The sequence below is a fragment of the Paroedura picta genome, chromosome 4, assembly GCF_049243985.1.
Source record: "Paroedura picta isolate Pp20150507F chromosome 4, Ppicta_v3.0, whole genome shotgun sequence".
Lineage (NCBI taxonomy): Eukaryota > Metazoa > Chordata > Lepidosauria > Squamata > Gekkonidae > Paroedura > Paroedura picta.
Window position 1 is genome coordinate 142,737,863 of NC_135372.1, and position 69,014 is coordinate 142,806,876.

The 69,014-nt window shown below is 54.7% G+C and overlaps 3 protein-coding genes across 3 annotated transcripts; all 3 read right to left on the reverse strand.

Moving 5' to 3' along the window:
• Positions 1-4,954: 4,954 nt before the first annotated feature.
• TCF15 (transcription factor 15) lies at positions 4,955-17,309 on the reverse strand. The gene is made up of 2 exons (XM_077335978.1): positions 16,630-17,309; positions 4,955-5,493 (listed from the first exon to the last, which is right to left on the reverse strand). The coding sequence occupies exons 1-2, from the start codon at positions 17,098-17,100 to the stop codon at positions 5,419-5,421; spliced, it is 546 nt and encodes a 181-aa protein (XP_077192093.1). The 5' UTR covers positions 17,101-17,309; the 3' UTR covers positions 4,955-5,418.
• Positions 17,310-35,881: 18,572 nt separating this feature from the next.
• On the reverse strand, positions 35,882-38,371 carry SRXN1 (sulfiredoxin 1). Its single transcript, XM_077335979.1, has 2 exons — positions 38,041-38,371; positions 35,882-37,047 (listed from the first exon to the last, which is right to left on the reverse strand). Exons 1-2 carry the CDS (start codon positions 38,170-38,172, stop codon positions 36,844-36,846), a joined length of 336 nt encoding a protein of 111 aa, XP_077192094.1. The 5' UTR covers positions 38,173-38,371; the 3' UTR covers positions 35,882-36,843.
• Positions 38,372-48,535: 10,164 nt separating this feature from the next.
• On the reverse strand, positions 48,536-60,129 carry SCRT2 (scratch family transcriptional repressor 2). Its single transcript, XM_077335980.1, has 2 exons — positions 59,887-60,129; positions 48,536-49,467 (listed from the first exon to the last, which is right to left on the reverse strand). The coding sequence occupies exons 1-2, from the start codon at positions 60,026-60,028 to the stop codon at positions 48,758-48,760; spliced, it is 852 nt and encodes a 283-aa protein (XP_077192095.1). The 5' UTR covers positions 60,029-60,129; the 3' UTR covers positions 48,536-48,757.
• Positions 60,130-69,014: the final 8,885 nt, after the last annotated feature.

Consider the following 69,014-nt stretch of genomic DNA (forward strand, 5'->3'; position numbering starts at 1 on the left):
GAATCATAGAATCCTAGAGTTGGAAGGGACCTCCTGGGTCATCTAGTCCAACCCGCTGCACTATGCAGGACACTCACAACCCTCTCGCTCCTCCACTGTCACCTGCCACCCCCTTGAGACTTCACAGAATCAGCCTCTCCGTCAGATGGCTCTCCAGCCTCTGTTTTAAAAATCTCCAAAGATGGAGAACCCACCACCTCCCGAGGAAGCCTGTTCCACTGAGAGACCGCTCTGACTGTCAGGAACTTCTTCCGGATGTTTAGATGGAATTTCCTTTGAATTAATTTCATCTCATTGGTTCTGATCCGTCCCCCTTGGGCAAGAGGGAACAATTCCGCTCCATCCTCCATATGGCACCCTTTTAAATTTACTCCTTTAATTCAATTTATTGCTCACACTACTCACATTCTGCTAAACCTTCCTGGCCCCACCATTGGCCACTTTGAGAGGGGGGCGTGTGTGTCAACATGATCATATATGGCCATATGATCTGATAAATGTTTAACCCGCTTTAAAAATATAGTAAAAATAATTAAATCCCTCTCATTTGGGAAACTCTTCTAGGATAATCAAGAAATTCCGGGGTTTTACGAAACCCTGGTTGAGGAAGCCTGCAGTAGGGTATGGACCAGGATTTTAAAAATTATTGTCATTTATTTATCATATGGCAGGTGTGTCATGTAGCCAGCAGATACTAAGATTGTCTGGCAGCTGGGCAAGAGATGTTGGAAGGTGGTTTGCCGTTGCTTGCTGTACATCATGACCTTGGCGTTCCTTGGAGGTCGTGCTTCCGGGAGCTAGCCACGGGTAACACTGCTTAAGCCGCTGAAATCAGAAGGACCGGGCTACCCAGGCCAACCCTGTCTCATCAAGAGAGGGTCTGGTGGACAGCCATGCTGAAGAAATGATAGCATCTGAAAAACAGCTGAGCCCAATACGACATAGAATCATAGAATCATAGATCTGGGTCCTCCTGGGTCATCTAGTCCAACCCCCTGCACTATGCAGGACACTCACAACCCAACCCTCATCTACTGTGACCTGCCACCCCCTTGAGCCTTCACAGAATCAGCCTCTCCGTCAGATGGCTCTCCAGCCTCTGCTTAAAAATCTCTAAAGATGGAGAATATTCCACTGAGAAACCACAGTGCCAGGAGCTTCTTCCGGATCTTGACATGGGATTTCCTTTGAGACCAACGAATTTTATTTCTGTGTACAAGCTTCCATGTATGTGCACACTTCTTCAGATACTTAGCACACACACGCATATACCCAGAATTAAACTTTTTTGGCCTGAAAGGTGTTGTGGGACGCAAATTCTGTTCTAGTCTCATCAGAACCAAGCATGGTACTCAGCCCTGGCTAATATTTGGATGGGAGGCCTTCAAGGGATGCTGTTTGCAAGCTGCTTTGAGACTCTTTCGGGTAGTGAAAAGCGGGGTATGAAACCAACTTCTTTGAGAGCCAGTGTGGTGAAGCGGTTAAGAGTGGCAGCTTCTAATCTGGAGAAGTGGGTTCATTTTCCCACTACTCCATATGCAGTCAGCTGGGTGACCTTGGGCTGGTCCCAGTTCTCACAGTGCAGTTTTCTCATAACTCTCTCAGCTTCCCCTCCCTCACAGGGTGTCTATTGTTGGGAGAGGAAAGGGAAGGCAAATGGAAGCCGCTTTGAGATTCCTTCAGGTACAGAAAAGCAGCATATAAGAACCAACTCTTTTTCTTCTTCAGTAATCTCAGGGCTCTCTCAGCCTCCCCTCCCTCACAGGGTGTCTGTTGTGGGGAGAGGAAAGGGAAGGTGATTGTAAGCCGCTTGGAGACTCCTTCGGGTAGAGAAAAGGGGCATATAAGTACCAACTCTTCTTCTTCTTCCCTAATATCAGGGCTCTCTCAGCCTCATCCCCCTCACAGGATGTCTGTTGTGGGGAGAGGAAAGGGAAGGTGACTGTAAGCCGCTTTGAGACTCCTTCGGGTAGTGAAAAGGGGGGTTATAAAAACCCAGCTCTATCTTCTCTTTTTGCCCTGGAACAGAAAACGCGGTGTATCAAACTGACGCATGAGCCGCACATGGGCGTGAAGAAACCAGTGGCATGCCTCCCTCCCATCACCAAAGCTCAGCACCCTTGGTCTTGAAGACTCCCCACCCCCATTTTGATTTACGATGCTGCCGGCCCACTGCAGCTGTGAGTGAGAATCCCAGGTGGGGGCCGGGGTGGGTGGGTGGGGAGGATTTTGTTCTCAGCGTGTCTAATCTGTCCCAGAGCCCAACCAAAAGCCGTGAGAGTCTTTAAAAACATTCCGGCCCCTGGGCCTTACTGGGGAGGCTGAGAAGGGTGCTCCCCCCCCAACCAGGCCCTGCGTTCTGTAAATATCCCAGGCTCTTTTAAGAAGGGGGGGTTGTTTTCTTTGAAAAAGTGGACGCTTTTCAATGGGAATGCAAAGAGACTTTTTTCCCTCGAGAGGATTACTGGCTACTGGTGATGGTCCCTGCGTCCAATGAAATCCCAAAATCTGAGACCAAGAGTCTTAACGGGCCGCCAAGGATAAAGCATAGGAACTCTGAATGACCTGTCCCAATCAGTCACGCACCTGGATGTTTCTTTGGGCTCATGCTCCAATTCACACCTCTTTCAGGTGGACAAACTCGCTTTGGCAGCTGGGACTTAGAGCTGTGACAGAATCACAGGGTTGGGGGAACCAAGAGGACATCTAGTCCAACCCCCGGCTCAGTGCAGGATCACCTGAAGCGTGTTCGTCCAGCCACCGCTTCTAGACTGTCAGGAAGGAGAGCTCATGACCACCCTGGGCAGCCACTGCTGAACTACTCAGACTGTAAAAAGAAAATTCCCAATAGCTGGCTGTTATTTTCTGCCTGTAATTGAAATCATTTCTGCTGCCAACAGGAACCTTTCCTTGCCCTCCTCCAAGTGACAACCTCTCAAATATTTCAAGAGAGCAACCCTGTCCCCTCCTCGCCTCCTCTTCTCCAGGCTGGACATTCCCAAGTCCCTCAGCCTTTCCTCCTAGGGCTTGGACCCCAGCCCCCAAATCTTCCTCATTTCTCTCTTCTGCACCCTGCTCCATTCTGTCCGCTTCCTTCTTCAAGCGAAGCCTCCAGAACTGCACACAGGACTCCAGATGTGGCTGACCAATGCCATGTACAGCGGGGTAATGCCACATTGTGATTCTCATGCTGCTCCTCGGAAGAAGAAGAAGAAGAAGAAGAAGAAGAAGAAGAAGAAGAAGAAGAAGATTCAACGTCTTCCCTTTCCTCTCCCCACAACAGACACCCTGTGGGGTGGGTGAGGCTGAGAGAGCCCTGATATTCCTGCTCGGTCAGAACAGTTTTATCAGTGCCGTGGCAAGCCCAAGGTCACCCAGCTGGCTGCATGTGGGGGAGCGCAGAATCGAACCCGGCATGCCAGATTAGAAGTCTGCACTACTAACCACTACACTACACCAAACTGGCTCTCCCAAGATTGCATTAGCCCCTTTTGCCGCTGCATCATAAGGATGGATGGCATTTCGCCAACAGGCGACCCATGCCCCGAATCTTATGCACATCCCCCCGCTCCCCGAAAGCACATCCCCCATTCCGTAAGGATGCTCTTCATGTTTGTTACCTGATTTCTTTCACCTCTTTGCTCACTTTTCCCTCCAAAGGAGCAGTTCCCATCTGCCTCATTTGGCACAGCTCTATTTAGGATGCTGGGAAGGGAAGATTCTGAGCGGGGCTCTGTGGAAGCCACCAGCCTATAAAAGGGAATTTGTGCATGCTTCTTAGGAAATGAATCCCGGGCTTCCTGGCTCCGCAGCTGGGTAGGACGGCCTCTGAGTCATTCAGGGCCACCGGGCTGCCTCACCTCGTGCACCTTTCCCCTGTGGGCAATCAGGCCAGCTCCTTCCCATGTTGCAAAAACAAGTCCCTGCAATCCTCCCAAAGGAAGACGCAGCATGCGAACAGAGCCTGGCTGTGCATGGGTAGGTACGAGGCGTGATAGCTGTAAGGCTCAGGGGGAAGGGGGGGGGGTGTTTGTTCTTTGTCTTGCTTCCAGTTTCTTCTTTATATAAAAAAATGGTTTATAAGAAGCAGTATCCACGGGTATTGACCTGCATTTTGCTTCCTCCTCTAAGGACTACAGGGCTGATTCTCCACTGGTTTTTCCGTTGTGGATCCTACTGAATTCAGATCGACTTGAATTTGGGTCTTCCTCTATCCCCCCCCCCCCACCCAATTGAAACAGAAACTGGATTGGGGAAGCTCAGAACAGGGTGGGTGAGGGGAGTCAAGCACAGCAGGAGTCTCTTTTCTTGAAGGGGGGGGGAGAGAATTGGAGACAGCATAGGGTGGGGGGAATAAATCCAAGAGGCAAATCTCTGCCGAGACAAGTTAGGATGTCTGGAGCGCAGTCACTTTAAGACAAGGCTTGCAACCGGGAACCAGGAAGTCTTTGAACTGACGCTCTGGCCAACTGCTGGACAGACAGGCATGCCGGTTGGAGGAGGAGGCAGTCGGGGGCGGGACAGCTGCCCTGAGTGGCACTTAAGCCATGAGACATGCTCCTCCTCTAAGGCCTTGCTAGAAATATATTATGTGGAACAGATATGACCATGCATGGTCATCTTGACCCCCTTCCCCAAATGGTCAGTGATGGGCCTGGAGGGGGTGGGAAGGGGAGGGGCCCGGAGGTGGGTGTGTCTACAACTCAGCTTCCCAACTGTATTCTACACAGTCATGCCTCTTCTGGGGTTTCTCAAAGCCTGAAGAACGTTTCCGGGGTTTCTCAACGGTAAAAAAAGTTGAGAACGGCTGCTCTGTTGCCTTCATCTGAATCAGAACTGCCTGCAGAAGGGGTGTTTGGTTATCCGTGGGTGCAAAAGCAAGGATTTGGGGGGGAGGGAGGGGAGAGAAGAGTCCATACCTAAGGAAAAAGGTCAAGAGACGGGCTCCAGCAGATGTGAAAAATATCTTTATTTTCAAGCCTGCCCAACAGGGAATCGTAATAATTACAACCGTGATCCTCGAGACCAGCCACAGTCCGGGCAAAGCTCCGTTTCCACGTTGCCCTTTGGAACGCAGGCTCCCCCACCACTGGGGGGCATCCCGGCCACCCCCAGACTCACAGAGTCCTCGTGCCCTGACCCCTACGGGTGTACGCCCACAGAGTGGTCATCGTCCCTCTCGTTCCGCAGCTCTCGTTTCTGCCCCGCAGACCGAAGCAGCCGCCGCCCCGTTCTGTCTCCTCCGAGTCCACAAAGTGGGGAGTCGCTTCGTAACTGGGGTTTGCTACTCATAAGCGCTGGGCTCCCCCGGCCTCCGTCACTCCCACCCCCCTGCCCCGGTCCAGCCAAGTGCAGTTTCCGAGGGGCTGGTCCCACCTTGGTGCGGCTCTGGGAACGGACGGTCCTCTGAACCTCAGTTCATCTCCGCAGCACCTTCAGCTGGTTCACGGCTCTCGCCTTCAAGCAGTTTCCACCAGCTTCCCGCCGGCTGCCCTGAAAGAAGAAGCAGGGGACATGTTGAGGAGGGGCAGGTCAGCGTGTTGCCTAAGAAAAGAGACCTATTCGTTATTTCGGGTGTCCCCAAACTTCTGGAGACTGCAAACAGCTTTGGGATTCTGATACAGAGAGGTGGGTGCAGCCACAAAATGGCTTCAACAGGAGGCGGAGCCAGTTACAAAATGGCTGCCACGGGAGGCGGAGCCAGTCACTAAGTGGAGGCTGCAGCTTACTTTCAGTAGCGCAGAGAAGGTCCTTGTGCTGGGGGGGGGCAGCTGCTGCCAATGCATTGTTTTTTCAAAAAATCTGTAGTCAATCAAATTGTGAATGTCTAATCAGAAACTTTGGCCAAAGCCCTCCTGGCCCTACCCATGTGGTGGGTGGCTGGAGACCCCTTGGATTACAAGGGATCTCCAGGTGATAGGGATCAGTTCACCCAAAGAAAATTGCTACGGAAGTAGGTTTTGAGAAGAAACTGCCTTCTGTATTTTTGTTATACCTGTTTGCCAAAAGTTACAGCGAGTACACAGAAATTGTGAAAATAGGGATTACTGAGTAAGCTGCAAAAATAAAATTACTCTTCATAAAGACATGAGAAGAGTCCCACTGGATCAGACAAGTGGTCCATGTGGTCCAGCATGGTGTCTCACACAATGGCCAAAGTGTTCCTCTGCAGGGCAGAGAGGCTGAGGCTATCATAAGAATATCAGAAGAGCCCTGCTGGATCAGACCAGTCATACAGTGGCCAACCAGTTCCTCAGGAGGGCCAAACACAGGCATAGAGGCCGAGGCCTTTACATGAACATCGGAGGAACCCTGCTGGATCAGACTAGCCTCCTGCCTCACACAGGGGCCAGCCAGTTCCTCTGGAGGGCCAACAACAGGGCAGAGAGGCCGAGGCCTTCCTAAGGACATCAGGAGAGCCCTGCTGGGTCAGACCAGGGTCCATCCAGTCCATCCTCCTGTCTCACACAGGGGCCAAGCAGTTCCTCTGGAGGGCCAGCCACAGGGCAGAGAGGCCGAGGCCTTCCTAAGAACCTCAGAAGAGCCCTGCTGGATCAGACCAGGGTTCCATGCAGTCCAGCATCCGGTCTCACACAGGGGCCAGCCAGTTCCTCTGGAGGGCCAACAACAGGGCAGAGAGGCCGAGACCTTCCTAAGGACATCAGGAGAGCCCTGTTGGATCAGACCAGGGGTCCATCTAGTCCAGCCTCCTGTCTCACACAGGGGCCAGCCAGTTCCTCTGGAGGGCCAGCAACAGGGCAGAGAGGCCGAGGCCTTCCTAAGGACATCAGGAGAGCCCTGCTGGATCAGACCAGGGGTCCATCTAGTCCAGCCTCCTGTCTCACAGAGAGGCCAGCCAGTTCCTCTGAAGGGCCAGCAACAGGGCAGAGAGGACGAGGCCTTCCTAAGGACATCAGGAGAGCCCTGCTGGGTCAGACCAGGGTCCATCCAGTCCATCCTCCTGTCTCACACAGGGGCCAAGCAGTTCCTCTGGAGGGCCAGCCACAGGGCAGAGAGGCCGAGGCCTTCCTAAGAACCTCAGAAGAGCCCTGCTGGATCAGACCAGGGTTCCATGCAGTCCAGCATCCGGTCTCACACAGGGGCCAGCCAGTTCCTCTGGAGGGCCAACAACAGGGCAGAGAGGCCGAGACCTTCCTAAGGACATCAGGAGAGCCCTGTTGGATCAGACCAGGGGTCCATCTAGTCCAGCCTCCTGTCTCACACAGGGGCCAGCCAGTTCCTCTGGAGGGCCAGCAACAGGGCAGAGAGGCCGAGGCCTTCCTAAGGACATCAGGAGAGCCCTGTTGGATCAGACCAGGGTCCATCCAGTCCAGCCTCCTGTCTCACACAGGGGCCAGCCAGTTCCTCTGGAGGGCCAGCAACAGGGCAGAGAGGCCTCGGCCTTCCTAAGGACATCAGGAGAGCCCTGTTGGATCAGACCAGGGTCCATCCAGTCCAGCCTCCTGTCTTACACAGGGGCCAGCCAGTTCCTCTGGAGGGCCAGCAACAGGGCAGAGAGGCCGAGGCCTTCCTAAGGACATCAGGAGAGCCCTGTTGGATCAGACCAGGGTCCATCCAGTCCATCCTCCTGTCTCACACAGGGGCCAAGCAGTTCCTCTGGAGGGCCAGCCACAGGGCAGAGAGGCCGAGGCCTTCCTAAGAACCTCAGAAGAGCCCCGCTGGATCAGACCAGGGAGGGTCCATCCAGTCCAGCATCCGGTCTCACACAGGGGCCAGCCAGTTCCTCTGGACAGCCAACAACAGGGCACCAAGGCCAAGGGCGTCTCCTGATGTTGCTCTCTGACACTGGGATAAAGAGGCTGATTAACAACAAATTTGGGGGTTCCCTTTAGTCATCATGACTAGTAGCCACTCGTAGACCTCTCCTGTATGAATGTTTCTAATCCCCTTTTTAAAGCTGTCTCTAACTTTAATCAGTACAGTGCCAAGTACGCATCAGGAGCAACACAGAGAAGAGATTTTGGTCAGACCGTTCAGGCTGTTAAGCGACAGAAAAATTATAGAAGGGTAAACTGGCTCGGAAGACCTCCGGGCTGCCAGAAGTAGAAGAGAGCGACAGAACGGAACAGTCTTCTACCACCTGTAGGAACACAAGCCAACCAAATCCCACTCTTGGAAATTTCGTGTTCTTCAGAGAGGCCAGCACATCTGAGATGCACCTACTCTAGCAAGCAAAGTGGACAGCTGGAATTGCAACTTCGTATTTCAATGTCTCCCTCCAACTCTTCCCTGTTGAAATAGGCCAGCTCTGCAGTGTGCATAACTGAGCAGAATATAAAGGGTGTCCTGCAGGGGGCATCGGAGGACATGTCTATTTAGCTTAGACAGCATGGGAACTTCCTGATTCTCAAATCATTCCCTCATTGGTGTGCTGATTGCTTGAACAGGGGGACTTCCTGTTTGTTTGAGCACACTTCCTCCCTGCTTGCCTCCAGAACAGGTGTTGAACGAAAGAATGATTGCAGACAACAGCTGGTTAGGTTGATTACCCTACCGGTTAGTTGACTACCGGGGACAGTAGAGACCTCAGTGGGTTATAATGCGGCAGAGGTCCTCCGTGGGAACAGATTTCCGCAGTGCAATCAGAATGTCTGGAGGTTGGCGACCCTAAAGGAATAAGCTAAAGTATCCTAGTTCAAAGACAGACTTGCTGCTTCTTGTACCTGCTGCAAAATGCCCAGGTGGAAGGAATCCATTTATCATTAACCCCTTTCTCTCCCACAACTGTGTAGGCCAAGTTCTGGGTTGGGAAAGAACTGGAGGTTTTTGGGATGGGTACTGAGGAGGGCAGAGTTCAGGGAAGGGAGGGACTTCAGTGGGGTATAACCCTGCAGACTCAACCTTCCAAAGCAGCCCCATTCACCAGGAGAACTGACCTCTGTCACTTGAAGATCAGTTCTAATACCAGGAGATCTGCCCCCACAGCAGAGTCTTGAAGGCTGCCCCCCCCCCTCCAGAGCAGCCATTATGTCCAGGGGAACTGCTCTCAATTCCAGGTGCCAGCTGGAGACTGGCAACCGTAAGCATGCTCCATGTCCCACGAGAAAGTGTTTGAAGGGACACCACGCTATTGAATCATTCTGCGCATGCTCAGATGCCTTTTCGAGAATCCACCCTGACAACGCAGGGGTGGCCAGAATGTGGCCCGCCCGATGTCCATGGACTACACTTCCCATCAGGACGTCAGAAAGCTTCCTGGAAGCGCTCCCAGAAACACCAATGCATCTGGCCGCCATCGTCAAGAGTTTCCAAATCTGGCCCTGGCAGGTCAGTTCTAGAACCCGGATCCCGTTCTTAGCTTTCCTCGATGCAAGCAGATGTTTTTAAACTGAGATTAGACAGTCATCTGACCGAAATGCTGAATTTATTAACTTAGGTGGATTGTTAGTGGGTGGGCAGGAAGGGCTGTGCCAGTGTTTGTCTCTTGTGGCCCTTCCTTGCACACCGAGGGAATTGCTTATCACCACTGTGGGATGGGAGGTGAATTGCCTCCAGGCCAGGCTGGATTCCGGAGATTTTTGGTTGGGGAGAATCACTTGGGCATGAAATTGGGGCCACTGTGGGTGGGCAGGTAGTTGTGAGTTCCTGCATAGTGCAGAGGGTTGGACTAGATGACCTTGGAGGACCCTTCCAACTCTATGATTCTAGGCTTCCACAGCACAAGTGGGGATTTGAATCTGGGGCTTCCAGATTCTACCTGACATGCTAGCCACTGGTCCACATAGGCAAGCTCAATTCTCATGCAAAGGGGTTACACTAGATGACCCTGGAGGCCCCTTCCAACTCTATGATTCTACGATTCTAGCTTATAAGAAAGATTTCCTGCTAATTCCTATATAAGAACATAAGAGAAGCCAAGTTGGATCAAACCCATCGCCCATCCAACACTCTTGAGTAGTACAGTGGCCAAAACCCAGGGGATATCAGGAGGTCCTCCAGAAGGGCCCAAATTCCAAAAGCTCTCCCCCTCTTGCCCTCCGAGCACCAAGAAGACAGACTAACCCTGCCCCGGACAGAATGTTCCATCTGCACCTTGTGGCTAAGAGCCATTATGGACCTCAGGAAGCTCCATATAAGAACATGAGAAGCCATGTTGGATCAGGACACACAATGGCTACAACCCATCAAGTAGACCCACCAGCAGGGCCACAGCTCAAGAAGACCTCCCCCCTCTTGTGTCCCAAATACCAAGAACATAAAGAGTATCCCTGCCCCAGACATAAGAACATAAGAGAAGCCATGTTGGGTCAACCCAATGGTCCTTCCAGTCCAACACTCTCAGGCACACAGTGGCCAAAACGGAGGAGCCCTTCGGAGGTCCACCAGCAGCGCCAGAACTCCAGAAGCCCTCCCCCTGTTGCCCTCCCCAAGCACCAAGAAGACAGAGCATCACTGCCCATCTATGCCTTGTGGTGAAGAGCCACCAACAGACCTGTGCTGTGCTGGTCTGAAGCAGCAAAACAAATTTTGAATCCAGGGATACCTTGAAGACACGCAAAGTTGGATTCAGGGTGTAAGATTTTGGAGGTCTTAAAGGGGCCCCTGGCCTCAAACTTCATTCTGTACTCATGTATCATGTTGCCCTGATTCCCACTCTCAGGACTTGGGTGAACCCCTCCCCATGTCTGCTGGTACCCAATGCGGGGGAGTCCCACCCTAAGGAATATGCCCGGTTGATAAAAGAGCCCAAATCTTACATACAAGCCAGCTTGGTGTAGTGGTTAGGAGTGCTCACTTCTAATCTGGCGAGCCGGGTTTGATTCCCTGCTCCCCCACATGCAGCCACCTGGGTGATCTTGGGCTCACCACAGCACTGATAAAGGTGTTCTGACCAAGCAGTTCTGCCAGAGCTCTCTCAGTTTCACCTCCCTCACAAGGTGACAGTTGTGGGGAGAGGAATTGTAAGCCACTTGGAGACTCCTTCTTCTTCAGTAATCTCAGGGCTCTCTCAGCCTCCCCTCCCTCACAGGGTTTCTGTTGTGGGGAGAGGAAAGGGAAGGCGAATGGAAGCCACTTTGAGACTCCTTCCGGTAGAGAAAAGCTGTCCCTTTATCTGGAGCTTGGAGGGGCCAGATGCCACAAAGTCTGTGCCCGGTATTGTCAAAAACCAGCCAAGGGGGCCTCATTCGTCACAGTCTTTGAGGCGCATGATTAATCTTGCTTGGAAAACTTTGACTCTGAGGACCTGTGATGAACGCCCACAACCCAGCCCCATCAGGTCATGCAGAAGTGACAGGCAGACAGAAGGAGCGAGTGAGACAGAGAGAAAGAGAGAGTAAGCATACCTCTGAGGACATACCGAGTGCCTTGCCCTCACTGCTGGGTCCCCACTGCCTAGGGGTGCCACCCGCAGGTGGGGCTGGAGACCTCCCAGAATTCTGACTGAGCTCCACACGATAAAGATCTGTTCCCCCTGGAGGAAGGGGTGCCAGTCTACGGGTGGGACCTGGGGGTCTCATGGAATTACAGCTCATCTCCAGGTAACTGAGCTCAGAGCGCCAGTGGGAAGAAGAAGAAGAAGAAGAAGAAGAAGAAGAAGAAGAAGAAGAAGAAGAAGAAGAAGAAGAAGAAGAAGAAGAAGAAGAAGAAGAAGAAGAAGAAGAAGAAGAGTTGGTTCTTATATGCCGCTTTTCCCTACCTGAAGGAGGCTCAAAGCGGCTTACAGTCGCCTTCCCATTCCTCTCCCCACAACAGACATCCTGTGAGGGAGGGGAGGCTGAGAGAGCCCTGAGATTACTGAAGAAGAAGAAGAGTTGGTTCTTATATGCCGCTTTTCCCTACCTGAAGGAGGCTCAAAGCGGCTTACAGTCACCTTCCCATTCCTCTCCCCACAACAGACACCCTGTGAGGGAGGGGAGGCTGAGAGAGCCCTGAGATTACTGAAGAAGAAGAAGAGTTGGTTCTTATATGCCCCTTTTCTCTACCCAAAGGAGGCTCAAAGTGGCTTACAGTCGCCTTCCCTTTCCTCTCCCCACAACAGACACCCTGTGGGGTGGGTGAGGCTGAGAGAGCGCTGATATCACTGCTTGGTCAGAACAGCTTTATCAGTGCCGTGGCCAGCCCAAGGTCACCCAGCTGGCTGCATGTGGGGGAGCGCAGAATCGAACCCGGCTCGCCAGATTAGAAGTCCGCACTCCTAACCACGACACTGGAAATGGCTGCTTAGAACAGATGTTCTCAACCAGGGTTTTGTGAAACCCTGGGGTTTCTTCATGGCCCTGGAAGGGTTTCCCGAAAGGGTGGGGGTTAATTCATTTTTATATACTTCAAAAAAATTATTACAGTGATCGGGAGATAAGACCATATAGGGTCATGTCGACGTACCCTTCCCTCTCCAAATGGCCTGTGATGGGACCGAAGAGGGTGGGAATGGGAGGTCTGCTTCCCAACCCTATTCTGCATGATTTTGCTGCTTCTGGGGTTTCCCAAAGCCTGAAGAATGTTTCAGGGGTTTGTCAATGGTAAAAAAATTGAGAAAGGCTGGCTTGGAAGCATTATACCCCACTATTTAGACGGAATTTCTTAATTCAAAATAAATTCTGTCTAAATATCCGGAAGACGTTCCTGACAGTCAGAGCGGTTCCTCAGTGGAACAGGCTTCCTCGGGAGGGGGTGGGTTCTCCATCTTTGGAGGTTTTTAAGCAGAGGCTGGAGAGCCATCTGCTGGAGGGGCTGATTCTGTGAAGGCTCAAGGGGGTGGCAGGTGACAGTGGAGGAGCGAGAGGGATGTGGGTGTCCTGCATAGTGCAGAGGAGGGGTATGGAGACCAAGACGTCTGAAGAAAGGTTGGGGGAGCTTGGTCTGTTTAGCCTGGAGAGGAGACGACTGAGAGGGGATTTGATAACCATCTTCAAGTATTTAAAAGGCTGCCATGTAGAGGATGGAGCAGAGTTGTTCTGTCTTGCCCTGGAGGAACGGACCAGAACCGAAATTAATGCAAAAGAAATTCCACCTCAACCTTTGGAAGAAGTTCCTGACAGTGTGAGCGGTTTCTCAGTGGAACAGGCTTCCTCAGGAGGTGGTGGGTTCCCCATCTTTAGAGATTTTTAAACAGAAGCTGGACAGACATCTGACGGAGGGGCTCATGGGAATTGTAGTCCATGGACATCTGGAGGGCTGCAGTTTGACTACCCCTGCTCTATAGCATTAGAACCTGCAGAGTTCCACCCTCTCTGCAACCCTCACCTTTCCCCGCTGCTACCCCTAAGATGTTCAGGGATTTCCTGACCTGGAGTTGGCAACCCTACCAAGAACCAGTGTTCACACCCCGTACCTTTACACACCCCGCTTTTCTCTACCCAAAGGAGTCTCCAATCGGCTGACATTCGCCTTCCCTTCCTCTCCCCACAGCAGACACTCTCTGCGGTCGTTGGGGCTGAGAGAGCTCTGCGAGAACTGCTCTGCCAGAACAGCTCTAGCCCAAGGTCACCCAGCTGGCTGCATGTGGAGGAGGGGCAGGGAATCAAACACGGCTCGCCAAATTGGAGGCTGCCGTTCTTCACCACGACACCAGACTGGCTGTCATCGAGGAAGCCAGGGCCCCCAGTCTGTTAACAAAAGGATTTTTTGGAAGTCTTGACTTCATAATGCGGAAGTGACTTGACAGCCCTTAACCGCACATGACATGCGAGAATTCAGGTTCAAATGTTTAATGTCCTGAAGCTTTCCTTCCTCCCCCTTCGACGGACACAAGTCTGATGCCACCTGAGGCTGTGTGAAGTAGGTGATTTCTTTGGGGGGGGTATCACTTGTCACTGTGGGTAGGCAGGTAGCTGTGAGTTCCTGCATTGTGCAGGGGGTTGGACTAGATGACCCAGGAGGCCCATTCCAACTCTAGGATTCTGTGATTCTACATGCAGATCAAGGGAAAAGCCCATCGCAGAGGGCCTCAGGTTTATTTCAAGGTTCAGAATATAGATTCTTCTATGAGGCCTGGGACCACGATCTCAGCCTCCGTTGTCCCGACCCATAGAATGGGTACATCAGTGACCTTCTCTGAATCGTAGAAGGGTGGGAAAGTTTTTTATTTAAAAAAAGGTCAACAGCTGGAAGCCCACACAGCACCCACCCTCCTGTCCCATGGGAAAAGTCTGGACCTTGCTTAAATAGTAGGAGAGGAAATGCATTCTTGACATCCTACATTTTTTTCCCGGACTGAGCTATGGCTCTAAAAATCAGACCTGGCCCCTTTTAAGACCCAGCTAGGAGTCAAAGAGTAAGAGCCTCTTGTGGCGCAGAGTGGTAAGGCAGCCGCCTGAAAGCTTTGCCCATGAGGTTGGGAGTTCAATCCCAGCAGCCGGCTCAAGGTTGACTCAGCCTTCCATCCTTCCGAGGTCGGTAAAATGAGTACCCAGCTTGCTGGGGGGTAAACGGTAATGACTGGGGAAGGCACTGGCAAACCACCCCGTATTGAGTCTGCCATGAAAACGCTAGAGGGCGTCACCCCAAGGGTCAGACATGACTCGGTGCTTGCACAGGGGATACCTTTACCTTTACCTTTAGGAGTCAAAAGCTCAAGGATGTAAATGTACACAATAAATTCAAGTGGGCTGTCATGTTGGTCTGAATTAACACAACAAAAATAGAGTCCAATCGCACCTTTAAGACCAACCAAGATTTATTCAAGGTGGGAGCTTTGCATGCAGAGGAGCATTCTGTGCATGCACTCGGAAGCTCCCACCTTGAATAAATCTTGGTTGGTCTTAAAGGTTGGATTGGACTCTATTTTGTTAATGTACACAATAAATACTCACCCTCCCTTGCTCCTGTATAGGCTAACTGGAGTTGCCAACTCTCGGCTGGAAGATTCCTGGAGATTTAGCAGGGTGGACCCTGGGGAGGGCAGAGCTGAGGGAAAGGAGCAGCCTCAGTGCCATAAAATCCACCCTCTGTGTTCTCCAGGGGAGCTGATTTCTGTCGCCTCAAGATCAGTTGTGATTCTAGGAGGTCTCCGGGCCCCACCTGGAGGTTCGCAACCCTGCCACAGTAGCCTGACTTGACTTTCCATAGAAAGGAGTGCCGTTGCCAACCTCCAGGTGGGGGATGGAGATCCGGCATTACAATTGCTCCCTGAGCGATAGAGATCAGTTTGGAAGGTGGATTTTGCAGCATTCTGCCCCCCTGAAGAAAAAGAAGAGGAAGAAGAGGAAGGAGAAGGAGAAGGAGAAGGAGAAGGAGAAGGAGAAGGAGAAGGAGAAGGAGAAGGAGAAGGAGAAGGAGAAGGAGAAGGAGAAGGAGAAGAAGAAGAAAGAGGTGAAGGAGAAGGAGAAGAAGAAGAAGAAGAAGAAGAAAGAGGTGAAGGAGAAGGAGAAGGAGAAGGAGAAGGAGAAGAGTTGTTTCTTAGTTGCCGCTTTTCTCTACCCAAAGGAGGCTCAAAGCGGCTGACGTTCGCCTTCCCTTTCCCTTTCTGCACCAAGCTCCCTACAGAGCTAGGATGACCACACAAGGCTCCCAAATTACAGGATAACTAAACTGGACTCTAGGAACATTTCAGAGAGCGCAAGGGGATCCAAAAAGAGTCAAAGCTGTCTTTGTCTGATTCTCAGAAGATCCTGTCCTGGGAATCTGGCCTCTCAGCTGCTATCCGATTCAAATCTCGTTGTCCTACTGCAGACCAAAGCCAAGACTCCTTCATTGCATCTGAAGAACTGTGGCTGCACACCAAGGCTTATGCCCAGAATTGAACATGGTTGGTCTTCAAGGTGACTCTGAACTCAGACTTCGCCCTACTGCAATCACACCAACACAGTGTTGTGATTAAGAGTGGCGACTTCTAATCTAGTGAGCCAGGTTTGATTCCCCACTCCTCCTCCACATGCAACCAGCTGGGTGACCTTGGGCTCATCGCAGCCCTGTCAGAAGCTGTTGTCACAGAACAGTTCTCTCAGGGCTCTCTCAGCCTCAGCCTCCTACCCAGGGTGTTTGTTGTGGGGAGAGGAAGGGAAGGTGATTGTGAGGTGCTTTGAGACTCTTTCAGGCAGTGAAAGTCGGGGTATAAAAACCCATGCTGCTTAGAATCATAGAATCATAGAACCATAGAGTTGGAAGGGGCCATACAGGCCATCTAGTCCAGCCCCCTGCTCAATGCAGGATCAGCCCAGAGCATCCTAAAGCATCCAAGAAAAGTGTGTATCCAACCTTTGCTTGAAGACTGCCAGTGAGGGGGAGCTCACCACCTCCTTAGGCAGCCTATTCCACTGGTGAACTACTCTGACTGGGAAAACTTTTTCCTGATATCTAGCCTATATCGTTGTACTTGAAGTTTAAACCCATTACTGCATGTCCTCTCCTCTGCAGCCAGCAGAAACAGCATCCTGCCCTCCTCCAAGGGACAACCTTTCAAACACTTTTGAAAGCTTCTTCTTCTTCCCCCTCAGAATTAAGCTGGGTGGGTCTTCAAGCTGCCCCCGGACTCAGCCTTCATCCTGTGTCATGCACACAAAAGGTTGGGCCCAGGATTAAGCACTGTGGCCTCAAAAGCGCCCCTGGATTCGAACTCTGCTCCACTCCCCTCCGAAACAGGATAAAGCACGGAAGCCGGCTTGACCTCTGTCCCCCTCTCGCAGGAAAAGCCGCCCCCTCCCCTTGCCCCCCGGCCCAGGGACTCACCCCCTTCCTCTGGCTGCTGAGGCAGAAGGTGCAGATGCTGCGGGGCTGCTTGGCCTCCCTCTCCCCCTTGGAGCCGTAGATGGCCCGGAAGCAGGGCTGCCCATCCTCGCAGCCTTCGCCCAGGAGCAGGACGTTGGCCAGGTGGGAGATGTAGCTGGAGGCCAGGCGCAGCGTCTCGATCTTGGACAGCTTCCGGTCGACGGGCTCGGTGGGGATGAGGGTGCGCAGGGCCGTGAAGGCGGTGTTGACGCTCTGGGTGCGGTCCCTCTCGCGGGCGTTGGCCGCCTGCCTCTGCTTGACCACCACCACCGGGCCGGGCTGGCGGGCGGCCTTGGGGTGCCCCTCGCAGCAGCCGTAGGACTGGTCGGAGGCTTCGCTCTCGCTGCGGTTCTCCTCGTCCTCCTCGGACATGGGGCTGAGGTCCGGGTAGAGCACGTGGGCGGCCACCGGTCGGAGCATGGCGAAGGCCATGGCCCGGCCTCCCCGCCTGGGGGACGCCCTGTGGCACAGGCCTTAGGCTCTGCAGAGGGTCTCTTCTCTTCCTCCCCGAGAAAACTTTGCAAGGAGAGCCGGAGGCAGCCGGACGGACAGCCACTGCTGCTTGCCTCCTGCTCTGGCCCTTCCCGAGGAAGAATCTCGCACAGCTGTGGTGCGCTCCCGCCTCCTGCGTCAAGGAGCGATGCTCTGGTGGGACCGGCGAAGGAGCCTCCTGCTTATAAGGCCCGGGGAGGGGTCAGGGGTTTGGAGCAGGAGCCCGGCCAGCCAATGGGGGAGCCTTCGCTCTCTCCTCCGGCCAATGAGGCCGGCAATGCTGCTCCGGCCCCTGGAATCAAAAGGCATCCGAGAATCTAGGCTGCGGCGGCTCTCCTGGGGGGGTGTTGCAGAGTCTGTGAATGACAGGCGGAGGGGAAGGGAAGGAGGGGTGGGGTTCTGGAGGCCGGACACCTTGTGCAGAGGCAGGAGGAGGAGGAGCAGGAGGAGGAGGAGAAGGAGGAGGAGGAGAACAAGAAATGGGATTCTGAGCTGTATCAAACAGACTATCTTGTCCAGATCACAGGAGGTGATGGTACTGCTGTACTTTGCTCTGGTTCGGCCTCCCTTGGAGTCCTGTGTTCAGTTTTGGGCACCCCAGTTGAATAGGGAGGTAGACAAACTGGAGCGTGTCCAGAGGAGGGCCACAAAGATGGGGAGGGGTTTGGAGACCAAGATGTAGGAGGAAAGGTTGGGGGAGCTTGGTCTGTTTAGCCTGGAGAGGAGACGACTGGGAGGGGATCTGATAAACACCTTCAAGTATTTAAAAGGCTGCCATATGGAGGATGGAGCAGAGTTGTTCTCTCTTGCCCCGGAGGGATGGACCAGAACCAGTGGGATGAAAGTAATGAAAAAGAAATTCCATCTAAACGTCCAGAAGAAGTTCCTGACAGTTAGAGCGGTTTCTCAGTGGAACAGGCTTCCTCGGGAGGTGGTGGGTTCTCCATCTTTGAAGATTTTTAAGCAGAGGCTGGATAGCCATCTGACGGAGAAGCTGATTCTGTGAAGGCTCAAGGGGGTGGCAGGTGACAGTGGATGAGCGAGAGGGTTGTGAGTGTCCTGCCTTGTGCAGGGGGTTGGACTAGATGACCCAGGAGGTCCCTTCCAACTGTATGATTCTATGTAATGGTAAACTGCTTCGAGACTCTATTGGGTAGTGAAAATCAGGTTATATAAACCAACTCCTCCTCTTTTGTAGCCCACGTTTCACTATTTGAAAGAGTCCCAAAGTGACTTACAAACCCTTTCCCCTTCCTCTCCCCACAACAGACACCCTGTGAGGCAGGTGGGGTGGAGAGAGCTCTGGAAGAACTTCTTTGTGGCTTCTGACATAGAGCTGATGCAGAACCAAGGACTCGGTGAATGAAGAACAGCTGGGTTTTAGCAGTCAAGCTGATAAAAGTGAGATCGGGAGGCAGAACCCATCTGTGGGCACAAATTTTGCAACCATTTCTCTGTCCTCTAAACTAAAGCAGGGGCAGTCAACCTGTGGTCCTCCAGATGTCCATGGACTACAATTCCCATGAGCCCCTGCCAGCATTTGCTGGCATGGGCTCATGGGAATTGTAGTCCATGGACATCTGGAGGACCACAGGTTGACTAACACTGCTCTAAAGCTTTTGGTAGAATCATAGAATCCTGGAGTGGGAAGGGGCCATGCAGGCCATATAGTCCAACCCCCCTACTCAGTGGAGGATCAGCCTGAAGCAATGTTTCTCAACCTTCCTAATGCTGCGACCCCCTCAGGGGCCGTGGCACGGCAGCGGCAGCAGACTCAGCAACCCCTGGGAAAAGGGGTTTGATTCCTCATTCCTCCACGTGCAGCCAGCAGGGTGACCTTGGGCCAGTCACAGCCTTGATAGAGCTGTTCTCACAGAGCAGTAACCTCAGGACTATATAGCCATCTGACGGGGAGGCTGATTCTGTGAAGGGTCAAGGGGGTGGCAGGTGACAGTAGATGAGCGAGAGGGTTGTGAGTATCCTGCATAGTGCAGGGGGTTGGACTAGATGACCCAGGAGATCCCTTCCAACTCTAGGATTCTATGATTCTATGACTCTCTCATCTCCCTCACAGGGTGTCTGTTGTAGGGAGAGGAAAGGGAAGGCGACTGGAAGCCGCTTTGAGACTCCTTCGGGTAGAGAAAAGCCGCATATAAGAACCAACTCTTCTCCTTCTTCAGTAATCTCAGGGCTCTCAGCCTCCCCTCCCTCACAGGGTGTCTGTTGTGGGGAGAGGAAAGGGAAGATGAATGTAAACCGCTTTGAGACTCCTTCGGGTAGAGAATGCGGGGGATCAAAACCAACGCCGCTGCTTCTCCTTTCTCTCCATCGACTGCAAAATCTACTTGCACAATCGCTAACGGAGGCTCCTTCCTCTTCTCCCTCACTCCCAAGGCAATCCTCCCTTGTCCCGCCCCCCCCCCAGCATCCAAGGGACACCTTCTGCCTTTCCCTTTTGCTGGCTCCGGCCCCGTCCTGGCCGTGGTGTCGCCTGCGCCAGGAAGGGGAGGAAGCCGTACGGATCTTCGGGCCTGCTTTCTTTGGCGGGCTGCCCTCTCCGCGGGCCTTCCTCGGGGAGCAAAAAGCGAGGCTGAGGGGAGAAAGCGAGAGGGCGAGGGGAGTCCAGATCTCCGGTAGAGAGGAGCAGACGGGGAAAGGAAATCTCTGCGCAATAACTCATCCTCTCAGGAAGCCCGGAGCCAGAGGGGCTCCTTTGACCTCTCCCAGCCGTAGGTAAGCTCCAGACGGTGGGTTCGCCTCGGCTCCAGCTGGAAGGGATCCGGTGAGGAGCCCCCAGCGAATCTGGAAGTCTCCATCTCCCGCTCTTCGCCTGCAAGACAAGAAGCCCCGTTCTCCAAGAGGGGTCAAAAGCTAAACCAGGCTCCAGGCCCACCTTCCTCCGGAGGAAAGCGGAAAGGTAGATTTCCGTCTGGCTGACCTGAAAGAGAAGAGGGATGCCTGCGATAAGGAACTGGCTGCCAGCTCTCCGGACAAGGAATTCTGCGGGGTGGGAGGTTGCCAACTCTGGCCTTGGGAATTCCTGGAGACTGGGGAAGTGGTGCAGGGGGAGGGGAGGATTCGTGGAGGGGTGAGGAAGAGAAAGATACTTGTAAGCCGCTTTGAGACTTCTTCAGGCGGAGAAAAGCGGCCTATAAAACCCAACTCTTCTTCTTAAAGGGAACTGGATGCCGACAGTGATCCAGCATAGTGTGAAAGAGCATCGGACTCCGATATGGAGAACCAGATTCGATTCCCCACTTCCCCTCCACATGCAGCCAGCTGAATGACTTTGGGCCAGTCACAGTTCTCTTAGAGCTCTCTCGGCCTCGCCTCCCTCACAGGGAGAGGAAGGGAAGGCGATTGTAAGCCACTTTGGAGCACCTTTGGTTAGTAAAAAGTGGGGTGTAAAACCCAACTCTTCTTCCACTGAGTTCCTGCCATGCCCCCAAATACCCCAAATTAAATGGCTCCTTTTGAGGGTGGACTCTATGGCTTTACACCCTTCTTTACGTCCCGCCCCTCCCTAAGCCCCTCCCCTTCCAGGCTCCGCCCCCAAGGTCTCCAGGCCTTTCCCACCCAGAGCTGGCAACCCCCATGACGATGCTCCTTCTTTCTCCCTGGGTCTCTTTTCCGGCTTGTTTTCTAAGGTGCCTCTTAAAGGCAAGCCCCTCCACCCCCACCAGGCTGCGGCTGGGCCCCCTCGGAAGGAGCCTGACGGCCTTGACAGCCGCAAGATGGATAAGCCCGGCCTGTGTATTCAGGTGCAGCTCCCGGAAAGCATGTGGGTGCCCTTGGAAGGGGCAGAGGCCTTGGAGAGCCTGGGCCGCTCTGGAAAACTCGCCCGGCTGGGTCTGCCAACCCCAGGTTTGGGAAGACCTGGGCGTCTGAGGCTGGAAGGTGTCGGGAGGGATGCCAGGCCCCGGGGAACAAGGGGTCCCTGGGGATTAGAGCACAGCTCCAGACTGCACAGATCCGTTCCCCTGGAGAAAAGGGCTGCTGTAGAGGGTGGACTAGGGGATGCCAACCCCTAGGTGGGACCTGGGGAGCTCCTGGAATTACCGCTCCTCTCCAGAGTAAAGAGATCACTTCTCCTGGAGAAAAGGGCTGTTTGGAAAGTGGGCTCCACTGAGGTCCCAGGTCCTGCCCACTACCAGCTCCACCCCCAAAGTCTCCCAACCCAGAGCTGGCCCTTTCCTCCAGGGGAACTGAGCTCTGTAGTCTGGAGATGAGCTGGAATTCCAGGGAGATCCCCAGGTCCCACCTGGAGATTGGCATCCCCACCTTGTACAGATAGGCTTTCAGAGCCCCCCCTGGGGGGGGGAGGAGAATTGAGCATAGGACAGGGAGAGACAGATAGACAGAGACAGGGAGATTTGAGCATAGGAAAGATAGGGAGGGAGGGAGGTAAGTTGGTAGGTAGGTGGTAGGTAGGATGGATGGGTGGGTGGATGGATGGATGGATGGATGGATGGGTAGATGGGTAGATGGGTAGATGGGTAGATGGATAGATGGATAGATGGATAGATGGATAGATGGATAGATGGATAGATGGATAGATGGATAGATGGATAGATGGATAGATGGATAGATAGATAGATAGATAGATAGATAGATAGATAGATAGATAGATAGATAGATAGATAGATAGATAGATAGATAGATAGATAGATAGATAGATAGATAGATAGATAGATAGATAGATAGATAGATAGATAGACCATGCTTCCTGAAATCGCCCATGTCTGCCACCCACCCCTCTGGGTGCACTTCCATTTCGACATCTTCAAATTGCGGCCAGCGGATTCGTCCCCGGTCTAAAACGAGATCGGATACACCAACAGTAGCTGGGAAGACCTGTGAGCAGGGCCCAGCAGAGTAAACACCAGAGCAGGGCTCCCCCCACTCCCCCACCCCCGGCCAGCACTTTGCGCCCCCCACATGGGGACCTTTTAGCCAGGAGATGATCCTTAAGAATAAGTAAATAAACATGGAGCAGATGGTGGGGCTCCCGCTCCCAGCTCCCTGGGGCTCCGTTACACCTCGAGCAGCCGAGGCAAATGGATTCCAGACCCCGGCCGTGTTAAACCTCGGCCACATGTGGCCACCAGGACACTGCTTGCCTGACCTCCTTGAACCTTATTAAAGGGGCATCATCTTTCCCGGGAGATGCCAGCCCCGCTTTCCCCTGGCCCTCCTTTACGAGCCTGGCTGTGCTCTTGGGATCGGCCTTTGATGGCCCAAGCCAGGGATTAACACGAGACCGAGGGCAAGACCTCTTCTGGAGGGTCTTGCTGCGTTTTGTGCTGACGCATTCTGCAGCGGGGGGCTGTCAGGGTGACCCTCGCAAACCAGGAACCCTTTGGCACTTTGGTTATGATCGGGGGGAACGTAAGAGTCCTGCTGGGTCAGACCAGGGAGGGCCCATCCAGTCCAGCCTCCTGTCTCACACAGGGGCCAGCCAGTTCCTCTGCAGGGCCAGCCACAGGGCAGAGGGGCCGAGGCCTTCCCCTACGAAGACCCTCAGAAGAGCCCTGCTGGGTCAGGCCAGGGAGGGTCCCTCCAGTCCAGCCTCCCGTCTCACCCAGGGGCCAGCCAGTTCCTCTGCAGGGCCAGCCACAGGGCAGAGAGGCCGAGGCCTTCCCCTGAGAAGACCCTCAGAAGAGCCCTGCTGGGTCAGGCCAGGGAGGGTCCCTCCAGTCCAGCCTCCCGTCTCACCCAGGGGCCAGCCAGTTCCTCTGCAGGGCCAGCCACAGGGCAGAGAGGCCGAGGCCTTCCCCTGAGAAGACCCTCAGAAGAGCCCTGCTGGGTCAGGCCAGGGAGGGTCCCTCCAGTCCAGCCTCCCGTCTCACCCAGGGGCCAGCCAGTTCCTCTGCAGGGCCAGCCACAGGGCAGGGAGGCCGAGGCCTTCCCCTGAGAAGACCCTCAGAAGAGCCCTGCTGGGTCAGGCCAGGGAGGGTCCCTCCAGTCCAGCCTCCCGTCTCACCCAGGGGCCAGCCAGTTCCTCTGCAGGGCCAGCCACAGGGCAGAGAGGCCGAGGCCTTCCCCTGAGAAGACCCTCAGAAGAGCCCTGCTGGGTCAGGCCAGGGAGGGTCCCTCCAGTCCAGCCTCCCTTCTCACCCAGGGGCCAGCCAGTCCCTCTGCAGGGCCAGCCACAGGGCAGAGAGGCCGAGGCCTTCCCCTGAGAAGACCCTCAGAAGAGCCCTGCTGGGTCAGGCCAGGGAGGGTCCCTCCAGTCCAGCCTCCCGTCTCACCCAGGGGCCAGCCAGTTCCTCTGCAGGGCCAGCCACAGGGCAGAGAGGCCGAGGCCTTCCCCTGAGAAGACCCTCAGAAGAGCCCTGCTGGGTCAGGCCAGGGAGGGTCCCTCCAGTCCAGCCTCCCGTCTCACCCAGGGGCCAGCCAGTTCCTCTGCAGGGCCAGCCACAGGGCAGAGAGGCCGAGGCCTTCCCCTGAGAAGACCCTCAGAAGAGCCCTGCGGGGTCAGGCCAGGGAGGGTCCCTCCAGTCCAGCCTCCCGTCTCACCCAGGGGCCAGCCAGTTCCTCTGCAGGGCCAGCCACAGGGCAGAGAGGCCGAGGCCTTCCCCTGAGAAGACCCTCAGAAGAGCCCTGCTGGGTCAGGCCAGGGAGGGTCCCTCCAGTCCAGCCTCCCGTCTCACCCAGGGGCCAGCCAGTTCCTCTGCAGGGCCAGCCACAGGGCAGAGAGGCCGAGGCCTTCCCCTGAGAAGACCCTCAGAAGAGCCCTGCTGGGTCAGGCCAGGGAGGGTCCCTCCAGTCCAGCCTCCCTTCTCACCCAGGGGCCAGCCAGTCCCTCTGCAGGGCCAGCCACAGGGCAGAGAGGCCGAGGCCTTCCCCTGAGAAGACCCTCAGAAGAGCCCTGCTGGGTCAGGCCAGGGAGGGGCCCTCCAGTCCAGCCTCCCGTCTCACCCAGGGGCCAGCCAGTTCCTCTGCAGGGCCAGCCACAGGGCAGAGAGGCCGAGGCCTTCCCCTGAGAAGACCCTCAGAAGAGCCCTGCGGGGTCAGGCCAGGGAGGGTCCCTCCAGTCCAGCCTCCCGTCTCACCCAGGGGCCAGCCAGTTCCTCTGCAGGGCCAGCCACAGGGCAGAGAGGCCGAGGCCTCCCCCTGAGAAGACCCTCAGAAGAGCCCTGCTGGGTCAGGCCAGGGAGGGGCCCTCCAGTCCAGCCTCCCGTCTCACCCAGGGGCCAGCCAGTTCCTCTGCAGGGCCAGCCACAGGGCAGAGAGGCCGAGGCCTTCCCCTGAGAAGACCCTCAGAAGAGCCCTGCGGGGTCAGGCCAGGGAGGGTCCCTCCAGTCCAGCCTCCCGTCTCACCCAGGGGCCAGCCAGTTCCTCTGCAGGGCCAGCCACAGGGCAGAGAGGCCGAGGCCTTCCCCTGAGAAGACCCTCAGAAGAGCCCTGCGGGGTCAGGCCAGGGAGGGTCCCTCCAGTCCAGCCTCCCATCTCACCCAGGGGCCAGCCAGTTCCTCTGCAGGGCCAGCCACAGGGCAGAGAGGCCGAGGCCTTCCCCTGAGAAGACCATCAGAAGAGCCCTGCGGGGTCAGGCCAGGGAGGGTCCCTCCAGTCCAGCCTCCCGTCTCACACAGGGGCCAGCCAGTTCCTCTGCAGGGCCAGCCACAGGGCAGAGAGGCCGAGGCCTTCCCCTGAGAAGACCCTCAGAAGAGCCCTGCGGGGTCAGGCCAGGGAGGGTCCCTCCAGTCCAGCCTCCCGTCTCACCCAGGGGCCAGCCAGTTCCTCTGCAGGGCCAGCCACAGGGCAGAGAGGCCGAGGCCTTCCCCTGAGAAGACCCTCAGAAGAGCCCTGCTGGGTCAGGCCAGGGAGGGTCCCTCCAGTCCAGCCTCCCGTCTCACACAGGGGCCAGCCAGTTCCTCTGCAGGGCCAGCAACTGGGCAGAGAGGCCGAGGCCTTCCTAAGGACATCAGGAGAGCCCTGCTGGATCAGACCAGGGGTCCATCTAGTCCAGCCTCCTGTCTCACACAGGGGCCAGCCAGTTCCTCTGGAGGGCCAGCAACAGGGCAGAGAGGCCGAGGCCTTCCTAAGGACATCAGGAGAGCCCTGCTGGATCAGACCAGGGGTCCATCTAGTCCAGCCTCCTGTCTCACACAGGGGCCAACCAGTTCCTCTGCAGGGCCAGCAACAGGGCAGAGAGGCCGAGGCCTTCCTAAGGACATCAGGAGAGCCCTGCTGGATTCGACCAGGGGTCCATCTAGTCCAGCCTCCTGTCTCACACAGGGGCCAACCAGTTCCTCTGCAGGGCCAGCAACAGGGCAGAGAGGCCGAGGCCTTCCTAAGGACATCAGGAGAGCCCTGCTGGATCAGACCAGGGGTCCCTCCAGTCCAGCCTCCTGTCTCACACAGGGGCCAAGCAGTTCCTCTGCAGGGCCAGCAACAGGGCAGAGAGGCCGAGGCCTTCCTAAGGACATCAGGAGAGCCCTGCAGGATCTGACCAGGGGTCCATCCAGTCCAGCCTCCTGTCTCACACAGGGGCCAGCCAGTTCCTCTGGAGGGCCAGCAACAGGGCAGAGAGGCCGAGGCCTTCCTAAGGACATCAGAAGAGCCCTGCTGGATCAGACCAGGGGTCCATCTAGTCCGGCATCTTGTCTCACACAATGGCCAACCAGTTCCTCTGGAGGGCCAGCAACAGGGCAGAGAGGCCGAGGCCTTCCTAAGGACATCAGGAGAGCCCTGCTGAGTCAGACCAGGGGTCCATCCAGTCCAGCCTCCTGTCTCACACAGGGGCCAGCCAGTTCCTCTGGAGGGCCAGCAACAGGGCAGAGAGGCCGAGGCCTTCCTAAGGACATCAGGAGAGCCCTGCTGAGTCAGACCAGGGGTCCATCCAGTCCAGCCTCCTGTCTCACACAGGGGCCAGCCAGTTCCTCTGGAGGGCCAGCAACAGGGCAGAGAGGCCGAGGCCTTCCTAAGGACATCAGGAGAGCCCTGCTGGGTCAGACCAGGGGTCCATCCAGTCCAGCCTCCTGTCTCACACAGGGGCCAGCCAGTTCCTCTGGGGGGCCAGCAACAGGGCAGAGAGGCCGAGGCCTTCCTAAGGACATCAGGAGAGCCCTGCTGGGTCAGACCAGGGGTCCATCCAGTCCAGCCTCCTGTCTCACACAGGGGCCAGCCAGTTCCTCTGGAGGGCCAGCAACAGGGCAGAGAGGCCGAGGCCTTCCTAAGGACATCAGGAGAGCCCTGCTGGGTCAGACCAGGGGTCCATCCAGTCCAGCCTCCTGTCTCACACAGGGGCCAGCCAGTTCCTCTGGAGGGCCAGCAACAGGGCAGAGAGGCCGAGGCCTTCCTAAGGACATCAGGAGAGCCCTGCTGGGTCAGACCAGGGGTCCATCCAGTCCAGCCTCCTGTCTCACACAGGGGCCAGCCAGTTCCTCTGGGGGGCCAGCAACAGGGCAGAGAGGCCGAGGCCTTCCTAAGGACATCAGGAGAGCCCTGCTGGGTCAGACCAGGGGTCCATCCAGTCCAGCCTCCTGTCTCACACAGGGGCCAGCCAGTTCCTCTGGAGGGCCAGCAACAGGGCAGAGAGGCCGAGGCCTTCCTAAGGACATCAGGAGAGCCCTGCTGGGTCAGACCAGGGGTCCATCCAGTCCAGCCTCCTGTCTCACACAGGGGCCAGCCAGTTCCTCTGGGGGGCCAGCAACAGGGCAGAGAGGCCGAGGCCTTCCTAAGGACATCAGGAGAGCCCTGCTGGGTCAGACCAGGGGTCCATCCAGTCCAGCCTCCTGTCTCACACAGGGGCCAGCCAGTTCCTCTGGAGGGCCAGCAACAGGGCAGAGAGGCCGAGGCCTTCCTAAGGACATCAGGAGAGCCCTGCTGGGTCAGACCAGGGGTCCATCCAGTCCAGCCTCCTGTCTCACACAGGGGCCAGCCAGTTCCTCTGGGGGGCCAGCAACAGGGCAGAGAGGCCGAGGCCTTCCTAAGGACATCAGGAGAGCCCTGCTGGATCAGACCAGGGGTCCATCCAGTCCAGCCTCCTGTCTCACACAGGGGCCAGCCAGTTCTTCTGGGGGGCCAGCAACAGGGCAGGGAGGCTGAGGCCTTCCTAAGGACATCAGGAGAGCCCTGCTGGATCAGACCAGGGGTCCATCCAGTCCAGCCTCCTGTCTCACACAGGGGCCAGCCAGGTCCTCAGGAGGACCAACAACAGGGCAGAGAGGCCGAGGCCTTCCTAAGGACATCAGGAGAGCCCTGCTGGATCAGACCAGGGGTCCATCCAGTCCAGCCTCCTGTCTCACACAGGGGCCAGCCAGGTCCTCAGGAGGACCAACAACAGGGCAGAGAGGCCGAGGCCTTCCTAAGGACATCAGAAGAGCCCTGCTGGGTCAGACCAGGGGTCCATCCAGTCCAGCCTCCTGTCTCACACAGGGGCCAGCCAGGTCCTCAGGAGGACCAACAACAGGGCAGAGAGGCCGAGGCCTTCCTAAGGACATCAGGAGAGCCCTGCTGGATCAGACCAGGGGTCCATCCAGTCCAGTCTCCTGTCTCACACAGGGGCCAGCCAGTTCCTCTGGAGGGCCAGCAACAGGGCAGAGAGGCCGAGGCCTTCCTAAGGACATCAGGAGAGCCCTGCTGGGTCAGACCAGGGGTCCATCTAGTCCAGCCTCCCGTCTCACACAGGGGCCAGCCAGTTCCTCTGGAGGGCTGACAACAGGGCAGGGAGGCTGAGACCTTCCTAAAAACATCAGAAGAGCAGCACAACGCCACAGAGGCCAAATCCAAACAGCCATTCTCTCCAGGTGAGCTGTTCTCTGTCACCTTGAGATCAATTGTAGTTACGGGGGGTTTCCAGCCACCGCCTTGAGGTTGGCAGCCTTAAAAGGAACTCATCCCTCTTGCCTGGAGACCACTGAGAACCCCAGGAGAGCTCCAGCCCCCATTCTGGCCCAGAAGTGGCCCCAGAACCAAACCAATGGGGAACAACCCCTGTCGCTTCAAAGACCCAGGTTTGTGGCCAACGCCTTCTTCCCTTCTTCGGCCCACAAAATGCTGCCTTTGTTCTCTCGCAAGACAGGTGTCTGCAGATGTTGGACGCACAAAGAGATGTTCAAGGAAGACCTGCCGGCCGGCCAGGCAAAAGCCGCCAGTGCACAGTGGAATCCAATTTCGAAAGGAGTTTGAGGCTTTCCCCAAAATTTCCAAGCAGGGATCTGCTTTCCGGGCCCAGGCGGACGCAGGACTGGTTTGCATTTGGCGCACTGGCTTTTTGCACGGCAACCGCAGCCTGCGTGGGGAGAAGGGCTCCCGCCACCTCCGTCCCGAGAGGAAGAAGCGGAGAGCCTCCAGGCATCGGATATTTCCCGTGCAGGCAAGACGCAGCCTCATCGGCGTGGGCTAGAAACGAGACGTGTTAATCACCCGGCCGGCGCACAGAGAGACGCACGCCCGGCCCCATCCTCTGCCGGCCCCGCATGTAAAGAACCCCGCAGGCTCCAGTTTCATCGTCCGGGTTTCCAGTTTGCGGCTGATGCCCGTCATGTGCAGGCGAGCCAGACCAGCATCTAGGTCTTCACGGTGGGGGGCTGCAGCACTCTAAGTGCACATAGGTATTGCCTCCTAGAATTGGATGCCTCTCTTGGTCTTTACCTAGGAGCGGCCTTCTGACCCCCTCCTCTCTCTCTCTCATACTTTGGCCTCTCCCTCTCTTCACATGGCCTCCCACAAATTCACATGTCTCTGCTACTCTCAACTGTTAATACTCTGTGTATAGATGCTGTACTGTGTGCACGGTTATTTCCTTGAATGTGGAGCCTTTCTTCGGCTTCACCTGGGAGCTGCCCTCTGTCTCTCTCCTTTCACTTTGACTTCACATGATGTCTCTGCAGGACGCTCCTGTAGCTACTGTGTTTCTAGGTGTTATCTCCTTGAATGGGAGGCTTTTATTTGTCTTAATCTGGGAACTGCTCTCTGTCCCCCCCTCTCTCAATCTTTGACTTCACATGGCCTTCCGTGGAGAGACATGACTCTGCAGGACTCTACTGTAGATACGGCGTGTATAGGCACTATCTCCATGAATGGGGTGTCTCTTCTTGTCTCAACCTGGGAGTTGCCCCCTGTCCCCCTCCTTTCTCTCTTTCCCCTTATCCTCTGTCTTCATACACATGGCCTTCCATGGAGACACATGCGCCTGCAGAACTCCACTGTAGCTATGATGTGTATTGATATTATTTCCTTGAATGGGAGGCTTCTCTTTGTCCTAACCTGGGAGCTGCTCTCTGTCCCCATTTCTCAGTCTTTGACTTCACATGGCCTTCCATGGAGACACATGACTCTGCAGGACTCTACTGTAGATACTGCAAGTATACACTCTTATCTCCTTGAATGGGGTGCCTCTTTCGGTCTTAACCCGAAAGTCACCTTTCGGTCAGGCTTCTCTCTCTCCTTCCGACTGGAGCCTGAATGTGAGGTGGATCCCCTCGGAGGAAAGTCCATTACCCTTTCTGCAATCTACTGGAGAGCCAGTTTGGTGTAGTGGTTAGGAGTGCGGACTTCTAATCTGGCATGCCGGGTTCAATTCTGCGCTCCCCCACATGCAGCCAGCTGGGTGATCTTGGGCTCCCCACAGCACTGAAAAAGCTGTTCTGATCGAGCAGGAATATCAGGGCTCTCTCAGCCTCACCCATCCCACAAGGTGTCTGTTGTGGGGAGAGGAAAGGGAAGGCGACTGTAAGTCGCTTTGAGCCTCCTTCGGGTAGGGAAAAGCGGCATATAAGAACCAACTCTTCTTCTTCTTCTACTTCTAGGGAGATGGATTTCCTGCATGCAGGATCACGCTTCTAGGACTGGGCAAAACTCTGTCCTATCAAGCAAAAGCGGGGAGAAAACCTCCATTTATTTTATTCACTCCCACTCCTTACAGTCTGCCTTTCTCACTTGCCCTCGAGACGGGACTGTGCAGAGTGAGTCGGTATAACTGGTCCTTTGGGCCATTCTGGGCCCCATCAAAATTCGAGCTGCAGAACCGAGCAAGAGGCAGGAAAACCGGCACCGAGGTGAAGCGTGCACATGAAACGCTGCCAAAATTACTCATCAGGGCCGTAGCCTCGACTACAGTCCCTGATCATTTACCCAAGGAACTTTGGGGATCCTTCAAGACAGGCCAGCTCTGTTGCCTGCTGAGAAAAGTCCTTGGGAGCCTGGCATCGTCTGTGGAATGCCGGGAGACAGAGAGTGGAACTTCCTTGACCTTTGCAGCCCTTCCTTTTTTGCAGTCCATCTCCCCCCAAACCTGCCCTGTCCCTCCTTCAGGGAGCTCCCCTTCGCCCGGCCCGGAGCTCTGCTTGCTGATCCGACCCTTCCCGTGAGCCAACCTGGAAAGCATTACACGCCTGTCTTTCGAGGATGTCTGTCCTAGTTCCGGAGCTGGGGATGCCGGCGAGCCATGTGAGATGAAGCCGGAGAGGGGATCCCACAAAGGGCCTTTGTTCCTCTCCTGGAACCAAAGGATTGGAGGCAGCTGAGGTCGTTTGTCAGTCGGCCCGTTACCGGAGCCCTTTGCAGGTCAGGCAGAGAGAAGGGGGGACAGGTGGATGGAGGGGCGGGCTGACAAGGCAAACAGAGATAAATAACCCCGCACCCGCCCGCCTCTTTGCCCCATGGAAAGTCAGCTGACCCAGCCTGATTGGGAGTCATGCCCTATTGAGAGTCTTCGGGGCAAGCCAGGGGTTGTTCGGGGTCAGAGGGCCGTTGGCTGTGTCCGCAAAGAGAAGGACAGAGCACCACGGGGGTTGCCTCTCTCCTGGCTTGGGGCAAAACTGGGGGCATTTCCGCACGGCATGAAGAAGAAGAAGAAGAAGAAGAAGAAGAAGAAGAAGAAGAAGAAGAAGAAGGAGTTGGTTCTTTTCTGCCACTTTTCTCTACCCGAAGGAGTCTCAAAATGGCTTACAGTCGCCTTCCCTTTCCTCTCCCCACAACAGACACCCTGTGAGGCGGGTGAGGCTGAGAGAGCCCTGAGATTACTGAAGAAGAAGAAGTGGTTCTTATATGCTGCTTTTCTCTACCCGAAAGCGGCTTCCAATCGCCTTCCCTTTCCTCTCCCTGCAACAGACACCCTGTGAGGGAGGTGGGGCTGAGAGAGCTCAGAGAGAGCTGCAACTGGCCCAAGTCCACCCAGCTGGCTGCTTATGGAGGAAGAGTGGGGAATCCAACCTGGTTCTCCAGATTAGAGGCCACTGTTCTTCATTACGACAAAACACTGTCTCCCAGGGTGGTGAAAGGAATATACTGATCAGATCAGCATCCACCCGTGCAGGAGGGGCCTGGCTGGGGCTCATGGGCAGAGCCTCCTCTTGCCCTGCAGAAGGTCCCAGGTTCAATCCCCAACATCTCCACTTGAAAGGACTAGGAGGCAGGGGATGGGAAAGGCCTAAGCAATCATGAGGCCCTGGAGAGATGGTAGATATCTGAGTAAACCAACCTGATCTCAGCCTCTAGCCCTTGCGTTGGCCCTCCAGAGGAACTGACTGGCCACTCACTGTGTGAGACAGGAGGCTAGACTAGATGGACCCTCCCTGGTCTGATCCAGCAGGGCTCTTCTGATGTTCTCATAAAGGCCTCGGCCTCTGTGCCCTGTTGTTGGCCCTCCAGAGGAACTGGCTGGCCCCTGTGTGAGGCGGGATGCTGGACTGGATGGACCCCTGGTCTGACCCAGCAGGGCTCTCCTGATGTTCTTAGGAAGGCCTTGGCCTCTCTGCCCTCTTGTTGGTCCTCCAGAGGAACTGGCTGGCCCCTGGGTGAGACAGGATGGTGGACTGGATGGAACCCTGGTCTGACCCAGCAGGGCTCTCCTGATGCTCTTAGGAAGGCCTCGGCCTCTCTGCCCTGTGGCTGGCCCTGCAGAGGAACTGGTTGGCCACACTGTGAGACAGGAGGCTGGACTGGACAGACACTCATTGGTCTGACCCAGCAGGGCTCTTGTGATGTTCTTATGAAGGTCTTGGCCTCTATGCCATCGAGGACCCACCAGAGGAACTGACCGGCCACCAGGTGAGACAGGAGGCTGGACTGGTCTGATCCAACAGGGCTCTTCCACATGTCCTTGTATTTTTATGAATGCGACAGGCTCAATGAAGGAGCGGGTGGATACATGAATGAGCCGTGAAGCGCTCAGGGCCGCGAGGGATGCGGGGACCCTGGTGTCCTTTCACCCCCTGCAAGAATCTTCTCTGGACCCGGCCCGGCCTGCTGCTTGCAAGAGAGCAGTTTCCTCCGGCAGCCGCCCAAGCGGAAGAGGAGAGGGGGGGAGACTGTTCGGCTCCTTCCCTTGAACGGCAGAGGCCGCCGGCCAGCCCATGTGGCATCAAAGCATCTCCCAGGCCTGGAGGAAGCGTTGCGGGTCCTTGCGGACGGGAAGGCCCCTTCCAGCCGCTCCCTGAAGGCTTATAAATTGGGCTGAAAGAATTGTGGCGTGCTACAAAGTTTCCTTTCTGCAACCACGGGGAGAGGCGAGGGGGCCGAAAACGGAACTGCTTGCGAAGGAATTTTTGCCGTCCGTCCGTCCATGCCTCCTTGCTCCAGGCTGTCATCAGACAGGAGAATATAACAGCTCCCCCCCCCCCCGGCTGCACCCTTTTTAGGAAGGACCAGGACTTATGTCATTCTCGCCAATACCGCTGGGAGAGAGCTTGGGATGAGGGTTTTTGACTGGCCCAAAGTCACCCAGCCTGCTCTGGTTCGGCCTCCCTTGGAGTCCTGTGTTCAGTTTTGGGCACCCCAGTTGAGGAGGGATGTGGACAAACTGGGGCGTGTCCAGAGGAGGGCAACAAAGATGGTGAGAAGTTTGGAGTCCAAGACGTAGGAGGAAAGGTTGGGGGAGCTTGGTCTGTTTAGTCTGGAGAGGAGACGACTGAGAGGGGATTTGATAGCCATCTTCAAGTATTTAAAAGGGTCCCATGTAGAGGATGGAGCAGAGTTGTTCTCTCTTGCCCCGGAGGGACGGACCAGAACCAATGGGATGAAATTAATGCAAAAGAAGTTCCGTCTCAACACCCAGAAGAAATTCCTGGCTGTGAGAATGGTTACTCAGTGGAACAGGCTTCCTCGGGAGGTGGTGGGTTCTCCTTCTTTGGGAATTTTCAAGCAGAGGCTGGAGAGCCATCTGACGGAGAGGCTGATTCTGTGAAGGTTCAAGGGGGTGGCAGGTGACAGTGGAGAGCGAGAGGGTTGTGAATTTCCTGCATTGTGCAGGGGGTTGGACTAGATGACCCAGGAGGTCCCTTCCAACTGTGATTCTATGATTCCTCTGGATGGCCAACAACAGGGCAGAGAGGACAAGTCATAAGGACATCAGGAGAGCCCTGCTGGGTCAGACCAGGGGTCCATCTAGTCCAGCCTCCTGTCTCACCTGGTGGCCAACCAGTTCCTCTGGAAGGCCAACAACAGGTCAGAGAGGCCGAGGCCTTCCTAAGAACATCAGAAGAGCCCTGCTGGATCAGACCAGGGGTCCATCCAGGCCAGCCTCCTGTCTCGCACAGAGGCCAGCCAGTTCCTCTGCAGGGCCAGCAACAGGGCAGAGAGGCTGAGGCCTTCCCAAGAACATTAGAAGAGCCCTGCTGGATCAGACCAGGGGTCCATCCAGTCCAGCCTCCTGTCTCGCACAGAGGCCAGCCAGTTCCTCTGCAGGGCCAGCAACAGGGCAGAGAGGCTGAGGCCTTCCCAAGAACATCAGAAGAGCCCTGCTGGATCAGACCAGGGGTCCATCCAATCCAGCATCCTGACTCATACAGGGGCCAGCCAGTTCCTCTGGAGGGCCAGCCATGGCATAGGGGCCTTCCCTTGGCGTTGTCCTCCTGGCTCTGGATTCACAGATTTCCTACCTCTGACCGAGGAGGTTCCCCTTCATCACGACAGCTAATAGCCCCTGATAGACACATCCTCTTTAGGCCACTAACTTACGCTTAACACAAACTAGCAAGTGGGGGGGAGGGTGGATGTAAAGAGTGCTTAGAACACAGAGGGACCCTCCTTCTTAGCCCATCCTAACTACCCCATTACGCATTACTGGCAGATCACCGATCGATCGATCCGGCAACTGTCTGAAGAGCTTCAAGTGGAGAAATGGTTCCGAAAAGAGGCCAATCTGCCCCAAGAGAGATCCAGGTGACACCTTCAAGACCCACCAAGTTGTATTCCAGGTGTAAATGCCCATGCTCCTCCAGCCTCCTTCAGAGACATATCTGTGTGCACCTGGATCAAAAACTCTGCAGGATGATAGCCCCACCTGCTGGCTGGTCCTGGTAGAAGACCTTTTTTCAATCACCCAACTTGGAGGACAGGCAATGTCCCCCCCCCTCCCTCCCCTCCCAGCATTCCTATTTCTGCAAGTTGTACCAGCGGCCACAGAAAACACCAAGAAGAGGTCTTGGGGCAGAGCGCACAGTGTGCACACAGGTCTCTGGAAGCTTTGGACGGCCTGGACGGCCCCTTCCAACTCTATGATAATTCTTCGCCTGGGATCCCAGAAAGACTCCGGTGAATCACGTTGGATTATCCTGTTCTGCACAGGAAAGTCCAGCTGCAAAACACACTACAATTGCATTCTCCGACGTGTGCAGAATGGACCCTAGTCGAGAGTGACCAGTAGAAAGGGCCTTAGTTCTTCATACCCTCCTTTCAGGGCCCAGGGCTCCCCGTTGCCTCTTGGCTTCCAGCTGGCTAAAGGAGAAACATCTAGCCCAGGGGTAGTCAAACTGCGGCCCTCCAGATGTCCATGGACTACAATTCCCATGAGCCCCTGCCAGCATTCGCTGGCAGGGGCTCCTGGGAATTGTAGTCCATGGACATCTGGAGGGCCGCAGCTTGACTACCCCTGAATTCTAGCCCATTGGCGGAAGAGAGGCCTGATGTGGGGAGAAGCCAGAACCTGTGGAAGAGTCACAGTAACTGAGAGGCAAGGAAGTTTGTTGCTTGAGGTTCATGTATAGAAACGGGAAAATGCCAGGAGATGAGATTTATTTTATGAAGTCCCTACGAGGTTCATGGTGTAGGCTTTGCCAGGGAGAATCCCCAAAAAACCACCACTTTATAGTTAAGACCCCTTGGTTAAAGTAGTCCGATATTATTTTAAAAACTCATTTAAAAGACAGGATCAAAATGGATTATGAAATGAGAGACGTGTTTGTCCGTCTCCCACGTAAGACAAACAAACCTTTATCAGGTGCTGGAGCCACGAGACGGCTTGTCATGAGCAGCGGTACATAAATCTAAATCTAAATCGATATAAATAAATCCACAGCAAAGGAATTCTTTTTATAGATCCCCCCTGGGTAACCCAACATGGCAAAACACGTAGGGGGGGCTTTTGCTGACCTCTTGCTGTGTGCAGACCACTTTTTACTTTAGACTATAGCCCGATTTTCTCTTTCAAAGCAGGGGCTCATGGGAGGCCCTGCCATTTGCTGGCAGGTGCTCATGGGAATTATAGTCCATGGACATCTGGAGCACCACAGGATGACTACCCCTGTCCTAGACCATGCTATGTCTCTTTACCAGGGGTGGCCGGACTGTAGCTCTCCAAATGCCAGTGGACTACAATGGCCATGAGCCCCCGCCAGCATGGTGGCAGTGGCTCATGGTCATTGTAGTCCATGGACATCTGGAGAGCTCCTTGGCCACCTTTGCTCCATAGCACGTTATATTTCCATGCCGTTTGTGTGGTGGCGACAGGATCTCCACTGCATGCATGCACGTGTACACCGAAAGCGACAGCTGATGATACAAAACATTATTTTAATTCATAAACCTCTTTTGCCAAGACCGTTCTCCGAAATGCCTTGTAAAAATACAGAAAAGGAGGGGAAATATATATACAAGTATGTGCAATTCAGATGACAGAAGCTGGAACAAAAAATAAGAGATGACCCACAACTAAGCCCTGATAGAAAACCCCAGTGGGGTATCTTTATGGGTTAGCGCTGGGGCCACCCCAAAGAGACCCCGCTGATCTTATGTCCTCGGTCGTTGATCTTGCCCTTGGTAATTCAACTAGAGCTTCATCGAGCAACTCAAACACAGAAGGGGAGTTTTCACAGCGCTTCGGACCCCCGTGGAAGACAAGCATGCCCACCTACCCCAGACCTGTGGCATGGGGACGGACAAAGGGTTATGGGAAGACACCCAAGAAAGAACCCCATGGTCTCTCCACACCAAGAGGAGAAGCTACTAGGTGGAGGATTCAGGTGATGATGCGACATCCTCTCTGCCATTTTCAGTGAAGGGCCTTTGACAGACGGCTTGCTGTCCAGGTAGGCCCGCCCCTTCCTCCTCCCTTCACCAGTCTCATTACTGTGGGGGAAACTAACACCTTAGCACAAAGACCCTGTTCCAAAAATGCCCTTTCATGTCCCAAAGCTAAGAGCAATGCCCCCTTGCTAATAGCGAGGTTTTTCCATACTGGTTGACTCTCTCATCCTGTGTTAGGGGTCAAGCTGGTAGCAAATCGCCAGTTCTCCCCTGCCCTGGACAAATGCCTGTCTCTTTGGTACATAAGGCGGGCAGGAAGGCATAAGGAAGGCCAGCCCCAGGACAAGCGGAAGAAGAGGACACGAATGCCTCGGCACAAGAAGTCCAGGAGAATGTCCCAGGAGAGGCTCAAGGCTTCTAGCTGGCCCAAAGCAGTTGTGGGTCAAGCTCTTGGAGGTGGGATAGGTGGGGAGTTCACAGCTCCCTCCACTATTTCAGGTTGGGTAGAGAGGAGCCCAGGTAAGTGCGCAGGTCTCTAACTGTCGACCGGATGATCTTCGCCGGGATGGTCTCCCTGTTCAGGCGTTTGTAGGCCTCGAATCGGTGACACCCCCCAAAGGAGTAGAAATAGTCGCCCCCCTGGCTGCCTTTGATCCAGAGGACATCGATTGGGGGCACTCGGTCGGGGTCCTCCTGCCCGGGAGAGAAAAAGAGAAATGGGGATTCTGTGCCGATTTCACCTTCACGTCACGATCTGCTGCTGGAACCCTGCATGCGTTTGGGCAACACGAGAGAAGCCACGAGCAATCAGGCCAATGGCCCCTCCAGTCCAACACTCTGGGGCCCGCAGGGGCCCAAACCCAGGGGCCATCAGAAAGACCAGCAGCGGGGTCAGAACTCCAGAAGCCCCCCCACCCCAATGTGCCCCCAAAACACCAAGAAGACAGAGCATCTCTGCCCCAGACACAAGAATGTAAGAAACGCCATGTTGGATCAGGCCAAGGGCCCCTCCAGTCCAACACTCTGGGTCCCGCAGGGGCCAAAACTCAGGGGCCATCAGGTAGACCCACCAGCAGCCCTCCCACTGTGCCCCCCCCAAGCACCAGGAATACAGAGCATCCCTGCCCCAGATATAAGAACATCAGAGAAGCCATGTTGGATCAGAACCCTCCAGTTGGATCAGAACCCTCCATGTTGGATCAGAACCCTCCAAATCTGGGTCAAACAGTGGCCAAAACTTAGGAGCCTCCAGGAGATCCACCAGCGGGGCCAGAACCCTGGAAGCCCTCCCATGCCCCCACCCCAGCACTGAACACCACTGCCCCAGAGAGAGTTTTCTGCTCCATATCAGAACATAAGCGAAGCCCTACTGGATGCGGCCCGTGGCCCAGCCTGGCCCAGCGTCACACGGAGTCCCCAAACCAGGCGGCTGCCCGCCCTTCCTGCAGCAGTGAGTCCCACGGGTGAGTTCCTCTTTGGGCGAAGAGAGGCTCGGAGCCCGTTTCCCTCGCCCGCGTCTCCGCCCTGCTTTGCTGACCCGGGCAGGATCGCCCCGACCGGGGACTGGCTGCGGCCGCCGCTGCCGCCTGCTGGCAGGGCTCAGGCGGAGAGGGGTGGACGCTGTGGGTGCCCCTGGGTCCGAGGGCGCCCCCACCCACCCACCTGCGGGGCCCCGATCCGGCTCACCTGGACGGTGCGCTGGAGGCTGAGCACTTTGGCCTCGTCCAGCACGGGCGGGATGGGCCGGATGATGACCCGCAGCGGCACGCGGTGCGTGCTGGCGATGCCGCTCGTGTGGATGCTGCGCTCGTCCGCCATGCCCACGCCCAACTGACACCGCCCGCCCGCCGGCCTCTCGACACCGCCTGGCCAGGCCGCCCGGACCGCACCATCGCCGGCACAGCGCGGGGGGGAGGCGGAAGGAGAGGCCTCTCCAAGCCCCACCCCAAGGCCAAGGCAGGGCCGTTTCCTCGTGCCCGACTGCCAGGGCGATGCCGGCCGTGCCAACCCCGGCCGGGCGGGGCTCCGAAGCCGCCTCCGCCGGCAGAGCCGCTCGCTCCCCCCGCCCTGGACTCCCCCCGCCCGGCCGCCTCCCTTGGAAGCGCCCGCAGCGCTTGGGTTGGCCGCGCCCTGTGCCGAGTCACGATGAGATGGCCCGATCCGGGGAAAGGGTGCCAACCTCCCGGTGGAACCGGGGGATCTCCCGGAATGGGAGCTTCCCTGGAGGAAAGAGCCGCTTAGAAGGGGGTCTGGAGCGCGTTGGACACTCTTGAAGTCACGCCCCAGATCCCGCCCCCTACAGGCTCCACCCCCGACGTCCCGCGGTTTCCCCAACTGTGGTTGCCAGCCTCCAGGGGGGACCGGGAGATCTCCTGGAATGGGAGTTTCCCTGGAGGAAAGAGCCGCTTAGAAGGGGGGCTGGAGCGCATTGGACCTCGCTGAAGTCCTGCCCTCTGCAGGCTCCACCCCCAACGTCTCCAGTTCTCCCAACAACATATGCCAGCCTCCAGGGGGGACCTGGGGGTCCCCCGGTTTTACTGCTCCTCTCCAGGCGACAGAGATCAGTTCCCCTGGAGAAGATGGCGGCTTTGGAGGGGGGACTCCATTGCAATAGACTCCACTGAGGTCCCTCCCCACCCCACATGCCTCCCGCTCCCACCTCCATCCCCAAAGTCTCCAGGTCTTTCCCAACGCAATGTTGGCAACCGTAGCCACAAATCTTATCCGTCTTTCAGGTGCTCCCGGGCTCTTGCACCAAAACAGCCGAGAATGTCGCTAAACCAGAAAGACACGTTGAGCAGGCAACCCTGGAATTGCAGCTCATCTTCGGACTACAGAGGTCAGTCCCCCCCCCCCGGCTGCTTCGGAGGGAGGGCTTTGGGGGTTGCTCAGATCCCTGGCCTCCCCAGGCTGCACCTCAAAATCTCCAGGCATTTCCCAACCTGGAGCTGGCAACCCTACAGTCTCTCCCATCCCCTGCCAGTGGCCAGGAAGGGCCTAGCAAGCCACCCTGGCCGAAACGTATGCGGAGCCAACCCAGATGTGTGCTGGGACTGTGTTCCAGGACTGGAGCTCCCAGCAGCATGACTAAAAACTGTATTTTGATCAACTTGAGTTGAGCGTTAGAGCCCGGGTGTGATGTCGTGGTTAAGAGCGGCGGGGTTTGGATTCTCCACTCCTCCTCCACATGCGGCCACCTGGGTGACCTTGGGCCAGTCACAGTTCTCTTGGGGCTGTTCTTGCAGAGCTCTCTCAGCCCACCTACCTCGCAGGGTGTCTGCTGCAGGGCAAAGAAGGGAAAGGGATTTGTAACCCGCTTTGGGACTCCTTCAGGTAGTGAAAAGGGGGGTATTTAAAGACCCAGCTCTTCTTCTTCTCCAATTCTTGATTCTGCATGATAAACTCTTAAATCCATTTAATTATGGACACAGCTTGATGCTCGGTGATGTTCCTGGAGGTGACATTTTCTTTAAAAGACCCAGGGTTGTTAATATGGAATGAGAATTACCCTTGGAGATCCACTGCTACTCCTGAGTAGTCAATAGCGACTCTGATGGACCAAGGGCCTGGTTCATGCCAACACAGTGTAGTGGTTAAGAATGGTGGCCTCTAATCTGGAGGAAAAAAAATTGGTTCTCCACTCATCCACATGCAGCCCGCTGGGTGACCTTGGCCTACTCACAGTTCTCTCAGAGCTCTCTCAGCTCCACCTACCTCGCAGGGTGTCTGTTGTGGGGAGAAGGAGGGAAAGTGGTTTGTAAGCTGTTTTGAGACTCCTTTAGGTAGTGAAAAGAGAGGTATAAATAAATGCCACTCTTCTTTTTCTTTGTGCGTCTTTGTGCTTTCTCTGTTACTGTCTCCCTTTTAGTTCTGCCCAGCTTTTAAATGTATCCTCCTCAGAGCACCTCTTTCCTATTTTCCCTTCCTCTTTGGCCTAGTTATAATAGGTAGTGAGTTCCTGGATGTCTTCAGCCTCTTGCGTTTGAAATTTTGAAAGCGTGGGTGGATCAAATGTCACCTTTCAGCGCCCTGCTTTTCTCAAAGGCCGAGGGGGACGTCAGCCGACAGGCCCTGCTCCTTGCCTAACCTTTCCCTGATCTCTTCCTTTCTTCTTCCTACGGTCACAGAGGACAATCGCTGGGCGGGGAGATGCCCTTCTTCTGAAGGTTTCCGCAACCGCGTCAGTGGTCTGTTGAAATACCACAAGCGCTTACGCAAGCAGCAAAAGTCCCTTCCCGCAGCAGTGACTTTAAAAAATACGGCTGCAGCCGTTAGCCGTGACAGCTAAATGGAGCCTCCTTATCCAGAGGGAGTATACCTCTGGATTCCAGTCGCAGGACCAGCCATGGGGAAGGGCTCTTGCTGGCATGCCTTGCTGGGTGGGGGGGTAGAAAAAGAGTATTTAGCTGGATCCTGCTGGATTGGCTCGCCAACCTGCAGTTCTCCCATTTTAGAACTGGTTTCCGGGCAACAGAGCGTGATTCAACCTGGAGAAAATGGCCACACCCTTTTTAGGCTCCACCCCCAAACTCTGTAGGTTATTCCCAATGCAAACTTGGCCACCCTACCCCTGGACTGAGTAGGCCTTTGGTCTGCTTCCAGAAGGCTATTTTGTATTCTTAAAGGAAAGCGGATGTATGGAATTAGAATAAATTATTCTTGTGGTTTTTTAAAAAGTGGGTGGGGCCACATGTGGCTTTTGCCCAGTTCTGATTGGCCATTGGCAATTTTGATTGCCTCTGGAGATTTAGCAGCTGCCCCCACAGCCCAAAGGACCTCGGCTGTGTGCACCTGAAGGTTGAGATGTGGCAGCCATTTTGGGGCTGGCTCCGCCTCCTGCGACAGCCATTTTGGAGATGGCACCCCCCCCCCAACCATCGCTGTGCCAGAATCCCGAAGTTATCCTGCTTGTGGTCCTTGCAGTGTGTTATTCATTCCATCGGTCCAGTTTCAAGTTGCCACCCACCCACTCACACAGAGACAACACCCACCACATAGCAGAAGGAAGGCTCTTTAATATCCCTGAATTACATTATAATACTGCAGGTAGTTTTGTCTCAGAGAGATTTGTGATCCGTCCAGTCTAATACATGGCGGGGGGAGATCCGCTTTTTTTAATCATGCAGAGAAAATTATTGCTCTATTTCTTATTTACAGTATCAACACCAAAGGGGCCCGGGGTCACCTTTCCTGAGCCCAGGGTGGAAGCAAATGCACTCATGGGAGAAATGACCCTCTGCTGCCACCCGATTTCTTCCACCTCCCGTCCCGCACACAAAGGAAAATCCAGCGGCAAAAGTACGTTGAAAGTGCATTATCCAACGTGTGCGGAACGGGGCAAGGAAAAGCTCAGTGGGGAATAAGTTTCACCGTATGTTAACGTTGCCTGAAAGGTGCGGCCCAGAAGGGCCCAGGTGTAAAATTCCAAAAGTGGACGGTGGGCCTTATTCAAGAATGCCACAATATGGTGACTCCAACATGCGTTTTCCTGGAAATGCGCTTTTTCAACCCGCTTTCAGTCGCTTCCAGACATCTGCGAAGCACTGGGGTGAACACCTGAGCAGGTTGCCACAGCGAAGGGCACAGGGCCAAGGGGAGCATCCACCCTGGAGGAGCAGACAGACTTGGTTGCCAACTTTGGCCTGGAGAATTTCTGGAGCAGAGAACATGGAGAGACAGGGTGTGTAGTGGTTAAAGAGCAAACGATTGTAATCTGGAGAACCAGGTTTGATTCCCCACTCCTCCTCCACATGCAGCCAGTTGGGTGACCTTGGGCCAGTCACAGGTGTCTTAAGGATATTCTCACAGAGCAGTTCTCTCAGAGCTCTCTGAGCCCCACATGCCTCACAGGGTGTCTGTTGTGGGGAGAGGAAGGGAAAGGTGTTGGTTGACCACTTTGGGACTCCTTCGGGTAGCGAAAAGTGGGGTATAATAAAACCCAGCTCTTCTCTTATGGGGGAGGGTGTCTGCGGAGGGGTTTCACCTAAGAGCTATGGTATATTCCCTGGGTTGCCAGTCCCCAGGCTGCTTTAGAGGGTGGAGTCTCTGGCATTGTCCCATTCTGAAATCCCTTCTCTCCCCAAACCCTCCCCTCCTCAAATTCATCTCCCCAAGTGTCCAGAGCTCGAAACCCTGTACAGGAATCTGCTCTTCAGATACCATATTTACGATCTGGAGCTAAGTTGCGATTCCAGGAGAGATCCAGGACCCACCTGGAGGCTGGCAACCCTCGTGAGAGAGCAGCATGGGATGTGCGCATGTTTTTTGGGTGGGGAAGTTAACAGAGGATAGGTTCAAAGGAATGTCCTACAACCCAAAAGTAAAACCTTTGGGGGAAGGGTCAATGTAGTGGAATGACGATGTCAAGTTAAAAAGTTAAAGTTAAAGTTAAAATGTAAAAACAGTTCTGTGGATAAACAAATTGCAAGCTCTGGATCGGAAAATACCTAGAGATTTTGGGGGCAGAGCCTGAGGAGGCTGGATTTTAGGGAGGGGAGGGTCTCCGGCCCAATATAATGCCATAGAGCTGGCTTTCTCAACCCAGAAGGGTCTCCCTGATTTGGTGGGAGTTCATGAATTCTGTATATATTTTAAAAGTCTTTAAATAATACCTCGGGTGATAGGACCAGATATGGCAATGTCGACCCACCCACCCCCTCCCCAAATAGTCCATGATGGGCCTAGAGGGGATGGAGATCATAAAAACGCTTGTCATAAAAAAAGCGACTTGAGTCCAGAGAGGAAAGTACTGTCCTTTTAACTTAACTGTGTTGGGGGGTTTGCAGGGGCCATCGGGACTGCAGGCGCCCTCTTTCCAGCCCAGCAGGGGAGGGTGTTGGGGTGGGCAACAGAGCATGATGTCACATCTGGCGGGAGCGTCTGGGTGACTTCACTTCTGGTGACATGTGGCTTCCGGGGGCGTGGCAGGGAGGTGTGGCTTGATGACATCACTCCCGGGGGTTCTCAAGGCCTGAAGAATGTTTCTGGGGCTCCTCGAGGGGGGAAAGGTCAAGAAAGGCAGCTATAGGGTCTCCATTACAAAACAGTCATTTTCTCCAGGGGAACGGATCTGCCATCTGGAGACTGTGCTTCTGGGAGATCTCCAGGTGCCCCCTGGACGTTGGCAGCCCTGGGGATTAGGAGGCAGCCACACAGAGGGGCGGCGGGCGGCATCTTCCGTGAGTGGATACTTTTGAGCCGGCGGCTGGGATTATTTTGTACGCTTTTCATTTGCGTGGCAGGCAGCAAGAGCGCCCTGCTGGGATGCCCACTGTGAGCAAACGGAGCCACGTTACCTTCCACGAGAGATGCAGCCGTCACTTCTCAGCGTGTCGGAAACCGGGAACGGGAGAAAAGTCCAGGGGCTGCGTTAAGGACTGGGCTTTTGTCCAGTGGGGACTCACGCGAGGGACCTGAGGATGTTCGTCCTGAAGATTTCCAAGCGTCTGCATCACAACCCTTCCAGGTAGACCCTGCTTAGCTTCTGGGGTGCGATGAGATCCGGCTAGGCTGGGCCATCCCGGGCAGGGCAGATGAACAAACAGAGGTGGCAGGAGACAGTGGGTGAGCGAGAGGGTTGTGAGTGTCCTCCATAGTGCAGGGGGTTGGACTAGATGACCCAGGAGGTCCCTTCCAACTCTAGGATTCTATGCCTGCCCCTGCGTTGCAACCGTGCATTGCCTTGGTGGTCTCCTGCCCGGGTTTTAACCAGGGCCAAACTCAGCTGGAGCTCCCAGGCTCTGACGAGATCAGGGCTATTCAGGCAGCAACCTTGATAAAGAGCAGGGTTTATTCCAGTGTGGGCTTTCATGGGCCACATCTCACAATGTCAGAGAGATACGTGATGGAGAATCATACTGCGGATATTTGACAGGAGCCGGTCTTGGAAAAAGCAGAATCACTTCTTCATCTGAAAAGAGAAGCTACGTTGGGTGGGGCTAATGTCCCAACCGGTTCAACACTCAGGGGCTGTCAGGAGGTCCCCCAGTGGGGCTAGAACCCCAGAAGACCGCTCACTGTTGCCCCTCCAAGCATCACTTGGACAGAGTGTCCCAGCTTCTCTAAGAACATAAGAGAAGCCATGTTGGATCAGGCCAATGGCCTATCTGCTCAGACTCTCCGTGTCACACGGGGGCCAAAGCCCAGGGGCCATCAGGAGGTCCACCAGTGGGGCCAGGACTCCAGAAGCCCTTCCACTTTCATGTCCCCCATCACCAAGAAGACAAAGCATCACTGCCCCAGACATAAGAACATAAGCGAATCCATGTTGGGTCACATTGGGTCATCCAATGGCCCATCTGGTCAGACAGTGGCCAAACCCCAGGGGCCATCAGGAGGTCCACCATCTGGGCCAGAAGCCCTCCCACGGTTGACCCACAAGCACCAAGGAGACAGAGGATCCCTGCCCCAGACTTATTTCATCACGCATCTAACTGACCGAGTGAGCTTCGCCTTTGTGTTGAAATCATCGTGGTTGCCTCTTTGAGATGGATTTTGCTTCCGTTCTGCTACGACAAGCCCAGCTACCCCTTTGGAACAATGAATGGCTTTTCTCTCGAGCGTTGGAGAGGCCAGATGAGATGTGGGCCTCACCGTGGTGCTCTGAGGACATTTGGGGAGTGCAGCCTCTTGGGACACTGTCCCCTGTTGCATCCCAAAAGATTGTCCAGTTTGCTACAAGACTGAGGTCAGAGGTAGAAAATCAGAGGTGCCAAAGGCCGTGGTAGGTCCCTTCTGTCCTAGAGGTTTACACGTGTGCCTGGAAGACTCATCCCCGTTCTCCAAAGGCTGTGCTGGGAAGCAGAGATGAAACAGTGAGCCGGGATGGATGCGTTGGGAGAGTTGCATAGTTACAGCCAGTTGCCTCCCTTCGTCTTGGAATTGCAACGTCGGGGAGCCGTTGCAGAAGCACATCGCCTTGATAGCACGGATCCAGATTTGCGCTGTGCGGAACCTGGTCTGTTCAGAGGAGTCAGCAAGCTGGCTTTCCCCCCCGCCTCTTCACCCGTCCGTCTTGCCAGCTAACCAATGTCCTGAGTCTCAACTCTTGTCTTCAGCTAGAGACCGAAGCTAATTCCCTCTCCCCCCCCCCCCGATGATTGAATTATCTTGCATTTCCAGTAAAACAACAAGCCAAGCAGAACCTTGGGACATTTAAATCATCTGCTCAGACTGGAAGTTGCCCTCCAAGGTCGCAGGGCTTTCACACCACCTGCTACCTGGTCTTTTAACTGGCAGCTGTCAGGTATTGAACCGGAGACATTCTGCATGCCAAGCAGGGGCTCTGCCACTGAGCCATGACCCCTCCTGTCCTTCCTTCCTTCCTTCCTTCCTTCCTTCCTTCCTTCCTTCCTTCTCCCCACATGCAAAGAACTAAGTATAAACAATAAGATCCTTAGGGAAGGGCGGGATAAAAATTTTAAATAAATAAATACATACATAAATACATAAATAAATAAATAAAATTAAATAAAGATGCTAACCTGCAACTTAGCAAGCCCTTTATACGAATCTTGTCCCTGCATAGTGGTTACAGCACCGAGCAAGGCCTTGGGGAACCCAAGTTCAAGTCTGCCCTCACCAGACCATGGGACAAACAATCCCCACCAAGCCTACCTTGCAGGGTTGTTGAGAATTAAAAAAAACAGGAAGGGGGGACTGTGCTGCCTTGTGCTCATCTGAAGTGAGAGGTGATAAAAACGTCACCAGTTACTGAGGTGAGAGAAGGTCAGCTTGCCCATCTGCAGTATGGATCTAAGTGTGGGAGAAATCAATGGGGCGCAGCGAATTCCAGGGTCCTGCAGTGGTTAGGGGACTGAACTGCCCTCAGGATGGCCCGGGGTCTGGTCCCCGCTCAGCCGCCAAGCCCCCCAGGGGACCTCAGGCCTGCCGGCCAGTCTGTCTCTGCCTGACCTACCTCAAAGGGGCAGCGTGAGGATGGAACGAAGGCAAGGGGAAGGAAGCCAGCAGACCTAAACTTCCTGGGGGAAGGGGTGGGAGAAGAAGGGTGCAAACAAATAAGTAAATACATAAGTAAATAAATAAGTAAATAAATAAGTAAATAAATAAATAAATAGTAAATAAATAATCCAGGTTTATTCTCCGGCTCTCCATGACCATGGAGGCTCAGTGGGGCTGGGGATGGCAGCTTTGTATAATGGGGGCTGGGGGGTCAGTGGAACACGGCTTCTCTTATGGCCTTATGTCTGGGGTAGGGATGCTCTGTCTTCTTGGTGGTTGGGGGGCAACAGCAGTGGGAGGGCTTCTGGCCCTCCTGCTGGACCTCTCGATGGCCCCCGGGTTTTGGGAACTGTGTGACACGGTTGGACTGGATGATCCAACAGGACTTCTCTCATGGACAGCTTCAAGATGGGACTGGATAATTATACAGAGCAGAGGTCCATGAGTGGCTCTTAGCCACAAGGTATAGATGAAACACTCTGCCTGAAGCAGGGATGCTCTGTCTTCTTGGGGCTTGGGGGGGGCACAGTGGGAGGGCTTCTGGAGTCCTGTCCCCACGGGTAGACCTCCCAATGGGACCTGGATTTTGGCCGCTGTGTGACGCAGAGTGTGGGACTGGAGGGGCCATTGGGTTGATACAATATGGCTTCTCTTATGTTCGTATATGGAAAAGTCGATCTGTGGGCATTAGCCCACGAGGTATCCAGCATAACCTATATACCCTTTCCTTGGGTCCAAATCCCAATTTGTCTGGGGAATTCTCTTAGCCCCACCTTCATTCCCCCCCCCTAGATGCATGGACACTTGCCCCCGGACCCTCCCCCCTTACAAGCCCCCCTTCTTTCAAACACTTTCACAGCTTCTGATTTTGCTCTGTGCCCCCAAACGGCATCACTTCCCAATGGGCCGGAAGCATTTGTCCTCCCCAAGAAAATGGAGAGAAACAGCAGCACTCAATAAATAGCTTAATAAATTAAAGAATAAATACGCCCCGGGTTTCCCAAAAGAGAGAGGGAGGGGGGTCCTTTGCTTTCTTCCTCTCTTGTTCAGTCCTGAAGAATTTCCGCCGTTCTCCTATTGAGAATCAGCCAAAGTCCTCTTCTTAAATCAAGCTTCCCCACTCCACGGACAGGGGGAGTTATTGCTATTGGAGAAAGAAAGAGGGAAAAGAGATGAGTAGACAAGGTCGTCGAAGGTCGTCGACCCTAAGAAATTGACGTCAACGTCTTTCCAAACATCTGCTCAGATTCCAGGAAGGGCGAGTTCTTCGCGTCATGCTTTTGCGGAAGGAGACCCCCCCCCCTCGGGTCCCAAAACGGCTTGTGAGGGGTTGGTCGATTCCAGCTTGGGAAATTCCTGGAGATTTGGGGGACGGAGCCTGACGAAGAGTCCGGGACATCAGCAAAGAAACCGGGGAAGGCAGAACATCAGCGTGGAGTGGCGATTCGGCGCGGCAGATTCTAATCCAGAGAACCGGGTTCGATTCCCCACTCCTCCTCTGCAGGAGGCCTGTAGGGTGAATTGGGACTTCTCTGAACTCTCTCAGCCCCCCTCCCCACCTTAAATGCTGATGGTTGTGGGGAGAGGAATGAAAGGTGATGATTGTAAGCCACTTGGAGAAAAGAGGGGTATAAATAGGGTTGCCAGCTCCAGATGGAAAATTCTTAGAGATTTGGGATGGAGCCTGGGGAGGGCAGGGACCTCAGTGGGATACAATGTCATGGGGTCTGCCCTCCAACGCAACAATTTTCACTGGAGACTGGAGACGAGCTGTAATTCCAGGGGATCCCCAGGACCTGCCTGGAGGATGGCACCCCTAGGTATAGAAACCAACTCTTCTTCTTCAGAGAGTCCCATGTTGTCATAATCCCATGTGAGCTCCAGGCTCCCCCTGGAAGCTGGCAACCCTGATCTGAATGCAGCCATTAAACGCAGGACACGGAACGTAGCAAGCAAACCCCAACTGAATCTGTGCAGGCTCAATAAACCATTTAATGAGGGAGCCGCCTAACAGGAGTTTGCCAATTTCCAACAGACTAACAAAGAAGTCCCGGTGAATTACCCTTGTTTCACTAAACTTCATCAGTATATAATTGCTCAGCAATTGCTACTGCACGTTTCTGGAGATTGGGAGAATGCTGAGCATCTGACATTGTATCTCATTTTGCCCACTGATTGTTACATGCTTGCTACATTATACACTGATGAAGTATACTGAAACAAGGGTCATTCACCGGATCATTTTGTTATTCTGTTGGAAATTGGCGCACTCCTGTTTGGAGGTTCCCTCATTTAACTGTTGATTGAGCCTGCACAGGATTCCTTTGGTGTTTACTTGACCCCCGCTCTGAAGCCACACTACTAACACCCTCCCTCCATTTCCCCCCAAGGGCAACGGCTCCACCACACCCTTCCTCCCCTCGCTCCGGCAGAAGGGCCGGCCTCAGTTCCCGTCAGCGTGGCAGGCATGCGGCTGCTCGGCGCCCTTGAGGCAGGCCGACTCGTGGTGCTTGTTGAGGTAGGACTTGAGGGCGAAGGTCTTGTCGCACTGCCGGCAGCGGTAGTGCTTGAAGGCCGAGTGGGTCTGCATGTGGGCCCGCAGGTTGGAGCGGTCGGCAAAGGCCTTGCCGCAGTGGGAGCAGCCGAAGGGCTTCTCCCCGGTGTGGGAGCGCATGTGGCCCTGCAGGAGCCAGGGGCGGCTGAAGGCCTTGCCGCACACCCCGCACTTGTGCTTGAGGTTGTGGGTCAGGACGTGCATGGCCAGCGCCGGCATGGAGACGTAGGCCTTGCTGCAGGTGGGGCACTTGCGGGCCATGGTGCTGTCCAGGCTGCGGTGCGTCTGCTTGTGCCGGCTCAGGTTGGAGGAGGTGGCATAGGTTTTGCCGCATTCCGGGCAGGCGTGGCGGTGCCGGCCGGGACGCTGCGCCACGCTGCGCCGCCGCGACCGGCCGTCGGTGATGAAGAAGGCATCCATGGAGTAGCTCTCGGTCACGGCCGCCTCGCCGTGGAAGTAGTGAGCCGAGAGGCTGGACTGGGGGCTCTCGGGGTCGCTGTAGTCCTCGGGCAGCGGAGTATACGCAGGGTCCGGAGAGGGCAGCTGGAGGCCGCGTTTCTTCTCGTAGCCGGGAGAGGAGAGGCGGGCTTGGAGGTAGCCTGGGGGAAGGGCAGAAAGAGATGGCCAATTAGGAATCCGGGAGACCTGCCAACCTCCAGGAGGGAAAAACGAGATTTATTGTATTTATGATGGGGTTTTTAGGCTGCCCCTCTCCAAAAGTGGCCTCAGGGCGGCTTGCATCAGGGTATAAAAACATGTCAAAAATACAAAATCAAATATAGCAAACTTTGGGCTAAAATAATACTAGAAATCTGCCTTTCTCGACTTTTTTTACCGTTGAGAAACCCCCTGGAACATTCTTCAGGCTTTGAGAAACCCCAGAAGTGGATCAATCGTGCAGAATAGGGTTGGGAAGCAGAACTGTGGCCATGCCCACCTGTGGCCCCTCCCCCTCCCACCCCCTCCAGGCCTATCATTGGCCATTGGGATGGGGGTCAACATGACCATATATGACCTCTTCGAAGGTGGTCTGTATAGCACTATACGCTGGTGGAGTCCCCTCCCCAGACGCCGATTCCAGAATTTTTCCCAACCCAGATCTGGCAACAAAAGAACACAAAGGTTAAGCAAACAAAACATAAAATAAAACACAAGAATTTATTACACGGTGCCCATAATTCTAGGAGGCAAAAGGACAGGCAGGAATGCCATTCAAAACTCAAATCCAAGTGTCCAAGATGAAGCTGCCTGTCCAGTTCCAGAGATTCACACTCATGACATGTTTGGACCCTCAAAACGAGCCCCAAAAGAGAAATCCCAAACAAAGGCTCTAAATCAATTCTGCAAAAACTACGCAACTAACATGCGTCAGGCGTGGGAACAAAGACCCCCTGGGCCGTAGTTAAATGTCCAGAGTATGTTGATGTGCAAGCCAAAAAGAAAAGTGCCACAGGTGGACAAAACTCCACTTCGCAGAGACTCCTCCCGAGTAAATCTATCCGTACGCACCAGTGATCCCCGGAGGCCTTTCATAGGAGATCTCCTGGAATTATAACTTATTCCTGTAGACCAAGATGGATCACAAGGTTACTCTTTCTGTGGCAGTAGAAAAGAGCAGGAGCCCCTTAAATACCAACAAAAACTAACAAAAATGTATAGTTCGTTTTGAAGTTGCTGCTGGACTCTTGCTCTGCCTAATTGTGAAATAAGGTCAGGTTAGTTAGTTTGAGAGCGTGACAGAGCCTGACAGCACACCAGCATCCTGGTTACCCCAGATCTGACCTTGACCCTCTAAGAGCTGTTCTCGCCTGGCTCTCTTCTGAGCCAACGTGGTGTGGTGGATAAGAGGGGCGGCCTCTGATCTGGAGAACCAGGTTTGATTTCCCACTCCTCCCCAGGCAGCCAGCTGGGTGACCTTGGGCTACTCACAGTCCTGTTAGAGCTGTTCTTGTAGGGCAGTTCTCCCAGAGCTCTTGTTGTCCCCCCCTCCCAACTCGCAGGGTGTCTGTTGCAGGGAGAGGAAGGAAAAAGAGGTTTGTAAGCTGCTTTGAGGCTCCTTTGAGTAGTGAAAAGCTCAGTATTAAAAAAAAGCCAGTTCTTCTTCATCATCATCTGTCTTGCAAATTCCACATTTGCTCTGGGTATTATTACTGTGACTATTATTAACAGTATTTTTTTTTTTGAAAAGCCGCCTTGAATTTCTATCACGGGTGAAAAGCACCAGGGCTCCCCCCTCCCCCTCCCAGCTCTCTCTTCCATATCTGCCGTGCACAGATCCCTCCTCCTGCCCCCCCCCACCCCCTCCATCTCTCCTTGTTTACCGAGTACAGTCACACACGCTCCATGCGCAAAGAAATGCACCGCTCAGCAGATTTTTGCACTTCCTCTGGAGCGTGCAGCAAGGTTATCGCCGGGAGGAGAACCAAAGCAATCCCTCCCCCCCACCGCCTGCGTTTCATTTTGATCCCCCAGCCCCCAATACACACCAAGGGCTTGTCAGCTGCTTCATGCAAGGGGGTGGAAAGCAGACCGAGGGAGGGAACAGGAATCTTACAGGGTTCCCTTTCATGTTCTCGTTCCCCTGCCTTTCCCGAGAGGATCCGAATGCCAATAGGATGGCAAACCCTTTTCCACGGTAACCAGCGAGAAATAATAAGGAAGTGGTGTATAGGTGGGAAAAATAAATGTGTTAACTAACGTCTCTGGTATGATTCTTATATTTTAATCCAGCAAAACAAGAATTCTTTTCTTCAGTGGCTATTCCCTCTCCTCTCATGTATGAACAATTGTTATTCATGAGAATAAACTCAGGAGAAATCGCCTCTTAGTATACACTGGCCACATGGCTCATACCTATTTCCCAGGGATCTGTATTCTGCTAAGTAATGTCTTCATGATTATATCAGAAGGGCCCTGTTTGATCAGATCACGGGTCCATCTAGTCACAGAACCACAGAATCATAGAGGTGGAAGGGGCCATACAGGCCATCTAGTCCAACCCCCTGCTCAACGCAGTCTGACACAGAGGCCAACCAGTTCCTCTGGAGGGCCAACAACAGGGCAGGGAGGGTGAGGCCTTCCTAAGAACATCAGAAGATCCCTGCTGGGTCAGACCAGGGGTCCACCTAATCCAGCATCCTGTCTCACACAGAGGCCAACCAGTGCCTCTGGAGGGCCAATAACAGGGCATAGAGACCAAGGCCTTCATAAGAATGTCAGAAGAGCCCTGCTGGATCAGACCAGTGAAGGTCCATCTGGTCCAGCATCCTGGCCAACCAGTTCCCCCCAAGGGTCAACAACAGGGCATAGAGGCTGAAGGTCAGACCAGTACTCCATCTAGTCCAGCATTCTGTCTCAGGCAGTTCTTCTGGAGCTCCAAGAACTGGGCACAGAGGAAGACGACTCCTGGCCCTGGGATTGAGAGGTTGACGGAATGGGGAGGTCCAGGCCATCGCCGAGCCATCTCTGACCAACCGCAGCTGTCTAAGATTTGCCTGAAGGTCTTCCCTAGCCCTGCTGTGTTTAGCCCTTCCTGGAAAAGGTGTGAGTAACGGGGGTGGGGGGGGAGCAGCCAAGAGCAAGTGGAACCAAATGCCACCACCCCCCCCCAAAAAAATGCACGAACCCACAAAGCCGCCTTCTACTGACTCAGACCTCCCAAACTGAGCCGCCCCTCCCCGAAGCAACACAAGGCAATGCTCCAGAGCTATTTTAACCTTTCTGTCTATCCCCAGCCAGTTCTGGTCACAGCGCTTATAGAATCATAGAGTGGGAAGGTGCCATAGAGGTCATCTAGTCCAACCCCCTGCTCAATGCAGGATCAGCCCTAAGCATCCTAAAGCATCCAAGAAAAGTGTGTATCCAACCTTTGCTTGAAGACTGCCAGTGAGGGGGAGCTCACCACCTCCTTAGGCAGCCTATTCCACTGCTGAACTACTCTGACTGTGAAAAACTTTTTCCTGATATCTAGCCTATATCGTTGTACTTGAAGTTTAAACCCATTACTGCGTGTCCTCTCCTCTGCAGCCAACAGAAGGAGAGCAATCGAGCAATCGAGCTTACTAAGAGCCATTGAGCATTTCTCACGGGCTTCTGTTCTGCAAGGACAGCCGTGTCCCCCTTGGCCGAGAACATAACAAGTCGCCGTTGGAGGGTCTTTTGCTTGGATCAGCTTTTCTAGCCAAGGCAAAAGGGTCTCCGAGCCCCAGAGGACGATTTGTGAATCGTAGCGGGGGGGGGGGGGAGAGATGGATGGCAGCGTCGGATTTGCAGCAGTGGCAGGAGCCCCCCTGGGCACACCTGCCCTGGCCTCCTTGACGCTGATTGGATTTCCCCGCAAGGTGCTGAAGCTGCTGATTTGCGGATTCATCTCGATTCCCCTTCCCCACTCACTGGGCTTTTCCGCATGCTCCGTGGCACCTGGTTTTCTTGCCTTCCATCCACAAGGCTTGGAATTGTCCTGGGCATATCCAGAAGAAGAGCTGGGGGGGGGGGGGTTGGTACCCTGCCTGGCACTACTGAAGGCGTCTCAAAGCAGCTTACAATCACCTTCCCTTCCTCTCCCCAAAACAGACACCCAGGTGAGGCTGAGAGAGCTCGGAGAGGACGGGGACTGGCCCAAGGACACCCTAGAATCATAGAATCCTAGAGTTGGAAGGGACCTCAAGGGTCATCTAGCCCAACCTCCCGCACTGTGCAGGACTCTCACAACCCTCTCGCTCATCCACTGTCACCTTCCTCCCCCTTGAGCCTTCACAGAACCAGCCTCTCCATCAGATGGCTCTCCAGCTTCTGCTTAAAAATCTCCAAAGATGGAGAACCCACCACCTCCCTTGTGAAGGACGTGGGCCTGAGAGAGCCCTGAGAGAATGGTGATTGGCCTAACGTCCCCCAGCACGCTTCATGTGTATCAAAGTGACTTATGAACACCTTACCCTTCTTCTCCCCACAACAGACACCCTGTGAGGGAGGTGGGGATGAGAGAGCTCTGAGAGAACTGGGACAGGCCCAAGGTCACCCAGCTGGCTGCATGTGGAGGAGGAGTGGGGCATCCAGCCTGGTTCTCCAGATTAGAGGCCGCTGCTCTTTAACCGCGACACCACGCTGGATCACAAGAATCCCTTGAGGCTTCCTGTTCGGGACAGCAGAGGAAGCGACTGCACGAGCACCAAGCTTTGAAAACAGCCCAGCATTTCTGCTTCCCCAAAAAGAATGGGGAAGACCTTCCAGGCCTTGGAGATGCCTATTAACTAGGGGCTGAGGCAGCTGCATGCATGGTTGTTTTTGACTGACCAGGAGGTGGGCCAATGGGGAAAGGATGGGGGGAGGGGAGAGCTGCCCGCCTCCCCCCTGCTCCTCTCCCCCCTGGGGAAGGCAATCCATATGTTCCCGCTGCTTCCCTTTCCCATTGATCCACCTGCCCCCATCCCGCCAGAGACAAGAGGAAGGGATGTTCCCAGTCAAAGCGCTCTTTGTTCTGCCTCGTCTCGATGAGGGATGAATCGGCTCCTGAGTGTCCTTATCCTGTCAACAGACGATTCCTGGGGAAGCCTGTCCGGTCGTTCCCCTTGGGTTCCCTCATTCAGACCTTGCTACGGGGACCCAAAAGAGCTTGCATTCCTTCTCCTCACCTCCATTTTCATTCATTAATTAATTCATTCACACATACATGCACTCACTCATTCACTCACTCACTCAACAAAAATAGAGTCCAATATCACCGTAAAGACCAATCAAGATTTATTTAAGGTGGGAGCTTTCGAGTGCAGGCACTCTGTGCATGCACTCGTAAGCTCCCACCTTGAATAAATCTTGGTTGGTCTTTAAGGTGATATTTTTATTGTGCTGCTTCAGACCAACATGGTGACCCACTTGAATCTATTCACTCAGTCGCTCGCTCACTCACTCACTCACTCACTCACTCACTCATTCATTCATTCATTCATTCATTCATTCATTCATTCATTCATTCATTCATTCATTCATTCATTCATCTCTATTGACATACCAGAATATTGCAAGGTATATATGGCAAAAGGTCAGAGCAAGACCAAACAGAAATAGACGACAGCAAAACAGATCAAAGCGTAATACACTAAAAAGAAACCATACTTCTGGCTATAAGTACTTCAACTAAACATTTAGCAGCCATGGCTGTAATCTCTGTGGGGAGGATCATTTAATAGCTCTTGGAATGACCTTTCCTTATTTACAAGACCTTGGAATGCAATTAAGGGCCAAGGAGTTCTCTGTGGGGAACCTCATGAAGCTGGCAATTGTGCGTTGTGTTGTATCCAGTGAGTTTACAGAACAGAAATGTGGCCACCCTGAAACAGAAGCCACTGATATCTCCCAACTAAAGCCATTTTTATTGTCACAACAACCCTGTGAGGGAGGCTAGACCTGAGTATGTGATTGGCCTGAGGTCAGATGGGCCAGTGAACTTCCAGGGCCTGAGCAGAGATTCCAGTCATGGTTTCTCTTTAACTGCTACACCATGCTCGACTACATGGGCTAGTTTCCCGGGGGGGGGGGGATGCCCGTTGAGATTCAGATACGAGAAGAGTTGTTTTTTTGTACTTGCTTTTTACTACCTAAAGGCGTCTCAAAGCAGCTTACAAACATCTTTCCCTTCCTGTCCCCACAACAGACACCCCGTGAGGAAGGTGGGGTGAGAGAGCTCTGAGAGAACTGTGACTGGCAAAGGTCAGCCAGCTGGCTGTATGTGGAGGCGTGGGGAATTGAACCTGGTTCACCAGGTTAGAGGCTCCTGCTCTTAACTGCTCTTAATAGCTTCTGCCAGGAAAGACTGAGCATCTCACATGGACAGGTAGCTCCCAGTTCCTCTATAAAGCATCTTCATATGCTCTGCTTGGCATCATGGCCTCTCAACTGGGTTTTATCCACAGGCAGTCAGATGAGAGACCTTGGGTCAGTTACAGTTCTCTCAGTTCTCTCAGAGCTCTCTCAGCTTCTTCCTAAGTCCTAATTGGCGTAGTGGCCTCTAATCTGGAGAACCGGGTTTGATTCCCCAATCCTCCACCTGCAACCCACCGGGTGACCTTGGGCCAGTCACAGTTCTCTCAGAGCTTTGTTAGCCTCACCTACCTCACCAAGTGTCTGTTGCGGTGAGAGGGAGGGGAAATGATTGTAAGCCGCTTTGAGCCTCCTTCGATTCGTAAAAACCGGGCAACCAAAAAGCCAGCACCTCTTAGAATCATAGAATTAATACAGTTGAGAGGGACCTCCAGGGTCATCTAGTCCAACCCTCTGCACTATGCAGGACACTCACGACTACCTGCCCGCCCACAGTGGCCTCAGTCCCATACCCAGATTATGCCCCCCCCAAAAAAAAACCCCCCAGAATCTCTGACCAGTCTGGCCTAGAGGAAATTCACCTCCAGACCCCACACTGGCAATCTGCATTTCCCTGGGCACGTAAGAAAGGGCCCCAAGAGCCAAGCACTGACACAATCTTCTTCTTCTTCTTCTTCTTCTTCTTCTTCTTCTTCTTCTTCTTCTTCTTCTTCTTCTTGTACACTGAAACCCGCTCCCCCTTTTATTTGTACTCAGGTTACAGCCAATTTATTGCAGCCCTCCTCATGAGGCTCCTTCCATGAGGTCCCTTCCAACTCTATGATTCTATCATGACTCTGGACGATTTAGTGGTCTCCCATCCAAATCTTGAGTAGGGATTCTGTGTCCAGCTTCTGAGATCTGACCAGATGGAGCTAGGCTGGCCTGTCCAGGTCAGGAGAAGCCGACGAGGAGACATTTCTACCTTACTTTTTCCTACCTCAAGGGGTCTTAATGCTGCTTGCAATGACCTTCCCCCCCCCTCCCCACCATAGGGACCTTGCGAGATGGGAGACCCCCAGCAGTGAAGGCTTAAAGGACAGGTCTGTGTCCTCCAGCTGGGGGAAAAAGCATGGGCGGGGGACTTTCCAATTCATTTGTGTTCGGACTGTTGGGAGGGAGGAAAAGGTTGCAAACCAGCAGGGTCGGGGGGGGGGGCTTGTATTACCCATGGGGCTTCAGACCTCTGAAAAAAGTCCCAAGAAGCCACCTCTGGTCATGCGGAGTCTGGGGGTCACTCAGGGACCCACAGAGGAGGTCAAGGGGTTTACTTCCCCTCGTGGTCATTAGGTCGACTGTGAATCACAACATGGCCCTGGCAGCCGAAGTGAGGAAAGGTTGGTTTGTTTAAAACACCCTTTGGATAGGTGCCTGTGCGGAGATTTTAATTGCCCTCCTGGCAATCGGGAGGTGATATTTTTTAAAGAGTTTGGCAGGTGGTTGAGCTTGCTGGGATGAGTCACTGGGGCAGAGGACTCCAGGGGGGTTTCGTTACCTCTGCTGCCCCTCACTGAAGTTCCTTTTCCCAAGAGTCCCAAATCCTTGAATCCAGCTCTGTTCCTTCCTTCCTTCCTTCCTTCCTTCCTTCCTTCCTTCCTTCCTTCCTTCCTTCCTTCCTTCCTTCCTTCCTTCCTTCCTTCCTTCCTTCCTTCCCTGCCTCTTTCTATCTTCCTTCCTTCTTTTTCCCTGTCTCTTTCTATCTTTCTTTCATTCTTCCTCTCTCTCTCTCCTTCCTTCCTTCTTCCTTCCTTCCTCTATCTCTCCTTCCTCCCTCCCTCCCTCTCTCTCTTCTTCATTCCTTCCTTCCTTCCTCTCTCTATCTCCTCCTTCCTTCCTTCCTTCCTTCCTTCCTTCCTTCCTTCCTTCTTTCCTTCCTTCCTTCCTTCCTTCCGATGACCCTGTAGAGTTGTTAAAGCGAAAGGCAAACAGAAGGGTTCTGCCTCTACGTAGCAACCCTGGAATTCCTCAGCCATCTCCCATCCAGGTACTTGCCCGGCCTGACCCTGGGCAGACAAGCAGAGGCGGTTGGCCATGGTCTCCCTCCCTGGACTTCCATCCAGGTAGTAACCACAGCAGAACCTACTTAGCTCCCACTGAAGCAGGGCTTGCCTAGGCCATTGGGTCAGAGCACACAAGCAGAGGTGAACTGCCCTTGCCTGCCTCTCCGTTTCCACCCTGCACTTCCTTGTGGTCTCCCATCCAAGTCGTAACCAAGGCAGAACCTTCTTAGCTTCCCCCTGCCTAGGCCGTCAGATCAGGGCAGAAGCAGAGGGGATCTGCCCTGGCCGACCTCTGCATAACAACCCTGCACTTCCCAGGGCAGAAACTCCCTGGCTTCCACTGCAATAGGCTTCCACTGTGTTTGCTGGCAGGGGCTCATGGGAATTGTAGTCCATGAACATCTGGAGGACCACAGTTGGGTCATGCAGGCCAGGACAGATATTCCAAGGTGGTTTGACATTGCCTGCCTTTGGATTTGTCAGGGGGAGGGGGGGGGCTCAGTTCCATGCACCAACCAAAGTTTGATTCCTTACTCCTCATTCAGCCAGCTGGGTGACCTTGGGCCAGTCACAGTCTTGATAGTGCTGTTCTTGCAGAGCAGCTCTGCTTAACTTCTCAGAGATTGATCAGAGGAGTCTGGGGGAGGGACACAGGTGCAGACCAACACTTCACACGTGTGCACGCACGCACACACACACACACTTAAATGCACACCAGAGGCAAACTTCTAAAGTACAGGCATACTCTACTGACCAAGAAGCAGCAATCCACTTGACTGATGAAGAGCATTTTTCATACACTCTAGAGCAGGGGTGGCCAGAGAGTGGCTCTCCCGATGTCCATAGACTACAGTTCCCATCAGTCCCTGCTAGCTGGACATGGACATCAGGAGAGCCAGTTTGGCCACGCCTGCTCCACAGTTAGTATGGTCCTGTGGTCAGAGCGGTAGCTTCTAATCCGGAGAAGTGAGTTTGGCTCCTCCTCCGCATGAAGCCGGCTGGGTGACCTTGGGCTGGTCCCAGTTCTCTCAGAGCTCTCTCCACCCTGCCCACCTCACAGGGTGTCTGTGGTGGGGTGAGAAGGGAAGGTGATTGGAAGGTGCTTTGAGACTCCTTCGGTGTCAAAACCCTCCAGCTCGGCTCCTTTTTTCTAAATAATGCACTTCCAAGCCACTTCTGTGTGGATCTCACTGTGCGGAATGGTGATATCCATTCACGGACTGAAGTGGCTGAAGCAGATTGAAGCAGCTATTGTTGAGCGTGTGTTAAAGAGCCTGAAGCCGGACTGGGGGTGGGAAAGAGTCAGATTCTTGTGGACTAGACGCCGGGTGGCCAAACTGTGGCTCTCCAGACATCTGTGGATTACAATTACCATGAGCCCCTGCCAGCATGCCAGAGACTGTAGTCTGGCCACCTTTAGACTAGAGGCTCAAAGGCAGGGATGTCCCATGGAGTCTTTTTTGTGGTCTGGAACAACTCCCCCCCCCCGTGTGTGTGTGTGTGTGTGTGTGTGTGTGTGAGAGAGAGAGAGAGAGAGAGAGAGAGAGAGAGAGAGAGTTAGTTTTGGGGAAAGTATCCCTTCTAGAAGGATCTCTGTAGGGTCCCGAAATTCCCGATGCGAAGGACCTTGCAGCCAAGACAAAAGGAGACTGCCTTGGGGATCTCTAAAAAGTGCCCCAGAACGGTTCTTTTATTTCTCTAGGAGTCCGCGAATTTCCCGGTCCCCGGCAAGGAAACGGCTCCTTCTGAGCTCCATGTGCGCAAAACAAACAAACAAACAAAAAAGCAAAACAGCGCTCCGCCGCTGCTCCGCGCCTCCCCCCTCCCCCCCCCGCGCTCTCTGCCCCCCAGATTTGGCGACCCTCACTTTCTCCCACGCAGCCGAGAAGGCAGCCCGGCTTTTCCGGGACGCCGCTTCCCCGGGGGAAAAGGTCCGCGCCCGGGTCATCCGCTCTCGCTCGGTCCGCCCTTCTCCCGGGGGATCCGGGAGGCCGTTGCGCCGTCGCCGGAGACCGCACCCTCGGCGAGGGCACCCCAAGCTGCGAGGCAGGGAGAGTTGCCGGGAAGGGCGAAGGGCGCTCGAGACCCCCCTCCCCAGCCTCCCCCGATCCAAGCCCCCCTTCCCTCCCCGAGCCCCCCGGGGCTTCCCTCCAGGGCGCTCACCATTGTCCTCGGCGGGGTGGGCGTCCGCCAAGGGTCCGGCCGCCTCTCCGCGGGAACTTTGCAGCGGGTGGTAGACGGGCGCCGGGGGGCCGGCCTGGAAAGCGTCGCCCTTGACCTTCTTGACGAGGAAGGAGCGCGGCATGGTGCGGGCGGGCGGGCGGAGATCAGCACTTCGGACAGCTCCGCGGCGCCGCGCTCGCTCCGGCCGGCCGCGACTGGAGGCAAAGCGCAGAGAGAGCGAGAGAGAGAGAGAGCCGGGCGGGGGCGGGGGGAGGAGGAGGAGGAGGAGGAGGAAGGAGCGGGCGGGGGGACGGGGGGGGGCTCCGCCAAGGAATCGCTGAGGTCAGCAGCGCGCTCCGACCCCCTCCCCGGCTTTCCAGGGGACTCGGACCGGGCACAGCCAGGCGGCGCGGAGATCAGGTGGAGGAGCGCAGACCTTTAATCCGGCCCCCAGGACTCCGGCGGGGGGGGGGAGGGGGGAGGCAGGAGGAGAGAGAGAGAGAGAGAAAGAGTGAAAGGAGGGGGCTGGGGCGACGGGAGGGGCAGAGAGAAAGTGAGAGCGGAGCGGTGTGGGGGGGGGGAGGAATGGCTTTGGCAGGACGGGCGAGGGGGGGGGTGGGCGGGGGTGGGCGGGGAGGTCCCCGCGGCCCATCTGGTTAACACGGCGAGGGGAGAAGGGGGATGCCCGCGGGCTGAGCCTGGCGACACGCGGACCCCCGCAGCGGTGCGCCTCCCCCCACCCCCGCCGCCACCCCCACCGCCGGCACTCACACGCGCCTCGCAGATCTATCCCCCAGAAGTGCCAGCCGGATTTAGCACCGGGGTGGGGGGTGGGGGTTCGTTGGCAAGCTCAAGTGTACAAGAAGGAGATAAAGGGGGAGGGGGGCACCATCATCCGCACTTTGCGTTGCATTTATCCTCATGTTGCAATTAAGGAAGAACATGAAAGTACCGGGGAGGGGAGGGGAGGGGAGATCCTGTCTTTAGAAGTTTTCTCTGCACGCATTCCCCCACCCACCCCCACAACCCCCCACCCACCCCTGGCCAGGAGCAGAGGACAAGGGAAGCGAGGCGAAGGGATCCGGGAGCTTTTCTTCTCCCCCTCCCCACCCCCCAGCCCCAGCCGACCTCACCCGACGCCTCTTTGGGGGGGGGGGGAAACTCCGCTCCCCTCCCCCTCCCCCCTTTCCCGAAGCGAGATACAAAATTCCAACCCATGCAGGGAATCCCCTCGCCCCCCCTCCATTTCCTCCTCCTCTGAAGCAGAATTGCTCCCCCCCCCCTTCTCCCTGAAGGTAGATTAACTCTTGCCTCCCCCCCCCCTTCCCTTGTCCAGCCAACGGCAGAACAATGGAGACACGTGTCTGAGGAAGAGGAGGGGAGGGGAGAGGGGAGGGGAGGGGGGAATCAATCTATCTCCACCTCTCCCCCCTTCTCTTGGGTTCCTTTGTCTTGGTGCAAACCGGTGGTGGTTTAAGACCCTGAACGTTAGCAGAGAGGCTGGATTTAGAGGGAGGGGAGAAGACACCCCCTCCCCTGATTTCCCAGGTCAGGAGGCAGGGGGAGATAACCCTTGACCTCTGCAGCACCTTCCAGCAAGGAGGTCCGGTTTTGGTTTGCAAACAGATCCTTGGTTTTCTGGATTTGAGCAGAAATTATGTTTACTGAAGGGGAGGGGGGAGAACGAACAGTAACTTGTAATACATCCCCCACACACACACACACACAACAAACTAACCCCCCCCCCCACACACACACACAAGATATTCTGTTGCAAATTCTTCCATAAATTGAACATGAGGTGGGTGGTGGGTCAGGAGTCCCCTGTTCTCTCACCCTTAACAGAGTCCAGCGTCTGCCCCAGAGAGATTCGGGGTGAGGCCATTAGGACTTTTCTCCACCACCTCCCCCCCCCAAAAGCACACAAGAGCTGCAAACAGCAGTATTCACAGGAGAGGAAGGGGTTAACCAGATTTCAGCTTGCTGGCTCTGAACGGCAAGATGCCCCATGTATTGAGGAGGGAGGGGGGGAGAGAGATGTTCTGTCACTGCTCTTGACCTGGATGATTCTCAGCTCTTGTGGGGCGAATCAGGGCCCACTTTCTCCCATTCCGTCATCCTGGGCAGGGAGCCGGCGAAAAGGCACCCAGAGGCCAAGCCTTCGGAACTGGCCCCCAAGTATACTGATGGTGTTTCTGGACGGTTGTTCGTGGTTTCATCCTGGGCCAAGATGCCTGCTGGCTGGAACAGTTCCCTCTGAAATCTGCCAGGCATCTCCCGGCAGCCAGCAACGAAATGAATTCTCTTCTGCACGCTGTGGGAGCCTTGCTTCCAGGGCTAAGGGGGGCGGGGAGAACAAATATTTCCCTTTCCCCCACCATCGGGTGGTCTAGGGCAGGGGTAGTCAACCTGTGGTCCTCCAGATGTCCATGGACTACAATTCCCAGGAGCCCCTGCCAGCGTTTGCTGGCAGGGGCTCATGGGCATTGTAGTCCATGGACATCTGGAGGACCACAGGTTGACTACCCCTGGGCTATGGTCCTCCGGCTCAACAGGGACTCCTTGAAGACCATCAAAGGTGAAAGGAAGCTGTTTTGACCTTTTTGAGTCCTTCCCCATAAGTTACTAGTCCTGGTGACTGAGAGATACCTCCACATTCAGAAGAACTAATCCTCTGATTCCCAGAACCAGGGGGAAACATCAGGAGAAGGCCTCAGCCTCCCTGCCCTGTTCTTGGCCCTCCCAAGCAACTCCTTAGCCCCAGTGTGAGACAGGGTGCTGGACTAGGCTAACCTTCCCTGGTCTGATCCAGGAAGGTTCTTCTTAGAATAACAGAATCATAGAATTGGATGGAACCTCCAGGGTCATCTAGTCCACCCCCCTGCACTGTGCAGGGCACTCACAACCATCTCGCTCACCCACTGTCACCTGCCACCCCTTTGAACCTTCACAGAATCAGCCTCTTCATCAGATGGCTCTCCAGCCTCTGTTTAAGAATCTCCAAAGATGGAGAACCCACCACCTCCCGAGGAAGCCTGTTCCACCAAGAAACCTCTCTAACTGTCAGGAGCGTTTTCCGGAGGTTTTGCTGAAATTTCTTTTGAATTAATTTCACCCCATTGGTTCTGGTCTGACCCTCTGGGGCAAGAGAGAACAACTCTGCTCCATCTTCTCTATGACAGCCCTTCATGTACTTGAAGATGGTTATTCTATCACCTCTTAGTTGCCTTCTCTCCAGGCTAACCAGACCAAGCTCCCTCAACCTTTGCTTGTACAACTTGGTCTCCAAACCCCTCACCATCTTTATAGCCATTCTTAGGAAGGCCTCGGCCTCTCTGCCCTGTTGTTGGTCCTCCGAGGAACTGGCTGGCCCCTGTGTGAGACGGGAGGCTGGACCGGATGGACCCTCCCTGGTCTGATCCAGCAGGGCTCTTCTGAGGGTCTTCTGAGGTGGTGCTTCAGAGGTAGAACAGTTCTGCGGTGAGAGCAGGAGACAATCAGGTAAGGTCTTTTAATGGATCACATTTCTGCCTGAAACCCAAAAAGCAGGCTGGGAGTTGTACTGGATGATTCTGAGCGTGAGTCCCAAAGAGAAATCCACGGAAACCTTGGAGATTAAACCACATTTCTCCCTGCCTGGATTTTCACGGCTCAGGGCTCACTTCTTTGCACCAGAGCTCTGATTCAGGCTGCTGGTTGCTCTTGAAGGTGTCGCTGGACTCAAACTTTGTTCTACGGCTCCAGACCAAAACAGCGACCCAGGGGGCTAATCCTCCGCATCTTTCAGGTGCCCCTTGGCTACTGTTTCATTTTCCCACAGTGGGCTAAGATGGCCAATGATCATTGAAGACCGGCCTCGTATTATGTGAGCTTTGTGCAATTCGGCTGGAAAGGCCTGACTCAAGGTGACACCTGTGGGCAGAAAGCAACTCACAAAATTCACTTTGCTTTTTACCTGTCCAGCCTGTGCTCTCTCTCTCTCTCTCTTTCTCTCTCTCTCTCTCTCTCTCTCTCTCTCCTGCCTGCCCCCCACCCAAATCAGACTCCCCTCCCCATCCTCACAGCTGGCTCCCATTTCAGCACATGGCCTGTGAGAACAATCGGACCTCCTTATGACATCATGCCCATCTGTCTCCCCGGCCCAGAGCTGTGACATCACACCCTTCGCAAGTTCAAGGCCAGCCATCAGACTGGGGCGAGAAGGACCCTCCTTCCCCCCCCCACCCCACTAGACCCCCTTTCCCTTCCAGATTTGCAAAAGCAAAAAGCCTCCCTATCTGCTGGCTAGAATTTCCCCTCCTCTCCAAATCCCTACCACCATCACGCTGGTTCTTCTGTTGCATGCCCAGGAGAGCCCTTCCAAGGGAGAATCCTTCGCTCTACCCGGATTTTGACCTCCATGAGGGTCTCCTCCGTTGCTTTCTCAAAAGGCACAGGAGCAGGATGGGGGTGGGGGTGGTGGAATTACTCACGCTCTACTTCTGCCAGGCCCGGTTTGCCCAGTGTGAAATTTGCCACTCTCTCTTTCTCCCTTTCTTATGGCCTGCAGGGTAATAGGCAAGGTAATTAAGTGGAAAAGACAAGGTGGACATGGGGAGGGGAGGAGGGAGGGAGGGAGGGAGGGAGGGGACAGGGGGGATGGCCCTCCTTTCTCCTTTCAGACGCAGAAGACTGAGATAATATATGCTAATAACCGGCAATCAGAGCTGCAGAGTGGCACAGAGGCGGCCGTCTGCCATGAGCCCCTCCGTGCCCCCCCTCCTCCCCGCACACAAAGCACCCCCCCTCCATGCACACACAAAATAAAAGACAGAGGGGGGGGGGAAGAGAACATGAAGAGGAATGCACACGCTTTTCTTCCAGGCTGGAAAAAAAAAAGGAGAAGGAAAACAATGATCTCCAAATTCATGGCTTTCTGGACAGCTGTATGGAAATATTCTTCCTGTGCTCTGTCTGGAACTGATACCCCAGCCCCAAGTGGGGGCTTTTGGGGGCAGGGAGGGAGGAGAGGAGGGGAGAGGCCCTTCCTTGCAGACCCAGGGAAGTGCTGATCGCCACTGTGGGAGGGTAGGTGAATTTCCTCCAGGCCAGGCTGGATTCTGGAGATTTTTGGTGGTGGTGGTGGGGGATCAGTTGGGCATGGAATTGGGGTTACTGTGGGGGGGGGGCAGGTAGTTGTGAGTGTCCTGCATTGTGCAGGGGGTTAGACTAGATGACCCTGGAGGTCCCTTCCAGCTCTGTGATTCTAGGAGGAAGAGAAAGGAGGAAGAGATGCAGGGGCAGTCCTGCCCAGGTCACATGAGTGTGTGTGTGTGTGAAGTTACGGCAACCGCAGAGCAGACTTCAAGGCAAAAGTCTTTCAGAGGAGGTTGGCCCTTGCTTGCCTCTGCACAGCAACCATGGTCTTGCTTGGTGGTCTCCATTCAAATCCTCACCAGGGCTGAACCAAGAGCCAATAAGTTCAAGCCATCTTGGGCCAACCAGGTCAAAGCAGCCAAATCAGAGTTGGTTGGCCATTGCCCTGCCTCTGCGTAGCAACCTTAGGGCTTCCCTGGTGGTCTCCCATCCGAGGCTTAACCGGGGTTGACCCTGCTTCGCTTCTGAGATCTGAAGGGAAGAGCCTCTCGTTGGCCTGCAGAAGGTCCCAGGTTCAGTCTCCAGCTCAAATGGCCAGGCAGGAGGTGATGGGAAAGACCTCTTGCTGAGACCCTGGAGAGCCCTAATGTGGGTCTGTAGCTCAGTGACAGAGCCTCTGCTTGGCCTGCAGAAGGCCCAGGTTCAATCCCCAGCATCTCCAGCTACAAGAGCCAGGCAGGAGGGGATGGGAAAGTCCTCTGCCTGAGACCATGGAATGCGGCTGCCAGTCTGAGTCGCCAGTTCTGACCTGGATGGACAAGTGGTCTGATTCCGTAGAAAGCAGCTTTATGTGCTTTCTGAATATTATTTGGAGAGAGGCTGTGGCTCAGTGGAAGAGCCTCAGTCAGGCATGCAGAAGGTCCCAGGTTCAATCCCCGGCATCTCCAGTTGAAAGGACCAGACAGGAGGTGATGTGAGAGACCTCAGCCTGAGACCCTGGAGAGCAGCTGCCGGTCAGAGCAAACCAGACCGACCTTGATGGACATTCAGTGTCCATCAGTGTAGGGCAGTTCTATGTGCCTGTACATGCAACCCCAGGCAAGTATGCTCAGGAAGAAAGGAAAGAAGAAGAAGAAGAGTTGGTTCTTATATGCCGCTTTTTTCTACCCGAAGGAGTCTCAAAGTGGCTTCCATTCACCTTCCCTTTCCTCTCCCCACAACAGACACCCTGTGAGGGAGGTGAGGCTGAGAGAGCCCTGAGATTACTGAAGAAGAAGAAGAGTTGGTTCATATATGCCGCTTTTCTCTACCCGAAGGAGTCTTAAAGCGGCTTCCAATTGCCTTCCCTTTCCTCTCCCCACAACAGACACCCTGTGGGGTGGGTGAGGCTAAGTGAGCCCTGATATTCCTGCTCAGTCAGAACAGCTTTATCAGTGCTGTGACTAGCCCATGGTCACCCAGCTGGTTGCATGTGGGGGAGTGCAGAATTGAACCCAGCATGCCAGATTAGAAGTTCCCACTCCTAACCACTACACCAAACTGCCTCTGTAATTTCAAAGCAAATAAAAATAGGTTTATAAAATGATCCCCCCCCAAAAAAAGACTCGAACTCGAGGGCATCCAGTGAAGTCAATGGGCAGTAGGTTCAATATGGACAAAAGGAAATACTACTTTACACAGAGAGGGATTGAAATGTGTAATTTGCTGCCAGAGGATAGAGGGATGGCCACAGGAATGAACAACTTTAAAAGGGGGTTGAACAGATTCATGGAGGAGAAGCCACCCACGGCTACTAGCCCTGGTGGCTGAGGGGAACCTTCACATTCAGAAGCACTAAACCTCTGAATCCCAGAGGCAGGAAGCAACAAGGGAAGGCCTCAACCTCTCTGTATTGGCTACTGTGTGAGTCAGGATGTTGGACCAGATGGACCACCAGTCTGATCCAGCAGGGCTTTTCTGATGGTCTTATCAGGGAACCTAACTGGCCAGACCCAACAGGGCTGACATGATGTTCTTGTGAAGATAAAACCCAAAAAGGAACCTGAAGCCCAACCTGAACAAAAGGTCAGGAACCCAAAGGTTGAGCTGCAACCACAAGATGCTGGACTAGATGGACTCCTGGCCTGATCCAGCAGGGCTCTTCCTCTTATAGGTTTTTACACAAAATGGCCAGAGCAAGTAAGCAGTTTCTGGGCAGCCGCAAGCCAAGCCCAAAGGCAGACAGTGCCAGGGGGCTCTGTGGGCACACACGTGTTGCATCCGCTGGGCAGTCCCTGATGCTGCCCATGAAACACTTCTGCAATGGCTCCCATTCCTCAGCAGCTTGGTCCCCGGGGGCGAAGCGTACAGGGGGTGCCTTTAGACCCGCTGATGCTGGCTCTGTTCTCTCGGGCACACCTGGCTCCTTTTGCCAGCCTCCCCATTTGTCAGTCTGCTGGTCTTGATTTAAGACACTTTGGGGTGAGGCATCACAGGGCCCCTTGCCCATAAAAGCGCCAGCTGGAGCCGAACCATGAAACGGGAATGGCCGACAGGAAAGAAAGAAAGAAAGAGAGAGAGAGAGAGAGAGAGAGAGAGAGAGAGAGAGAAAGAAAGAAAGAAATTGGACCCTTGGAAACAGAGGAAGCTGTTTCACCTTGCTGGGACTGGAGTAACAGCTGAAGGCTGAGAATCATCCCCCAAAATTGTTGCTGTTTTTCAATGGGGGATGACTTGAACACCCTGCATCGCCCTATGCTCCTGACTAGGAGCCAATACCAGCTGCAATGCTTCCGAGGGAGCATTGTTTTCTTCCTCATCTCCAAGAGCTGCTGGTTGGCTTAATGCCTGTCTTGTAAGGAGCTTTCCTTTCCTTTCCCTCTTTCTTTCCCTTCCTTTCCTTTCCTTTCCTTTCCTTTCCCTCTGTCTTTCCTTTCCTTTCTTGTGGACTTTGGATCACTTGCTGAATGGTCCCCTTCCTTCCTTCCTTCCTTCCTTCCTTCCTTCCTTCCTTCCTTCCTTCCTTCCTTCCTTCCTTCCTTCCTTCCTTCCTTCCTTCCTTCCTTCCTTCCCTCCCTCCTTCTCTCCTTCCTTCCTTCCTTCCTTCCTTCCTTCCTTCCTTCCCTCCCTCCTTCTCTCCTTCCTTCCTTCCTTCCTTCCTTCCTTCCTTCCTTCCTTACTTACTTACTTACTTACTTACTTACTTACTTCCCTCCCCAAAGGCTCAGGGTGGTTTGCATAAAACATCCAAACAATAGTATTAATAACTGATCATTATAACTGTGCAAACAGCCCCAGACTGCATTCCCAGCTGTACATCACCTGCTGCAGACACCCTGGGCTCAGATGTGGTACGGAATGTCCTTGAGAAGCCCAACACTCAGGCTGAAGCTCTGACAGGGGGCCGAGCATTGCACAATGGAGAGATTGAGCAACTGGGGCTCCAAAAAGCAGTGTGTGTGTGTGTGGGGGGGAAGGGACAGACACAACAATATGGATCAGGACCGTGGCATGCAGGAAAGGGCACCTGTGCCAGTCCTCAATCCCTCACAGCCTCTGTTCCATTCCTTTGATTGGCAGTCGCTTTAAGCCATGATAAGCAATCTGGATGCCAACCTCCAGGTGAAAGCTGGAGAAAGCTGGAGATGACAATCACTAGACCCTACAGCTCAGTTTCCCGGGGGGGGGAGGGGGTGAGTCCTTTGGATGGGTAATAATCTGGTGCATATGAGCAGCCTCCCAACTTCTTTCCTGAGCAAGATCGCTCTGCCGGCCTCCAACCCCATGCGGCCTCCATCCGGTGTCTGTTTCTCATAAAACCTGAATCCTCTTGCGGGCTTGCTGTTGGCAAAGGAACCCTGTGGGTTTCCCTCCAGTGGGTCTCTGCTCAGACCCCCCGTGGCTTCTTTCAGCCAGGCCCACCTGCAGCCAGAGGATTTCTCTTGGTCGCCACAGGGTGGGAGAGGGCAGCCCACCCGGCCCTCCAGCCCTGCTCAAGGCAACAGGGAAGGCTCTTTCACCCCGGCCCAGAGAGGAAATCAATCCCCCTGTCAATCCAGAGACACATTCCTACA

What these genes read in the sequence shown, in the direction of transcription:
- TCF15 (XM_077335978.1), bottom strand. Translation starts at nt 17,100, where the DNA reads ATGGCCTTCGCCATGCTCCGACCGGTGGCCGCCCACGTGCTCTACCCG. An exon ending in TCAGCAGCCAGAGGAAGGGG is followed by an intron (nt 5,494 to 16,629) that starts GTGAGTCCCTGG and finishes TTCTTCTTTCAG; the next exon opens with GGCAGCCGGCGGGAAGCTGG.
- SRXN1 (XM_077335979.1), bottom strand. Translation starts at nt 38,172, where the DNA reads ATGGCGGACGAGCGCAGCATCCACACGAGCGGCATCGCCAGCACGCAC. An exon ending in GCCTCCAGCGCACCGTCCAG is followed by an intron (nt 37,048 to 38,040) that starts GTGAGCCGGATC and finishes TCTCCCGGGCAG; the next exon opens with GAGGACCCCGACCGAGTGCC.
- SCRT2 (XM_077335980.1), bottom strand. Translation starts at nt 60,028, where the DNA reads ATGCCGCGCTCCTTCCTCGTCAAGAAGGTCAAGGGCGACGCTTTCCAG. An exon ending in CCACCCCGCCGAGGACAATG is followed by an intron (nt 49,468 to 59,886) that starts GTGAGCGCCCTG and finishes CCCTTCCCCCAG; the next exon opens with GCTACCTCCAAGCCCGCCTC.